Here is a 72,089-nt window from a genome sequence, read left to right on the forward strand (position 1 = left end):
GAGCCATAACCTGAACGTGGGTTAAAAGCAAGGATAACATCGGCAACCGTATTTTGGCAGATTCTCAAAGATTTTATTTCTTACTTGCACCCAAAGTATCGAGGGTATATCGAGCATAAATTGCACATCTTTTAGCCTTCAAATAAGAAGCTTTTGTACACAATTTAGGGCATCCAATCAATCTATCTATCAACCCATTCATCAAACATAGTTTTGGTTTTCTTTTCATTTATGTTTTAGTCAAAACTTTTCTATTTTGATGTGAAGACAATTACGAGCAGAGATTGCTCCTGATTCGCGCTTCAATATATATTCATAAGGATTCCCTTTACTTTTCTATTTTATTCTTTTATTTATATTTTGTTAGCCTGGTCAACTAATGTTTGTATGAATATTAGAATAAATATTGTGCTTAGTTCATATGCCTCATGATTTTTTATTGAAATAATTAATTAATCAAGTCGATTAATTAACAAAAGAATACGGGTTCATAATAAGATTATTTGGTATAGATTCGTGTTCCTAAACCCTAGGCTTAAAAACACTAGGAAGTTATCATAGGCGAGACAAGATCGGGAGATAAGTCGAACTGAGTAAATCGTAATTTATCTTGGCAGAGAAAGTGAGGTCAGGAGATAAGTGACTATCTACCGGTTAATTAGATAATAGAGGTCAAGAGGTAATACTAGTTAATTAGTAACTAATTCATATTAGAGGTCAAATTCTTAAATTAGTTAATCTTCTTCTTCTTCTTCTTCTTCTTTTTTGAATAATCAGACTAGACTTTATTAAAATATAAACCAAACCCAAAATAAAAGAAAAATCCCAACACCTTGTGGTCAAGTCCAAAACAGAAACAGAGCCTAACAGATAGTGGCCTACCTGCTAGAAAATAAAACAACAAAACCAAAGGAAACTAAAAAACCTGTCCAGTCAAAGTGATGAACTGCCACCCACTCCACTTTCCTAAGAATCACTTTTCTTGTTACCAATTCTAGTTCCCATAAGAGTTCATTGATGCTACCCAGATACCTACATCTAGCATCCTCTTCGTCGATTCGAAGGTCCTCAAATCCTCTCAATCAGACTATCTTTCCCTTTTCCTTCCAAATCCTAACGATTTTACGACATAAGAAGGCACCGCTCCTTCCAGGTAAACCTCTTGTCCCCTCTTTAGGCTCTCTGTTGCAGTTATATGGGCTATCTAATTTCCCAATCTTGAGTTGTGTTTGGATCGGATTCTTTGAAATCTTTTTTTGAATTGTTTTATGTCTCTGATGTATTCCCCAATCTCCAATTTATTTAACTCGTTAGACTGACATATTTTTATTATAATTAGCGCATCGCCTTTGAACATGATTATCACCAATCTTACTACCTAAGAACATGCACAAGCCTCTACAGTGAACGAAAAAGCTATCTCCTTCACCAATATCGATTTTGAACCCAGAACCTCTCATCTTTCATTTCTAGCTACCAGTCCCAAGGCCAATATGAACTATTGAGGATTATAGGTCGCATCAAAGTTTATTCAAATGATTTGGTTTTCAAAAGGCTTTCATTCCAAAACCGTACACTATTTGGTGAGATTTCTATCCCTTAGTTCATCGATTTCCTAAATATATCTAATAATCCGCTCTAATAACCCTCTTCCCGAACTGTTTTCTAGGTGAGCCACTCCCAGTTTTCCAGATTTGGCATAGATAATACCTATTCGAGATTTAAAACGTTCCAAACTTCTATTGAAATAGGGCATTCTCTAAACACGAGTGCAATAGTCTCCACCCCATCACCACATCTTGGACATGCTGTATTCAATCTAAGCTTTCTGTAATGTAGATTTATTAGAGTAGGCAAGAAATTCCAAGAGACTTTCCATATTGTAATTTTTTTTTAGTTGTTAGTTTGAGGTTCTATATTTTCCTGTAAAAGGATTTCATATCATTCTATAATTCAATAGTAGTAAGATCAGTTGTACTATTTAGCAGCTGTTTGTACCCACTACTAACCAAGAACTCACTAGAAGGCTCTCCCCTTCATATCAACAAATCTTCATGTTCCATCAAGATTAAAGGAATCCTCAGGATTTTACCTGCATCAACTTTAGAGAAGGTATCGTCAACAACTTCAACTTTCCAAGTTCTAGTTAAGTTACCAATTAATTCTAATACCTTTGTTATTCCAGTGTTACAAATATTACACCGGTTCTATAATTTTCATCTCCTAGGATCCATACGGCATCTACAACAGAAATTTTGTTACCTTTCCCATCCCACCAACAAAGGCCCTTCTTAGGGAGACCCCTAGCTACCCATATACTTTGCTAGGTATAAGAAGGTAGACTCCCTAACCTAGCTTCCAAAAATTCACAATGTGGATAATATTTTCCCTTTCACACATGTGCTAACAAGGAATTTGGATTGCAAATAAGATGCCAACCCTGTTTTGCTAACAAAGCTAAATTAGGTTTTGCTATGCTATGAAAATCGAAGCTTCTGTTCTCTTTCAATTCACACAACCTATTTCGTTCACACCAATGTATACCCCTTCTACCATGTCCTTTCTACCACCAAAATCTACCCATTATGCTCTCCAAATCTCCACAAAGCGACTTAGGCAGCAAGAAAGACATCATAGAATACGTTGGAATGACTTGTAGGATGACTTTAATGAATACTTCCCTTCCCCTCTTGAGATAGAAATCTCGTACTCCAATTGTCTATCTTCTGTTTAACCCTACAATGTAAAATCTAGAATGCCAATTTCTTTCATCTTCCCACTATATTCAGAAGTCCCAATTAATGTTCTGGATCACTCGAACACCTAACACCTAATATTCTCTAAACCGCTAGCCTTTTACTGTCGATAGTACTCAGACTGCTAGTAGACTTAGCATAATTAACACACTATTCTAAATAGAACTCATACTCCCTTAAAATATTTTTCAAAGTATGGGCCCTACTTTCATTTGCTTCACCAAACAACACACAATCGTCAACAAATAACAATGCACTATTTATAGCCCTTTTCTACTAAACTTAGCCCCTTTAAGCAAGCTTTCATTCAAAGCCAACTTCATTAGGACACAATCCAGTCACTAAGTACAAGATAGAGGAAATAGAATACATAATTAAATCTACCCACAGCATGGCAAAACCCATCCATTCCATCATCACCCAGAGGAAACCCCATTCAACCCAATTTACTCAGATCTAGCTTTAATGCCATAAAATTGTTATTTCCCACTCTTTTTTGTCTAAAGGAATGTAAAATCTCATAGGCCAACAATACATTATTAGAAATCAACCTCCCAGGCATAAAGACATTTCGGGCATTATCAATGCAATCTTCTAACACTTGTTGAAAATGATTAGCTATCACTTTAGCTATCAATTTATAAACTATTGTACATAAACTTATAGGCCTAAACTTTTTAAGATGCATCGAATGGGGAATTTTTGGAATTAACACAATATTGGTGATGTTTAAAGTATCTAAGAAAAGATTAAAAATCTCTCTCCCCACAATGTACCAGCATTTCTGGAAAAAAAATAAAGCCAGAAAATCGTCTTCACCTGACGCGTTTGTTGGCCCTATTCCTTTCAAGGATGTGACAACCTCATTCTCCTACACCTCTCTGTCAGCATTAAATTGGCTTCATTAGAGATACAGTTTCGCACCCCTTCAAATATATGATCTGTAACTCCTGTCTCATTTGTCGAGAATAGATTTTGGAAATAGCTTCGAGCAATGTCTTCCATTTCTTACTCCTCCGCTGTCACTAGCCCATCCTCGTACTGAAGCCCCCAATTTTATTCATCCTTCACTGTTGTGAAGCATAGTTTTGGAAGAATGTTGTGTTATTATCCCCTAACTGCAACCAGTTCACTCCAGCTTTCTGCTCCCTGAACATTTCGTCTTTGTCAATCTCCAAATTTAATTGGATTTTCGTATCAATCAACTTCTCAAAAGTGTCACCATCTTTTTCCTTCTCTAACAAATTATCTAATTTATTAGTCAATTCGCTTTTAATTCCATCCTTTTTCCTTCTAACCGTTTTCCCCCAATCATATAAACCCTCCCTGACGCACTCTAGCTTGACATAAATATCTCCTCTAGCCCAATCCCATAACCTCTTAACCTCACCTTCAAAAGACTCTTCCATTGCCCACCACGCCTCAAACTGGAATCTTTTCAGCCTTCGATTAAACCCTCTCACTCCAACTGGACAAAAAGAGGATAATGATATGAATACGAATATGGGAGATGGCAAACCACTAAGTTTGAGAACATATTCATCATTCCTTCATTCACCACTCTCCTATCCAACCTTTCTTTGATGTTTGTTTCCAAAAGATTACCCCTCTTCCAAGTGAACCATATCCTAGAGTATCCCACGTCCACCAAATAACACTTCTCTAATACTCCTCGAAACATTTCCATTCTCCTTTCGTCCCTTTGTACCCCGCCCACCTTCTCAAAAGAATACAATTATCTCATTAAAATCCCTACATACCATCTATGGAAGATTTTGCAAATGACCCAAAGTTTTTAGTAAATTTCACGTATCATCCCCTTCCTCGAGCATAAGGAGCACCATCAAAACCGATAAATCTCTATTTTATATTATTCTTGAGCTCCTAAACTAAAATGCTAATATGATGTACTAAATAACTCCTAAGAGCGACTATAATGTTTCCTTTCCATGCTAGACTTAAACCTCCTCTCGACCCTTCAGTTGAAACTTTAAAACCATTCAAGAAACACATCTCCTATGAAAACTTTCCATTATTCTATTATTTAATTTAGTCTCCATAAAGAAGACTATCTAGGGATTATACATCTTCAGCAAATGTTGAAGCCTCCTCATTGCCCGTGGACTCCCCAAACCACAGACATTTCAACATAAGATTTTCATTGCGACCGGTTAGCTTGCCTCTCGGTAGCCGTTGATATAAAATGGGCTCTCACCGCCGGTGTCTTCTCTCTAACCACTACTGAGTTCTCCCTCAAATTTGTGCCTTGCTCCCGCTTTCCCCTAAACTATTTCTCACATCCCCTTCCAGATTAAGACCTAACGTATATTCTAATCTCACCTCTGAACCCCTTTGGCCACCTTTCCCAAAGTCACTTCCCAAGCCTGAGTACCTGATATTGCTCCCAATCCCTCAATCGCCTGCTTTTATCAACCATACATTGCTCATTGTAGCAGCTCTTCTAGACTACGCTTGAAGAGAAAAATCCAACCCAACTCTACAAAGTCCTCCCCTTTTTACATTCTAATTTGCTAGAAGGAGTTGTTGTGCCCTAGCTAACCACTATAGAAATAAACCATTGTTAATATCTCGTACTTGAAACTGACATAAGTACAATTCCCGGTTGCAAACATAAATTTTTTCTTCCTTTTCAAAGGACTCCTGAACCCTAATTTGAAGAAAATTCCTCACGCCCCTACTCAAAACCTCTTTTTCACCGTCCTCTAATGATAGATCTGCCATCTCATTTTCCATATTTTTAAAGTCTACTATCAACCAAATCCATCCCAACAAATGTAAAGAATCGTCGTCAACTAGAAACAAAAAAAGAAAACAAAGTAGAAAAGCAAAAGAAGAAAACCATAAGTGTGCTCGAGAAGCAAACAGAAGCGTGCTAGTATTACAGAATTTGTATTCAGTAATCTTCTGTTTATTAATTAAGGATTTAATCGATCATAGGCTGGAGGCTCTCATTCTCACACTAGGATTAGGAAAGTCTATTAGGTTATTTTAGGTTTAATAATTTAATTAGTTTAATCAATATATTAATTTGAAATAAAACTACTAATTCGTTACTCAATTAGATTAGTAATTATTTTTTGTAGTTAATTTAATAATAAATTATCCAATAAGCAATCCCTTAGGTACAATCCTCGGAATACTTACCAGTGTTTCGTTGTAAATTTTACTATATTATAATTTGTATGCTTGTGGGCACTGCTGATTTAATTTTATATTTTTTTTGTGATATTTTTACTATAAATGATAACACGTTTATAGGATGTCAAAAACTTACAAGAAAACTAAGCACACCAGGTGTTTGAGTAAATGCTCTCAATAATATTCAATTACTATGAATGGGATGATTACAAATGTGAGGGAAGATCTCTGTTTATAGTTGAGCTCTTCCAGATCTAACGGTACATTCTAAGTTACATCGACAGTTAAGATTAAAGTCTATCTACAAGATGAGAGTCCTAAAGGATTTAAACTCTATACAGTCTTATCCCTTAGAATTTGCAATATTCACCATGGTAACTTTAGTTTTACTAGAGTGTTCCACTGGGCTACCAAGGCTTCAAATATATTAGCTTCTCCATATGTTCCACAAATCAGTCTAGTTCAAGTAGGTCAAATGAGCCACATTTAATCAGTTAACCTCTATAATATGCATTATCTATATTCATCATGAACTTCAATTCGTGACCCATGACACATAGGTCAAGCAACTCCTGGACTCGATAGAAGCAACCCTTGCTAGCTAAGCTTTATACAAGACATTTTTTATACTAAGTTATGGCTTAAAGTCTAATCAAAAGATAAACAAATAAGTTTTTAATTTGAAATCAATTCAAAGTTACAGATTATTTATATAAAAACATTTTTAAATATTATAATATATAATAGTAGATAAAGATTGTGAACATTGAAATAAGTGTTATGAATATCTTATTAAGTGGATGTCCATCATAATCAAGATAAAGTTTTGATGTACTTTAAATTCTAATAGTTATTAGAATTAGATATCTACTTCTTTTATACTTCTTATGCCTATAAATAGAGACTCTGATGAAGTATTGTAAATCATCCATTTGATTAATAAAGTACATTCTCTAATATTGCTTTCATATTTTCTTTATTCTTTATTTTATAACATGTTGTTAGCACGATGATTCTCTATTTTTTTTTAAATCTTTTGAAATCGTCCCACAAATCAATCTTCAGGATGTTGAAAGATTCAACTCAGAATAGACGCTCGTGATAATAGTCAAGGTGATGACGATGATGTTAAAGATCTTCAGGAATATTTTACTATGTTTTATTTATTATATCATATTTATTATAATTGGAGAATAATCATGACAACATGAACAGATAGATTCTGATTTAAAATCCACGTATGTTTACGATGGTGATAATGAAATAAAAAAATCAATAGAGGCATTTAAAAGTCTGTCCTACCAGATTTATTGCATTCCCCGAAGTGAATGTAAACATAAAGAAAATAAAATATATGTCCATGGACCACTAAAAGTGGGAACATAGTAATAAATAAGAGAACAATAAGAGTTCTCAAGATAACTCTTCAAAGGGTTGTGATGGTTAATGCATTACTTTTAAAAGTTATTTGTAATGGATTTCATATATTGAGATTGTGAATGAGGAAAATATTATATTTCATATGAATAAAAAAAGGATTGGGTTATTAATTTATAATCTTTGTGATACTCTTTTGTCATCATCCCTATTAAAGGGTTGAAAGCAAAATATTTGGTCGTGAAAGATTTACTTATGAGCAATAGAATATGATAATTCTATTTAAAGTTTATTATGGTTAGATGCACCTAAAGTTGCAATTTTTTAAAAAACTATGAGTATAACTCTACAAGATTCGAATAAGTTCTCAATTAAAATTACGTGGTAAAATATTACTAATGAGAACTTGTAAGAGAGAAAACTTATGTATGAAAAGTCATTGGTTATGTACCTATTGTACACCTAGAAAATAAGACCCCCTCTCAAATTTTGCTACTAATAGATTTTTGGGCATTTGAAGATTTTGGCATATTCCCTAAAGCGAATACTGCATATAATTATTTGAAAATTATATTTATTGACTTGGTGGCATTATAGACTTCACATTGATTTAGACATTTCTAGTAGTAAATATCACAATAATACTTATATATGGATACAAATTAAAAGAATGATAATAAAATTATCAATTTGTTACAATTTAATACTGAGTTGAAACACATGTTAAAGTAAACCGAAGTTTACTAATACAAATATGTTTACTAGGCATGACCAGTTAGATCATCCTGGATCATATATTATGCGAAAATTAATTGAGAATTCATATGGACAATCATTAAAGAACTAGAAGATTCTTTAATGTAAAGAATTCTCATTAGTTGCTTGTTCTCAATGAAAATTGATTCTTAGGCACTCTCTAAATAAAGTTGAGATTTAATGTCTTACATTTCTTAAATGAATATGGGCCCATTCATCCACCATGTGGATAGTTTTGATATTATATGATTTTGGTAGATGTATCTACAAAATAATCTCATGCATTATCAACTCGCAACCTGTCATTTGCAGGATTGCTTGTTTAAATAATTAATTTTAGATTATGCAATTAAAACAATTCATCTTGCTAATGTTGGTGAGTTTACATCCCAATTTTTCAATGATTATTGCATGTCAAATGGGATAAAAGTTGAACATCCTATAGCTTATGTTCACACACAAAATGATTTAGCTGAATTGTTTATCAAATGCCTCCAATTAATAGCGAAATCATTACTTATGAGAATAAAACTTTTTCATTTCAGCATGAAATTGTATTGATTTACATGTTTTACGCATCAAGCCAATAAATTATAAATACTCCCCATTACAATTGATTTTTGCTCAAGAGCTAAATATTTCCCATCTTACCATTTTTGGATATGCGGTATATGTTCCAACTGCTTTACCACAACGCACAAAGATGGGTGATCATAAGAGATTAGGAATCTATATTGATATGAGTCTCCTTATAATATTTTTGAGCTATTAATTCGATATATAGTTATGACATTAGTTGTCAGTTTTCCCAACATTAGGGAGAGAGAATAAAAAGTTGGATTAATAAAGTATTTGAAATGAATTATCAATGTCTAAGATCCTCGTACAAAGCAATGTGAGCCAGAAGTTCAACAGATGATTCATTTTACAAATCAACTGCCAGATTCATTAAATCTCACATACCAGCTGAAAATGCTCCAATATGAATTGATGTCCTAATAGGGCAAACTGTTAGTGCAAAAGAAAGTAATCCATGCCTGAAGCGTGGAAGATCGGTCGGTTCCAAATGTAAAAATCCTCGTAAAAGTAAAGGAGCAAACATTCAAGATGGTCATATAGTGGAGGCGGGGGTTCCTGAAGAGACCCGTGACATAACTAATTATGAAACTCAAGAAGAGATTCAGGTATCTAAAAGTCAAAATGGAATTGATGAAAATAAAGAGATCTCGATAAGTTATGTCAATACAAGAAAAAGATGGAATAAAAAAAAGTAGTTGTCGATAATATTTTTGCTTATAATATTGCTATTAAAATAATAAAAGAAAATGAAGATCTTGAGCCTAAATCTACTAAGGAATGTAAAAATAAAAAAGGTTGGCCAAAATGAAAAGATGAAATTCAAGCAAAACTCAGTTCATTTTCTAAACGTGAAGTTTTTGGACCTGTAGTCCAAACACCTAAAGGTGTAAAAGCCAATAGGATATAAATAGGTATTTATGTGAAAACAAAATGAAATTGATGAAGTCGTAAGATATAAAGCTCGTCTTGTAGCACAAGGATTTTCGCAAAGGCCCGTCATTGATTATGAAGAGACATATTCTCCTGTGGTGGATGCAATCACATTTAGATATCTTATTAGTCTGGCAGTACGTGAAAAATTTGGCATGCATCTGATGGATGTTGTTACATCCTATTTATATGGTACACTTGATAGTGAAATTTATATGAAAATCTCTAAAGGATTTAAAATCCCTAAAAGATATAAAGTTTCTTGAGAAAATAGCTCGATCAGATTAAAGAAAAGTTTATATGGATTAAAACAATCTAGACGTATGTGGTACAATCTTCTTAATGAATACTTGTTAAAGAAGGTTACAAAATGATCCAATTTGTCCATATGTCTTTATAAAAGGTTTGGATCGATTTTGTGATAATTATTTTTATGTTGATGGTATTATTTTTATGTTGATGGTCTAAAATTATTGGAACTCCTAAAGAGCTTCAAAATACAATAAATTATTTAAAGAAAGAATTTAAGATGAAAGATCTTGGAAAAACAAAGTTTTATCTTGGATTACAAATCGAGCATTTAAAAGATGAAATTCATCTTTATTAATCAACTTATATGGAAAAGATATTAAAGAAATTTTACATGGATAAAGCACACCCATTTAGTACTCCAATGGTTGTACGACCGTTAAATGTGAATAAAGATCAATTTCGTCCTTGCGAGAATAATGAAGAGTTTCTTGGTCCTAAAATATCATATCTAAGTGTCATAGGGGCATTAATGTATCTTGCAAACAACACAAGACGTGATATAGCTTTTACTGTAAACTTGTTAGCAAGATTTAGTTCTTCTCCAACATGTAGACATTGGAATGGAATTAAACATGTATTTAGATATCTCAGAGGGACTACTAATATGGGGTTATTTTATTCAAATGATTCAAAATCCCTATTAGCTGGCTATGTTGATGTTGGATACTTATTAGATCTACATAAAGGTTGATATCAAATAGGATATTTATTTACATGTCAGGGTACTGCCATATCATGGCATCAACAAAGCAAACATTATTTGCCGCTTCTTCAATCATGCAGAAATAATTGCAATGAATGAGGCAAGTCGAGAGTGTGTTTGGCTAAGGTTATTGACCCAACATATCTAGAAGATATGTAATTTTCCTTTATAGGAAAAGATGTCAACTATCTTATATGAAGGTAATGCAGCATTATAGCTCAATTGAAGGGTGGTTACATCAAAGGTGATAAAACGAAACATATTTCACCAAAATTATTATTTACCCGTGATCTTGAAAAAAGAGGTGATATAAATATTCAACAAATTCGTTCTAGTGATAATTTAGCAGATCTTTTTACTAAGGTATTGCCAACTTCAACATTTGAAATGCTACTACATAAGATTGGAATGTGTCGACTCAAAGATGTAATGTAATGTTGCCATCAGGGGGAGTCTAAAAACAAGTTGTACTCTTTTCTTTTAACCAAGGTTTTGTCCTATTGGGTTTTTCTGGTAAAGGTTTTTAACGAGGTAGCTTATAATAGAAGATTGTGTATTATTTTTCCTTCATTAGGTTTTTTATCCCACAGGGTTTTTCCTAATAATGTTTTAACGAGGCACATTATCTACCAATGGGCATCCAATGGGGAGTGTTATGAATATCTTATTAAGTGGATTCCATCATGATCAAGATAAAGTTTTGATGTACTTTAAATTCTAATAGTTATTAGAATTAGATATCTACTTCTTTTATACTTCTTATGCCTATAAATAAAGACTACGATGAAGTATTGTAAATCATCCATTTAATTAATAAAGTACATTCTCTAATATTATTTTCATATTTTCTTTGTTCTTTATTATCTCCATCTTTTTTATTTTATAACAATAACAATTTAAAAAAAATTTTATTAATAAAAATCAAGTTACAACTTCAATTCATGAATATATCTAATTACAAGCCTGACAACTCATAAGGTGAGTAGTCTCTATCACTGGATTTTACTTCATCGTCTGTTTATGATGAAATTAATTATGTATCACATTATTCATTAGTTGCCCCCACTTTCCTCCCATCTTAATTACAACTTTCATCCATCTGTCCTTTCTCCTTTCAATTCAAACATCAACCTTCCCTTTCCCTTTCCTACTTTTCTCCTATGAAACCATTGCATTCAGCCCTTTTTCTTCCCTCTAGCCCACGAATTTTATTTCATAGTAATGTTTACCTAATTTAATTACCGATTCATTTTTTTTTTAATAATTAGTTTTTATGTCACCATAATAAGTGTACCGTGAAGAGGTATCGCCATCATCATTATTATTAAAAATAGGAATGTTTGATGTGTATTGTCTACATCGTGAGGCCAATTTTCAAATATTTAATCTCAATTTGATAAAATATTATAAAAGTTCATATTATATCACATTTTGTTTTTACTCAAAAATAAGTAAATTAGTTCATGTAACTTAGATTTAAGTTAATTCATTTTATTAAAAATTTCATCCATTTGTATTGTTAAAATTAATGTGACTAGCAAAATAACTGAAGACAATGATATGTGACATGCTACGTATATATTATGTTGATGTATAATAATCAGTTTTTAAGAGTAAAAATAAAATAAATTCTTAATAAAAGAACTAATTTACTTCTTGATCTAACATACAATTACTAATTTATTTATTATTAAATAAAGAAAATAATATATATATATATATATAAAGGGTTTTAGTTATAATGCAGCTCTTTAATTTTAATGTAATACATTTTAAAATAGGTTTAGAGGGCATCATTTCCAAACAATTTGATAGACAAAAGTCATAAATGCAAAGTGTATTGTTTACATTCAAAGGGTATCGTTCACTAAGGTGCACGCGTGTTGTTTTCCTTTTATTTTGTCATAATATAATCGTACAAAACTGTTTTCTTTAATAAAAAGTTTTAACTCAATTGATTAAATTATTTTACATAATTTTTAATTAAAATGCAAATACTATGGTTTAAACCATATTTATAGAATTTATTTTTACCACTTCAATTAAAATTTTATTTTAATATATTTATTCATTTCAAAAAGTGAATATTATGATAAACAATTTAAATGTCTTTAATATTTTTAATTTAATATATTTAGCTATTTAAATTTTTTCTCTCAAATAAAATAAATTTTTATTTTACTTTCGTACATATTATATATATTTTTATTATTAGTTTCAAACTTTACATTTAATTAATTTTTATATATATTATTTTTAAATACCTACTTATACTATAAATATGTGATTTTCATGAATTTATAATATTAATAATTCATAATATGTATATATATTATACATTTATATATCAATTTGTAACGTGTTTTAAATTTTTTTCATCAAATATCAAATTAATATCATATCCGGTATTGTTTCAATCATAAATTAGGAGTACAAAAGGATGATAAAGAGCAAGACAAACCTAGCTTAGCTTTTTTTTCTTCATAATTACTTTCAATCTGATCATAAAAATATTAATATATATTTGTGTTTCACACTTTTTAGTTTGATATTTTTGTTTTTACGTTTAATATAGTATCCATATTTAACAAAAATTATGTATTTTAGTGTTTAAAGATAATTGTGTTAATTGTTTAAAATTAACATTGTCACCTTTAAGTACTAAATTATATAATTTCTAGCCAAGAATGATATTTAGGTAAAGTCCTCCCAACAATATCAATTCCAAGATTTGAACTTGGTCCAAATACTTAGGGAAGAAATCTACTTCCACTTCTTCCAACCACTTATTGATAATGGGTTTGCATTTTATACATAAAGAATTAACAAAAAAAGTGGTTGAATAATTTATATGTTAAAATTAGCAAAAAAAAGTAATTCAAGTTTATATGTTTACTAACAATTAGACCAATTTTTTAAATTTCATAAAATTCAAGGATTAAATTAAAAATGATTAATTTATCTATTTTCTTAAAATAAAAGAATTTTAGAAAATAGCAAATTTAAGACTTACATAGTGATGAATGAAGCATGAACAAATCATGGCTTAAAATAAGGGAGAAATAAAACAAAGAGAGAAATGGAATGCATATAATATAGAGATGGTGATTGAAGTATGGAGTAGTGAGAAAGGGATGGATCTTTGATTGTTAAACAATTTGTATAAGATCTGTTTGGTTTAGAATATTAGTGTTTAAGAGCGGTGCCTTAGTAATTTAAATTATCATGAGGAGAAGATATAATTCAGAAGGGAGTGGGAAAGAAGGGTTTTGGGGTGGGGGACCATTCATACTTTTAGGGCGCATTTCATACTTTTAGGGCACAAATTTAATGCACCACCATGTTATTTAATGCAAAACTTCTTCTTTTTTAATTCCAATATTCAAATGGTTTCTTTATTTGCATGGACAGGTGAGCAACAACAGCAAAGCACTATAATATTTGTCCTTTTCTTCAAGGAATAATATATACATTATATAAAGGATTCGCTAAAATAATTTTGTTAAATATTTTGATTATGAATAAAATTAGGAACTGAATTGAATTGTGAATAAAATTTTGAGTTGCTATTCTATCAAGAAAACTTGTAATTTTTTCAATTTTAAAGGGATAAATTATATTGACAATTCGTTGTAGCAGATTAAACTATTTTCTGTACTTAATAAGTTCGTATGAAAGCAATTTAGTTATGTTTTTGTTTAGTTTTCACTTTTAGTTTGTAGATAATAAAAAAATAATTTGAGTTATTTATATGACCTTGGGGGCCAAAGTAGGCCTAAAGGTAGACTAATATGTTCGGCGAGTGTGCAGGACACCATTCGGAGGCATAAGGACAGGAGACTACCTATGATGTTGCAACACAGAGCTTGGATGTCACAACACAGTGAACAGAGTACCCAAAAGGAGCAGTCTGCCTTCGATGTCGCAACATAGCCAAAGGGTGTCGCAACACAGCCCTGAAGATACGCCCTAAGGAGTAAACTGCCAACAGTGTCGTGACACAGGCTAGAGGGTGTCGTGACATCGACATGACAAGGACACTTAATGAGCCAAGGGTGTTTTCGTCTTTACAATGACCCTTAATGCAAAATTGTCAGTCGAATTAGGTCAATGATCAGCGGCCAACCCTAGGTCTATAAATAGAGTTGTTCTGAACACTTTAGGGACAAATTTTACTTAGTTTTATTTTCACTTTCAGTTGTAATTTAGATTTTCTTTTAGTTTTAGTTTTTCTTTTAGTTTTCTATTTTATTTTTCACGAGGATCAGATTGTAGTATCATCAACTCTTCAACAGATTATTGTTCACGTGTTTATAATTATATCAAGATTTTTCTTATCTTTGTTTTTTTTTTTTATCTATTCTTAATGTTTATATTTTCCATCAATTACATTGTGTTTGTTAAATCCATGGGGAACTAATCTAGTAAAGGAGATTAACAAGTGGATGTGGGATTAATTAACGACTATGTATGGTTTCTTAACGGAACAACTCATTGGGATAGGAAGAACTTAAAACCCTAGGCTTGACGACCCTAGGAAGATATATAGGTGGGAATGGACTCAAAATCGGTATTTTTATCTGTGAAAACCTTACCCCAATTCGGTCTGGATTGTGACATCAAGAGATAAGTAATTATTGTCGACACATTAGGTTAGTGGAAGGCCGAGAGACCCTATTAGGTTAATGACTAGTTGATTAATAGAACCCAAAATAGGAGTTAATTATGAGCACTGGAGCGAGTTAGTCTTCTATCATTAAATCTGATAAAATCTACTATCTATCTCCACCATAGTTTTTATTAATTTTTTATGAAAGAGATTTTCTCATCACCTAAGGATTAATAGGAATATAGTTTAGTTAAAGTACTAACTAGACGATTAGCGTAGAAGTTAATGTTTTCTATTTTGTTCTTCACAAGGATCAGATTGTAGTATCATCAACTCTTCAACAGATTATTGTTCGCGTGTTTATAATTATATCAAGATTTTTCTTATCTAATCTTAATGTTTATATTTTCCACCAATTGCATTGTGTTTGTTAAATTCTTGAGGAACTAATCTAGTAAGGGAGATTAACAAGTGGATGTGGGATTAATTAGCGGCTATGTAGGGTTTCTTAGTAGAACAACTCATTAGGATAGGAAGAACTGAAAACCCTAGGCTTGACGATCTTAGGAAGTTATATAGGTGGGAATGAACTCAAAATCGGTATTTTTATCTGTGAAAACCTTACCCCAATCCGATCTGGACTGTGACATCAAGAGATAAGTAATTATTACTGACACATTAGGTTAGTGGAAGGCCGAGAGACCCTATTAGGTTAATGACTAGTTGATTTAATAGAACCCAAAATAGGAGTTAATTATGAACACGGGAGCGAGTTAGTCTTCTATCATTAAATTTGATAAAATCTACTATCTATCTCCACCATAGTTTTTATTAATTTTTTTTATGAAATAGATTTTCTCATCGCCTAAGGATTAATAGTAATATAGTTTAGTTAAAGAACTAACTAGACGATTAGCATAGAAGTTAATCTTAGTTTAGTCTCACCTCCCTTGGGTACGATCCTCGGAGTACTCTAATGCTTCGTTCTAAAACTATATTACTGTTGCAAAATGTGCCCATATTGTAGTAAACATGTAACTTTTTCTATGTATTTGAACAATGAAATATTAAATTTCACATTTCACTGTTACATCTGTTGTATTTCTATCTTTCATATTTGCATGCATAGTGATACAGTCGTAAAACAACTAAAAATTCGACAAAGGCAAGTACACTTATCAGTTTATAATATAGCTCTGGTGAGAAAAGATATCATTCCCACAAAGGCTAAAAGTACTAGTAATTATTGTCTTCCTATTATTTAACCGACAAATTGGAGTAATTGATTAAAAACTAAAATTAACCAATTAATTTAACTAAAGAACAAATCAGGAAAATAAACGATTAACAACCAAAAAGTGAAACAATACCCAGGAAAGAATTCACCTAGACTTCATCTGTCATTATCAATCTAAATTACATAATTTCTTCACTTAGTGTCTTGATCCATAGAAATCTCTAAATTATGCTAATATCTCTCTTCAAGACTAAGTGCAACAGACTCTAGGTTGATTAATTGAATTTTTTTTCTAATTAAAACCCTTATTTTCACATTAACTCAATCGATGGATCCCCCTATTAGATTTTACTCTAATCCAGTAGATTTATGTCATCTTATTTCTAGGATTGCATGCAACCCCACTCAATTACGCTAGCTCTACTCTTAAACAGGGTCTATTCCTCCTCTGATTTAAGCACATCAAACTTGGTTTAATAGTCTAGAAATATCAAACCAAGAATTAAGCACACATGATTGAGAACAAAATCCAAGTATTTATTGTATAAAAATAGAAATCAAATAACATAATCCATCCTAGGGTTCATCTCCCTAGGTATTTGGAAAATTGGTTCATGTTAGCAAATAAAAACATCTCAAAGATAGTATAACCACAAGAAACAAATAAACTCATAATAAACTTCAAAGAAATCAAAAGGAAATCTTGAATCTTGATGGAAATCTACTTTAGAGTCGGTTTCAATGGTTTTTTTGAGTTGTTTTCTTCAATATTTCCTGACAGTTCACCCCTTTCTTCTTATTTTTGTTATATATAAGTCTTAAAATGCCCGAAAAACTTAAAAAATGTGCTTTCCCGTAGGTTTGGAGTGTGATTTATGATTTCCACATAGTTTGGCACATGGCCGTGTGGTAGCCTGTGTGGCTCACATGGCCTTGTGCCTAGCCCGTGTGGCTCTTGAAACTTGTTTCAATTTTTTGATTTTCTCTCATTTTTCGCTTCTTTCTTTTGCTCCCAAATGCCCTCCTAAGTATAGAAACATGAATTTAATGGATTAGGAGTATAAAATTCACCATTTTAAATTGAATAATCTTCTAAAAACACATTAAAAATGAGGCTAAAATATGTTATATTTATCACCTATCACATAACGAAATTATGGCAAGCAAATATTAGCTCATTGATTGTCTAAGTTTGAACTGATGATAAGTTGCACTATAAGAACATTTACATTGCGAGAAAGATAACTTACTTCAGTAGATGATATAAATGAGTCCACAACCCCGTAAAAGAATCAAAGTGAGCATTTGATTCAAATATTGAGAAGGATTATTATGTCGTCTACAAATCTAATTGAGGAGATGGTTAGTCTAGGCTATCGAAGCAGTTGACTCCACGAGTAAAAACATAGATGTATTCATTGGAAAAATGATACATTGAAGTGGACTCAAGATGAATTAATTCTGAATTCATTTGTGAATTAACTCACTTGTGACATTCATGTTGTGATTTACCTAAATCCTGAGTTAGTCATTGACCATGCATATGTAACTCATGTGCTTTGGTATAAGTGGAGGCTTATGCTCTAAAGATAATCGAGCCGATAGCCGATATGTTGGGTACATGACTTGTGTATGGCATGGCTTTACTAGCAACAGTGGAATTCATAGCTCAATTAAACTGTTAACAATATTCTCTCATTGGCATTATGTGGATTGGTAAATATGGAATGTGGCCACGAGTTACTAATTCTCGAACGAGCAATTTATCACAGTCATTTGTTAACAGTGGTCATATTAATAATTAAAAAGAGACAATGGTGACAATGATATAAAATAAGATTGTATTGACTGAACGAATTTAACTCAAAGAAATCAAGGATATCATATGAGGGTAACACACACATGACTAGGTCATTGGAAAAAGCAGTTGCATGAATTGCTTTCATAAAGAGTATACAATAAGGAGTTTTCAATCATGGTACTTCTTGTGAACTGACTCCATGATTAAGTAATTGTGAATTATCTGAACAATGCTTCTGGACATAATTGTAATTACTAAAGCCTAATTGTATATGTCTGATTGATCCCTCCGCTAGCTCAACAAAAGCTCGATTGGATTGCATTTGAATTATAAGAAAATTTTATGACTTTGGAAATAATTTAATTGAGTCGATTTATTCAATGTGAAATTAAATTGGGCGGTCGTAAGAATTGTTCAACTAGAGAATTTGATTAAAGAATTTTCTTGAAAAATTAATTTGAAAAATCTAAGTGATTTTTGGAAAAAAATTAATTTTGATAAAGTAAAATTAAATTAATCAAATTAACTAAAATTAATATGGTTTTTTTGGAAATTAGTTTTCAAGTCAGACAATTGGCCTCAAGGGTAATTGAATTTGAAAATTGGACCTGAGATCTTAAATTTGGCTCAAGAGCCCAAAATCGATACTAAGACCCAAAAATTGGTCAAACCAATCCTGGTATGTGAAACCGGCCTGACGGTTCAACCAGTGGCTGGACTGGACCAGTTAGGCTGTCATTGGATCGGACTGGTCGGGCCATCATTTGGCTGGACCGAATCAGCAAAAACAAAACAAGATTGGGGTGTCGGAGGCTATGGTGGTGGCATTCCAGTGGCTGAAAAGTGGTCGACAGTGGTAGGTCTTTGATGGTTGATGGTGGCATTCGTTATGGTTACCCCATTCCCTCCTTGGTCTCTTCTTACCATCACCCCCTTCTAGTGGTCTATCCTCTAAATCATGCTCCATATCTATTCGATCCCTTTTTTATTTTCCCTAAAATTTGTGTCTCCTTCTAAGTTCAACCTTCAGCTGGATCATATTGAGTCATAGCATCACCTTGAGTCTTCCATACCCCCTCACCTCTTAACTACCTGCTACTCATTATCATAGCTCTCCTTAACTGGGCTCAAATCAACAAATCCCATCCCATTTCCATTACTTCCAATATGTTCGCCATTCAGATTTGACATAACGAATTATTATGTCCCAAGTGACCACAAAAAGAAGCAGATAAAGTAAGCTTTTCATACTTGAAACTAACAAACAAGCATTTACCTGGGGCAAACATAAGATTCTTTTTCTTCTGAGAGGATGCCTAACATCTATTTTTACCTGGATCTGCATATAATTGTTCAAACCCCTCTCTAAATGTTTAGTATCATACTCTAGGAATTCCCCAACAAAATCCCCCAATTGTTTTGCTATATGCTTAAAGAAAAACACTCGGTGGTAATTCATAGACTTGTAACCAAAACCTTACATAAAGTAGGGGTACTTTTAAAGGATTTTCTCCATCCACCAATCGATGAGTCACCAGAAGATGATTATTGAGTGTCTAAGGATCGCCATTTTGCACCCGATCTATATCCATTTTATGAGAGAAGCGAAATAAAGAGCATTTTTCTCCCATATCTGTAATTTGGACCCCTCTCACCGGGTGCTAGAGACTAGCCATAGTGCTTCTCATAGTTAGGAATCACCCCACTAAGTAAAGATCATAATTCTCCTTTACATACTCACCCTCACTTTGGATCTATAAGATCTCCTTCTCCTTATTATCCAAAGAAAGATTTACCAAATAATTTTCCATACAGTCCAAAATCAATCAAAAAAGACTAACAGCTTCCCAATCACCACCGCCTCATAAACAAATCAAAAAAGAAGACAAAAAAACAATAAAAAAACAAAAACCCTAAAATCAAAATGTGCTAGAGCAGTAGACTCTTTAAGAACTATTATAAACAAATATCTTATTAGTGTTATTTCATCTAAATTGTTTTAAATTTTAAATTATAGTAAAACCTCTATTTTTCTCAACTCGAATGGTTTTAAACAAATGAGCTTCAAACACTTGCTTTATGATTTGGTAATGTCTTTGTATGTGTTCAATGTCTCCAAATGATTTCTAATAATATTTGAATCTTCATAGACTTTACCAATTTGATTTAAATAACATTAATATGCGACGAAACATATATTTTTACCACAGAAAATTTTTGGTTTAAACTTGAGAGTTTTCGATAGCATCTCTCATTCGTACCATATATCGGGGCGGGTAAGATGTGTTACATGGTGCCATTTAAACTTTGATGGAAAATAGCCATCTATGGATGAAGAAATAAATTGTAGAATATGGAAGAAGAACGAAGTTGCAAGATACAAGGATATGGAATATGAAAGAAGCAACCAAGGTTCTAAAAACTGGACCAGTGGTCAAACTGATCATTCCATCGGTTTGCTGAGTTGATTGGTCCGTCTAATTCGATTAAATAAATCATTAAAAAATTAAAAAATTGGTTCAACCGCTTAATGCAACCGATTCGTATTGATTCCCAAGTCAATTAGTCTAATGGCTTTCTCAAGGCCAATATCCCGATGGATTGCCAATCTAACTGATCCAATTGACATGTTTGATCCGATTTAAACATTATTAAAAAACGAACAGAACCCTAAAAAAATAAGCATAGATTTGGGATGGGCTTAAAAAGTAAGTCCAAAAACATTTTGGATGGATTGATCTAAATACCCAACCTAAAAGTAAGAAATTTTTAATGAATTTAAGATAATAAATAAAATAATTTTGGTAAATAAAATATTTTCAAATAAAATGTAATTTTTCATAAAATATAAAGGAATCATGTTTATATAACATCTATATTTATTATATATATATATATATATTAAAATATATCAATGAATCCAAAATGATAGATCAAAACATGCTGATATCAATATGCACTAATACCAATAAAAATATATCTATTTGATATGGTACTTTGATTCTTGCTATTACAAATTAAAGAAATAAATTATTTGCAGCTTAATTACCAATTTGATTGATTTTATTATTTATATTACGTAATTTACGTCCTATTAGCTAATATTGAATTCAAGTCCCGTAATTATGTAATCTTGATTTGGTTGTTTTAATTATGTAATATACATAATAAAATATCATTTTCTAGAATCAATCTTCAATTTAATATTAGCTAATATTGGATTCACGTCCAATAATTTGATAAAACTAAATCATATTAAGCTAATATCACATAATACAGATTTTATTTTATATTTACAACAACATTTCCATGTTATTTAAAGTGAAATGTGGCTAAACTATTGAAGTTTTTCATAATTGCTCCAAAACCTTGATTCGCAAAGTATTAAAACTGCTTTGGGCTCCTGAAATTGGGCCTTCATTGAATTTGGACTTGGATCACTATTACCTAAAAATTTATAGGACCCAACTAAAACAAAGACATTTTCAATAACTCAATTCAATTCATCAAACCATTTTAAAGATATTGAAGCTCAATTATTGCAAAATTTTAACTCAAAATGTCAATGAATAAATGATCTTTAAGAAAATAGTAAATCATAATCAAATATATCATAAAATATGGATGTTATTAAATGGTATAAACCATATATATTATATTATATTACAAGGTCTAAGATTACGTAGACAACTTAATGGATAAATGTTTTTTATAAATTTAAATAAATAAAATTTTAAGCCTTAAGTAAAATTTGAAATGGTTAGATGATTTTGAGTTTTTAATAAAAAATAAATATATATAATTATCGTAAACGATAAATAATACTATAATAAATATAAATATTATATATTTTTATGCATTACTTAATTTAATTTAAGATAACTAGAAAAATCAACTTTTAACTTTTAATTTTTTTAAAATATATATAAATATTCACAATTATTGTATAAAATTATTAAAAATAATATTTTAATTTCTTATTTTTAAGATATATTTTTGTATGTTCTTGCTTTCAATTATTTTTCTATATGTCAGAAATTACTTTGATTTTTAGCATTAAATTAAAAGTAAATTACATTTTAATTAATACATATTGGCCTAACACACGGCCTTGTGACATTGACAATGTTGTTTTTCGGCTTTTATCGTTTGCTGATTTTCGGGTTTCTCATTACACACCTGGAGGTTTTCTGACATGAAATCAATAATCGGGTACTCCCACACCTAAATCAACAGTTAACCCAACCTAAATCAGTAACGGTTTGTGAATTTACACGAAAGTCGCTCACACATAACTAATTAAAACCCTCCAAACATATTAAGAACCCTTACCACTTAACAGACAGCAACTACACGAATTTTAAGTCGCTGGAGGATCATTGATCGTCTCTCGAACATCCTTTATAACAAATCGAACTAATTAGATAACACCTACTCAAATTAACACCACAACCACAGAATTTCTAGAAATCCCTAAACGTCCAAAGACCACTTTCAACAAAAAGAATAACAAAAATAATCAAAACCTTACCTCTTAACGGTTTGTAGTCAACAGAATAGGGATTAAGTGATATAAAAAGAATTTATCGAATCAAGAAAATAATAAATCTATAATAGGGCGAAAGAACTAAGCAAGAAAGGTGAAACAAATTAAGAAATCGTGGAATTTGGAAAAGAAGAAAAAGGGAAAAAGACTTCAAACCAAAAATTAAAAAAATATATAGAAAATTGAAGGAACAAGGGAGGTGTGGAAACGTGCCAATCTGTTTTGGTTTTTGGGAATTTAGAAAAAAAATAAAATAAATAAACTGAAATAATAAAATATATTAACCACCCAAACAATCTGATTTTTTAAAAAAAAATTCCTACACAGTTCAAAACCCAATCAAACCCATCACGTGATTCAAACAATAATAGCAAAAAAAATGCCAAATTGCTCACGCCAAGGTTTGAACCCAAGACCTCCAACCAACACCCAAAGCACCTAAACCACTGAAACAGTTACTAATTAAACTAGAATTTAACAAATTAAAAATTAATTTTTTGGGACATTACAACTCTATACCCCTAAAAGAAATTTTGGTCTTGAAATTTACCTGATTCAAACAGATGCAGATATTGTTGTCTAATCAAGTCCTCAGGTTCCCACAAAGCTTCCTTAATACCATGATTCCGCCACAGAATCTTTACCAAAGGAATGGACTTCCTTCTCAAGACTTTAACGTCTCGATCCATAATCTAAATCGGCTCCTCCTCAAATGTCAAATCCAGTCTAATGTCAATCTCCTCAACAAAAAGAATATGAGAGAGGTCCAACTGATACCACCTCAACATGGAGACATGGAACACATCATGAATACAATTCAGCTCTGGAGGTAGCTCTAACTGATAGGCGATTGGTCCCACACGTTTCAGAATTTGATACGGTCCAATGAACCTGGGGTTCAACTTGCCCTTACATCCAAACCGTAGAACCTTCTTCCACGGAGATACTTTAAGAAAAACATAGTCCTCCACAGAATACTCAATATCTCGCATCTTTAGATCCGAATAAGACTTCTATCTATCAAAACCCACCTTAAGCCGATCCCGAATCAGTCTAACTTTATCCTCAGTCTCGAAAACCAACTCAAGACCCAAAACCCGTCGCTCACCCAACTCAGTCCAACATAACAGAGTACGACACTTACGACCATACATAGCCTTGTAAGGTGCCATCTGAATACTAGACTAGAAACTGTTATTATAGGCAAACTCGACTAACGGCGGAAACTCCTCCCAACTACCTTGAAAATCGATCACAGAATTTTGAATCACATCCTCCAATATCTGAATCACGCTCTCAAATTGACCATCAGTCTAAGGATGGAACGCAGTACTAAAGTCCAATCTCGAACCTAGAGCCTCGTGGAACTTTTTCCAAAATCGAGAAGTGAAGCGAGGATCTCTATCAAAAATAATTGAGATAGGAACCTCATAAAATCTCACGATCTTAGAAACATATAACTTAGCCAACTTCTGAAGGGAGTAATATGTCCTAACAGGAATGAAGTGGGCAGCCTTGGTCAGCCGATCTATGATGACCCACACAGAATTCTTCTTAGTGGGTGTTAAGGGCAACCCACTAACGAAGTCTATAATCACCTATTCTCATTTCCATAGGGGAATCTTAATGGGTTGAAGTAAACCCGAAGGAAATTCGTGCTCAGCCTTAACCTGCTGGCACGTTAGACACTGAGAAATAAAATATGTTACCTCTCGTTTCAACCCCGACCACCAGTATAACTTATGCAAATCATGATACATCTTGTTTCCACCGGGATGAATAGCATATGAGCTACTATGTGCTTCCCGCAGAGTGGACTGCCTCAAATCGAAGTCGTTAGGCACACAGACCCATCCTCAAAAACACAAAACCGCATCACTGTTCAGCCTAAAATTAGACATACTACCATCCTCCACCTGATGAAATCTCAAAACTAAAGAATCATCCCCTAACTGTTTAACCCGAATCTGATCAATCTAAGTCGGCTTAACTTGCAACTCGACTAACAGACTCCCATCATCAAACAGACTTAGGCGAGAAAACATCACCCTCAAATCAGACATTGCTCTACAACTAAAAGTATCGGCCACTATATTGGCCTTATTGGGATGATACTCAATAGTACAGTCGTAATCCTTAAGCAACTCAATCCATCTACGTTGCCTAAGGTTTAACTCCTTATGAGTAAGAAGATATTTGAGGCTTTTATGATCGGTGTAAATGATACACCTCTCACTATACAGATAATGCCTCTAAACCTTTAAGGTGAAGACAACCACAGCTAAGTCAAGATCGTGTGTAGGATAGTTGCACTCGTATAACTTAAGCTGTCAGGACCGTCTTGCATCAGAACACAACCGAAACCAATATGTGATGCATCACTAAAAACCACGAATTCCTTATCGAAATTTGGGCTGCATCAGAATAAGAGCCTGAGTCAAAACGGATTTAAGCTTCTTAAAACTCGATTGCTGCTCATCAGTCTAGACAAATGGGGCGTTCTTACGCAACAACTTAGTTAGAGAAGCTGCAATAAGTAAGAACCCTCAACAAACCTCCCATAATAACCCTCTAGCCCAAGGAAGCTACGGATCTCAGAAACATTTCTAGGCTATTTCCACTCAAGCACAGCCTCGATTTTTCTTAGGATCAACTTGGATCCCCTCAACAGAAACCACATGACCTAGAAAAGTTACCTCTCTCAACCAAAATTCGCACTTGCTCAACTTAGCATAGAGTTGTTTCTCACAGAGTTTCTGAAGAATTACTTTAAGATATTCATCATGATCATCTTCAGTCTTAAAGTATACCAGAATGTCGTTGATGAAGACCACAGCGAAATGAACCAAAAACGCCTGGAAAACTCAATTCATAAGATCTATGAATGTAGTCGGACATTCGTCAAACCAAAAGGCATGACTAGGAACTCGTAGTGCCCATATCGAGTCCTAAAAGTAATCTTATGAATATCGAACTCCTTAACCTTAAGTTGATAATACCCAGAATGGAGATCTATCTTGGAAAACACAAAAGTGGGTACTTATTATTTATCTTCAATTTATTCAATTGACGATAATCTATACACATCCTCATAGTACCATCATTCTTTTTTACAAACAGAACCGGCGCCCTCACGGAGACACACTAAGATGGATAAATCCTTGATCGAGGAGTTCCTGAAGCTAAGCCTTTAATTCCATAAGTTCCTTCGGTGTCATACAGTAAGGAGCAATGGACACCGAAGCTGTACATGGTAGAAGCTCAATATCAAACTCAACCTCCCAATCCAGAGGCAAACTCAATAACTCATCGAGAAAAATATTCGAAAACTCCTTAACAGTCTAAATATTCCTAACAAATAAATCCACAAAAGTAAAATTACACACATAGGCCAAAAATACCTCACACCCCTTACGAACCAACTTTTAGGCCACAAGAGTAGAGATTACATTAGATAACTAATCCAGATGCTCACCGATCATAATCACTTCCATATCATTCTCAGATATCAGAACTACCCTCTTAGTAGCACAATCCAAACTGACCCTATGTTTAACACCTCTATACCATGTTCGACTCAAGGAACCTGATATAGGAATATTTCGTTTGGTGCCAAATTAATTCTTGGATAATTACTAATATATTTGAACATAAAAACGGACACTTAGAACATACTTAATATTTTTCCTAAGTACATGTCATTCTATTCAATATTTGAAAACATACCCTGTTGTTGCTTGAAGATGTGATGAGATGAAAGCTTGCAATCTCAAATTCAACTCTTCAAAAAAACAATTGTATCTAATCTGCGCACGAAAACAAACCGTACGCTGAGTATACACCCAGTGGTATTACTATAATTCAAATACTTAAGGTAAAAACACTATATATATACACATTAAATCTTACCACTATTTCACCTTTAATAAATCATTCATGCATTTAAACTTTAATTTTATTTTAATAATATGTAATTTAAATAGCTTCTCTTCATTTTAACTTATATATCTTCTTACTATATCAATATCCATTTCATGCATTTCATCAATAACCATTTCATAAAATCATTATTTCATATATTTCATTTTCACATCTCAATTCAATGTCTCATTTCAAATCAATTTAGTTCAATTCAAATCACTTTTAATTTCCAATCAATATACCTTCAAATATTCACATAATTCATAATTCAATATCATTTCTTACTTCAATTCTTTTATTTTCCCCTATTAACATGACTCGGACTTTGGCGGATACACGGATCCAACCAAACACACTAGTACGACACATTATGCCTAAAACGGTACATAGTACCTGATCAGTATACAACACCTAAGTGCCTGAAACGACACACGAAGTGCCTGAAATATGAAACATAAAGTTCCTGAAATACGACACATAAAGTGCCTAATCGGCAAAGCCGATAAATTCCGTACTCTTCCAAATCCTATGGCATGCCAACTATATCCGACTCAGCCCGACTAGTTAATAGGGTATTCAATATATATATTTCTCAATTCAATTTCAATCAATGTCATTTCAATCACAATATCTCATATTTTCCATTTAATTCAATTTCACATTTCAATCGATATTTCATTCAATTTTGATAAGCAAATTCACTTCCAGCATCAGTATCACATATCAATTTCCACTTTCTCAATTCAATTCCAATAAATATCAATCACCAATTTCAATATTCCAGTTCAATACCACAATAGTTCAATAATTCAATTCAAACCATTTCAATTTCTATTCAATAATCACATTTCAATTTCACTTTCTTAATTCAATATTCATCTCAATTACTCACATATAATCACAATTCAATCTAATTTCATTCAATTCAATATCAATACTTAATTTCAATAATCATATTCACTTGAAATCAACTCCATTCAAAACAATATTATCATACCAAATTTCTTACCATATTTATTTACCATGCATTTCAATTAAAACACAATAATTAATAATAATTCAATTTGAATTATAGTAATACAAACTGTGATTCCCGTGTCTACTCGTCATCCACTTTTTCTTTTCATTTCTTCGTGGATACCTCGGGTTCGATATTAGCTACGAAAAATTAGGATAATTTTCATAATCATTAATACAATATTAATTTATGTCTAATATTTAAATTTTCCTATTCAATTTCTATTCAATTTCTACCGTAAATTCAATTTGGTCCTAATTAAATTCACTTACTTTCCTATCTTAATTCATAATTTATTTCTACTCAAATTTTAACCAAACTTAGACATAACTATCTAAATTTTATCATAAATACCTAATTTCGAAATTCTTGCAATTTAGTCCCTACTATGCAAAACTTATAGCTTACTTTACAATTTAATCCTTTAATCAATTCTAGCTAAAATTTCTATCAATTAAACCCCTAATTCATCAATTTGTTCAACATGACCTATATTCAAAAACCTAAGAATTTCCAAAACTTCAACTTGATTTCAACAAAACTTTGTTCCAAAGCTTCTAAAACATCAAAATTAAGTAAAAAGGACTTAATTGACTTACCAATTAAAGCTTTAAGCTTCAAAACCCTAGTTTTTCCTTTTCTTTTTCTTTTCTTCTTTCTTTTCCCCTGTTTCGGATTGCTCTCTGCTTCTTTTCTTCTTTGTTTTGTTTTTTTTACTTCATTATATATATATATATATATATTAGTTAACAATAACAGTGATAATAATATAATATAATAAATATCTATTTACTTAAAAGTAATTAAATGAATATATTACAAATGTATAAATACTATCATTACATTTGTATATTTTATCACCATACACTTGGCTTAATTTAATTCAATTCATAATATGCTATTTATAATAAATTAATTTAATAATAAATATCTTTAGTTTAAAATATAAGTAAATAAATAATTATACTACAAATGTTTACATATATTTATTACACATATGCTTTATCATCACCATACATTTGTCCTTATTTTATTAATTATAATATAATTATTATAATTTAACATAATTAAATTTATAACTAATTTATTTTATATTAATTAAACAAACAAAAATCTTTGTTTTGTTTTGTTTGCCGCCTCAACTTATGCTAAATGACTTATTTTCCATTTTGGTCCTTTTTATTTTCTTTTAATCTACAATTCAACATTTACCCTTTATTCACTTTAGTTCTTTTTCCTAATTACTCTTAATTAAGCTAAATTCGCCTAATTAGAACCTAATTAGGCACACGACTAGTCTCATAAATATTTCTAATAATTATTTACGAACCCATTTCACTAAGATGGAGGCCCGATATTGCACTTTTCCGATGCCCTTGAATTTTGGGTTAGTACACTATGCTCCACGAGCCAATCCATTCCCAAAATCAGATCGAATTCCCTAAATGGTAACTCTATTAGATTAGCGGAAAGCACAACCCCTTATGTCTCCAATGGTAGATTTCTATACAGTTTATTAACCCCAATTGATTAACCCAACGGAATAAGTACAATAATCTCTCCAAAATTGCTCTAGACAAGAATCTCCAAATTTACAGAAACAGAACTAGTTATATAGGGGTGTGTTGGTCTTATATTTATCAATGCAAAATACGGAGTAGTATGAATAAAAAACGTACCGACGATAACATTTGCGGCTTCCCTATCCTTACGACATCTAGCAGCATATACCGGTGCAAGCTACTTCACCTCAGTCTGATTAGCAGCTTTGCCCAGTACTATCTGACCTCTCCCTAAACCATTACCACCCCTGGCCAAACCGGGGCCCCTAGGCGGCTACTGAACTGTCTGCTGAGGCTAAAGAAATCCCGGAGTTAGAGCTTGCATCTTATCATAATGCTATGGACAATCCCTGATACGGTGCTCCATCGACCCACATCTCCTTCAACATTCACCCATATGGCGTCTACCACAATCCCTATACGGCTAAACCATAATAGGAGCAACTGAAACTTTAACTCTCGGAGGCCCATCAGATCTAGCCCGTTTTTAGGCCTCTGAGCAAAACTAGAGGGTTCTGAATCCCTTTTATTCTTACCCCTCACACGGTCTCTATTTTTGCACTCAACGCGCTTAACCTCCTTAGCAATTTTCATCTTGTCCACCAAGATGGTAAAAATTCGCTCCCTCTGTGGAGCTATCAAAACCCTCAGATTATCCCTCAATCCTTCCTCGAAGCAAATGCACCTTTTCATATTCAGTTGATACCATCCCACGAGCATATCAGCTCAATCTAAAAAATTTAACCTCATATTTGGCCACAGTCTTATCTCCCTAGGTAAGGCTCATAAGCTCATATCTACGAGCATCCACATAACTTGCCCTCACATAATTACTTTGGAAAGCACTCTTAAACTGATCCCAAGTGATTTGATCTAGTTGAGTATCCTCTTCAACCGTTAACCACTACTGATATGCCTCATCGCAAAACAGAGATACTGCACCCTTCAATATCTGCTTAGAGGTGCAGTCGATGTCATTCATAATCCTCTCTGTGGCCTTCAACCAATAATCGGCCACAGTTGGGGCGACTTCAGTGACGCCCCTAAACAATTCAGCATCGTTTGACCGGAGTCATTCAATTACCGACCCAAAGCTCTCAGAACCAGAAAAAGGCCTAGCAACATTCTCTAAAACTCTCAACATGGCTTGAGACAATGCGTCGTCCTAGCCGAGCGACTTTGAGACTCAGTCTCAGCAGTAGGTGTAGCTGGTGTCTCACTCGTATCTATATTTGGCATACTGGCCATTGAAGATAACTCAGCTCGAGCCCTTTTACGGCACCCGCCGCTCCTATGGGTACCGCATCCACGTGATCCCCGAGTGCTCATTGAATATAATATCTACATTACAAATTTTATGTATCAGTTTCAATATTTATTAGCATATTTTTTGTGCTCAAAAGTTATTAGAAGAAGTTTTAGAGATATTTCAGTCTCTAACTATCACAGTATAGTTCTAATCATTTCAGAGTTTTCTAAACTAAAATTTTTCTAAGTCAGAAGTACTTACAGGATTGGCGCCAGAGACTCGGTATTTCACAAAATTATTTTTTAGATTCATGCATCATTAAACTTTACTTGGACAAAAAATTTTCACAAAAACAATTTTGAACCCAAAATTTCATAGCCTGAGCTTTGCAACCTAGCTTTGATATCACTAAATGTAACACCCCAAATCTAGCCTAGACGTTACGACCAAATCAGGAAGTGTTACATAATTGTTTGAAAATTCAGTTCACATATAATTTTGAAATCCGTTTTGAATTCTTAAAATTTTGAAACATTCGTTGTCTAGCCATTTTATTAAAAACATTCTTTGCTTATATTATAAAAATCTTAATTTTGCAGCGGAAAATTCTTATAGCATTTTTTTAAACGCTCTCCTTATTGCTTGAAATTCGTTACTTTTTACAGGAAAAAAATATTTTTATTAATAAAATATTTTAACGACATTTTATGCAAAGCAAAAATAAAAACCTCAAAAACAACCCAAAGCAGTCAAAAAGTCCAAAATTTACAAAACACCAAAATTCCCAAAATTTAAATAATTAAAATAAATGCAAGATCTTTTATAACTGAGCTTTCGTTGCACCGACTAGCCTAAGTTTGAGGATGACCTGAAAATATCAGTTAAATAGAAATTGAGTTTTCAAAATTGAGTGTATAACGATTAACTTAAAACAGTTAAAACATATCAAACATATTTAACAATAACATAGTCTTAACAGAACAATACAGATACAAGTATATTTTCCTACCCTCATCTGCTACACACCATCTCCAACTATCTCAACACACCATATGGGGTATAAAACACTCATCCAACCCTACACACCATTTAGTGTCGTTTAAGACACTTACAGAAGAATTGTAGCTGCGTTGCTAGATAAATAGACAAATTATTGCCTTTTCAGATATACTTCCTCCACAGAATAAAGCCCATCCCATTAATAGATACAGTACATATCAGTAATTAGTCATAAGCACAGTACATACATATATCATAACTAATGCAGAACATTTATCGTACTTTTTCCGGTTTTCCTATAGCTCATTACATAAGTTACTCGTCATATGACGTTTCAGATACAGAACAAATATCAGAACTCATGCAAACAGTTGACTATTTTTTAAAAAAATTTCAATCCATTTAAGCACATACCGACCCCACAGAAGGCCCATGGTTGATTGGGATGACGTGAATAACCCTAAGGAAAATTTCAAAATTTTGTACCCACATGCCCGTGTGGCCCAAATGGTCAACCCGTATGGCCCACATGGCCTCACACACATCCGTGTGGTGCACACGACCCAAATGGCCCAGACCGTATGTCACACACAGTCCAGCACACAGCTTGGCACATGGCCGTGTGGCGTCGACAGTGTTACTTTTCAGCTTTCGTCATTCGCTGATTTTCGGCTTTCTTGTTACACTCCTGGAGGTTTTCTAACGTGAAATTAACAATCAAGTGCTCCCACAACTAAATCAACAGTTAACACAAGCTAAATCAAAAGTTAACACAACCTAAATTAGTAACGGTTTGCGAATTTACACGAAAGTCGCTCACACATGAGTAATTAAAACCCTCCAAACATATTGAGAACCCTTACCACTTAACAAACAACAACTACACGAATTTGAGGTCGCTGGAAAATCACCAATCGTCTCTCGAACGTCCCTTATAACAAATCGAACTAATTAGATAACACCCACTTGAATTAACACCACAACCACGGAATTTCTAGAAATCCTTAAACGTCCAAAGACCATTTTCAACAAAAGAATAACAAAAATGATCAGAACCTTACCTCTTAACGATTTGCAGTCAACAGGACAGGGACTAAGTGATACAAAAAGAATTTATCGAATCAAGAAAATAATAAATCTATAATAGTGCGAAAGAACTAAGCAAGAAGGGTGAAACAAATTAAGAAATCGTGAAATTTGGAAAAGAAGAAAAAGGGTAACAGACTTCAAACCAAAAATTAAAAAAATATATAGAAAATTGAAGAAACAAGGGAGGTGTGAAAACGTGCCAATCTGTTTTGATTTATGGGGATTTAGAAAATAAAATAAAATAAAATAATTAAAATAATAAAAGATATTAACCACCCAAACAACCTGATTTTTCTTTCAAGAAAAAAAATTATCAGGTTTCCTACACAATTTAAAACTCAATCAAACTCTACCATCGGTCGATTCAAACAATAATAGAAAAAAGAAATTGCCAAATTACTTACGCTAGAGTTTGAATCCAATAGCTCCAACCAACGCCCAAACTATTTAAACCACTGAAGTAGATACTAATTATAGCAGAATCTAACAAATTAAAAATTAAATTTTTGGACGTTACAAATTTGATATAAATTTAAAACTTTTAACTATTTGTTTTATGTAAAAGAAATTCAACCGTTGAATATATATATATTAATATATAGAGTATTTTGACCTATATGATAGAGATATTAGATTAATTTAAAAATTTTATATGCATGACAAGTACAATTATATTGATAAATTCAATGGTTGGATCGTTAAAATTTTAATCATATAAACAATTATGGAAATGTGTAAAACTACTTTAGTTTTTACATTATGTAAGTGGATCCTCTCCAAGATTAGAGGAAGGATTCTTACACCGTGTAAAAATTAAAATATTTTTACACACTTCCATAATTTTATATAATTAATATTTTAACGATCTAACTGTTATATTTTATAGTCTATTCATGTAGGTCATGCATGCCAAATTTGATGTAAATTTAAAACTCCTAACTATTTGTTTTATATATATATAAAAATCAATCGTTGAATAAATTAGAGGATCCGCTTACGTGTAAAAATTAAAGTAGTTTTACACACTTTTGTATTATTTATATGGTTAATATTTTAATGATCTAACCATTATATTTTATAATATTTTCATATAAATCATGCATGTCAAATTTGAGTAATTCTTGACTAAAAGTTTATGATTCTTTATTCCAAATTAGTATTTGTGGAAATAATTTTTATGCTTTGTTGTTTCCAAATTATTTTATGAAAAAATTCTTATAAAATTTCCATATTTATATATTTTTAACAAAGTTTGACTCTTTTTTTCCTTTTTTCTAAATTAAGTAATATAGACATTATGAATAGTTTATAGTTTGTAATTAAACCTTCAAATATATTATTGTTGATGTGCGAGAAGGTAGGTAAGATAATTGAACAACAAGTAACTACTTAAGAACTAATTATTTCCTTATTTATGTCCATACACGACTATAATTCCCTGTTTTTATTAATAAATGTTTATTAAATTATAATGAAATATTACATTTTATATATAAAAAAAATCTAACATGTGGGAATCCAGCATAAAATTATCTCACAAAATTAAGATATAACATCTAATAGATTTGAGATTTGATTTTCAATCTTATCCTTTGCAACTTTTTTCTTATTTTCAGTCCAATAATAATTGAGATGATTTAACTTTATCCTCTTTTATTTTAATCTAATAGAGTTTTAAAACTAAATTAAAATGATTGCATCGAAACCAATGATGTAAGCAGTCCGGTATATACATCTATTTTAAAATCCAACAAAAATGATTTTAAACTTATTTTTTTTAAAAATTATGGAAACTTATTCTTACAAAATTAATTCATACACACAACGCCGCTATAGACCATGGTCTTTAGCGGCGCTTACCCATCAAACGCCGCTATAGACCATGGTCTTTAGCGGCGCTTATTTCATCAAACGCCGCTATAGACCATGGTCTTTCGCGGGCGCTATTAACAAACGCCGCTATAGACCATGGTCTTTCGCGGCGCTTACCCAACAAACGCCGCTATAAACCATGGTCTTTCGCGGCGCTTACCCAACAAACGCCGCTATAGATCATGGTCTTTCGCGGCGCTTACCCAACAAACGCCGCTATAGACCATGGTCTTTAGCGGCGCTTACCCAATAAACGCCGCGAAAGACAATAACCTTTAGCGGCGCTTACTGTGAAAAACGCCGCTATAGACCATGGTCTTTAGCGGCGCCTTCACCACAAACACCGCTAAAGCTCATGGTTTTTAGCGGCGCTTTTAGAAAAACGCCACTAATTTTGGCAGATTTGAATTTTTTTTTTATTTTCAGCCCTCCTGTAAAAACAAATCAGAAGAAACCAAATCTAAACAATCGAAAGTAATAAATCTATATAATATTTAAAATAAATGTCAATAAATAAAACAAAATTCGTATTATTCTTACAAAAATTGTAAAAGTTAAAATGATAATACCAAAGTCAAATTTGAAGTATATTTACATGATAGTCTAAGACGACGGCGGTTATGATCAATGAAACATCTTCATCATATTCAAGTCATTGGAGTTCATCGAACTTTTAAGTCATTCGCTTCCTCATTGCAACCTCTACTTCCCTCACTGCAGCCTCTGCTTCTCTCGCTGTCGCATCTGCTTTAAGCTGCTGGTGGAGTTCTTTATACTTTCATTGAACCTCAGCTTCTCTCGCTGCTGCCTCTGCTTCTTTTGCTGTCGCATCTGCTTTAAGTTGTAGCTAGAGTTCTTCATATCTTTTTGGAACCTCAGCTTTTCTCGATGTTGCCTCCGCTTTAAGTTGTGTAATTTGCTCACTTGTTGTCGCTTGCATCTGAGCTATCTGGTCTCTTAACCTCTGAACTTCAACTTCAGCCTGACTCCCCGAATGCATGTATTGTTGCGAGCTGGATCCAAAATATTGGGATGGGTTAACAGAAGATCCTTGAAATCGAACCCGACCATACCTTTCAGGACCTAAAACTTCAGTGATAATCCGGTTATCAATGTCGTTAATATGAACATAACTATCATTGGAAGCAATCGCCAGTACTCGCCTTTTATCCTTCGTTTTTCCTAAAAATAAATCACATAGTTAAGAACATAATATATATTAAAAAACAAATGCAACATAACTTAACAATATTTGCATTACAAGAAATGAAATAAACCATTAGAAAATAAACAGTATAAATAATTAAAACAAGTCAAATTGTATTAAGCAAACGTACTATAATTTCTACAGCTTCAGGAGTCATAGGGTTTCCATCTTTCTTCCTATGTGTAATGTCAAAAAGTTGAAGGCGTCTAACTTTTTGACCCGACAACACTTCCTACAATACAATAGTAAAAATATTATTTGATAGAAAGTAATAAATATCTGCCAGTATTAAAAAATTGAAAATACCTCGGCCTGAGCTACACACGTAAAACTTCTCGACCCAGCTGTGTGCATGAATTTTTGTTTCTTCCTACTGCTTGTTCCAACTCGTTCACGATCCTACGTTATGAAATTATTAGTACGTTAATTAGTAAATACTATAAACCAAAATAATTACAAGATTTTTGTAGTAACACATACCTCTCCTTTCTTCGAAGTCCAAAATCTAACGACCTCTTCCCACTGGTACCTCAGCATTCCCGGCGGGACATTTTGTAATTTCTCGTCGAGTGTTATTTTTGTCTTAAAATAGTCTTTCTTTAAAGTGCTCTTATGGTCTCTCCATCTTTTTCCCAATGCCTTCTTTACATAAGCATCGGAGACCTCTAGAGTAAATCTCGTCTACAAAAAACACAACTTAAGAAAGTAAATGTAAACGAAACTTAAACCCAAGTATTATAAATGACATACACGTTTTGTTACCTTAATGTTATCGAGAGCTTGGTTCTTGTTACTCTCGGGCACTTTATGCCATGACTCGAAGTTAATTGGCAACATATTTGCATTCCGTGCTAGAATGCCCATGTATCCTGCTAAAAGGCGAGCTTCGATCCAACAGTGACCAAAGCTATTCTTGGATACTTGGACACACTCATTGGATCTAGATCGATAAATCCTCAAGAACGTCGTCCGCTGAACTCTCTGCGTCCCCAGATTTCAAATTGGAAAATAAAAGTATTGTAATATAAGAAATTTAAAAAATAAAATAAATAATAAGTCAACACACATGTAAGTTAAATGTTAAATTACTTTGATCTTCTATAGGTTCCTCAAGTGTAACCGGAATATTCGAAGATCCAATAGCAGTTTGTTGTTCAGTGTTGTTTGTTTCGGTCGAGTTTGGAGTACCTTGAACAATGCGGTGCGCTCGCACGGGTCTTCTAGGTATTTTATCTGCAATTCAAATAAATTAGTTGAAAACTTAATATACAATTACAACAATAATAATATGTTTAAAATAGTTGAAATATATAATAAGACCAATATTATGATATGATATTACATATAATTAAATAATCGTAAAAGCTTACTATATTATAATCCATAAATATCTTCATTCGTATCCTGGCGGACCCATTGACTGTGTGTACTAGTACTAGGGATGTTTTCGTTTAAGTTTTGTTCTGGAAATGACAAAGCTTGTGTTCTGTCGTCAATGCCATCTCTACTTCCACTGCCCATGTCAAACAAGTCCCTAGGGATGTTACGGAGTACAACGTACCAACCCTCATCAATTGGATCTTTTGAGTAAAAAACTTGTTTGACTTGAGAAGAAAATACGTACGGCTCATCAATCAATTGTTGTCCTGTATGAATCAATCGAGTGAAGTTCACCATTGTGAAACCAAATTGATCTTGCTTAATTCCACGACCAGTATTAACATCGGCCCAATCACCTCGAAATAAGACAACTTTCCATTTTCCGTAGTAATCCAACTCAATTATATCAGTAAGAAGTCCGAAATATTCTACATTTCCCTCGACAGGGTTGTTGTCCCTAGCACTAGCATAACTAGTAATTGAGGAATTAATAACTATTCCACAATTTTGCGTTCTCCTCAATCTCTCGCGATATTTTGTATGAAATCTGAATCCGTTTATGAGGAACGCACTATATCTTTTAACCACTCGATTTGGACCTTGAGAAAGCCATTTAACTTCGTCGATCACGTTCTTCCCACTCCAAACCTATTGTATGAAAAGTCAATTGAGTAATTAAAAATGTTATGAGACAAGATTATAATTATATGTCGATGAAAGCTACAATTGCATACCGTTTCGGGTAACCATTCATGGAAAGATTCTGTGAACAACTTATTGATGTCTCGAAGTTGTGTTCTTCGGGAGCGCGAACGAGATCTCAGTATTTGTTTGTACTCACTATGTAAAAATATGTTAAGCTTGTTAGAAGATAAACAATTTTAATTGATGAATATTTATCAAATTTCTAGAACTTACTTGCGTAAAGGTTCCATTGATTCGTGGTGAAACAGAACATACTGATGTGCTTGTACCCACGAAAAACCATCTAATTCTGCAATTTCCACTTTGCCGATTGGTTCTCCAAAACTTTGGAACAAATAAGTATCGGTCAAGTTATGATCCGTGAGTCTAGCATTTCTATTTGGTCTGCTCAACCTTGTTTCGACATCATCCAAATATCATGAACAGAAGGTGATACATTCCTCTGCTAAGTAGGCTTCAGCAATCGATCCTTCTGGATAACGCTTGTTGCGGCAGTAAGACTTTAATTTGGATAGGAACCTAAACACGATATGCAACATTATGAAAAGTTGTTAAAATAAATTTGGATATGCAACATTAATTTGGATAGGGTTTACGGAAGGAGAGTTTTTAAAATAAATTAACACATTTCTATGGGATACATCCATCGGTAGAAAACGGGTCTGCCAAGAATTGCTTCTCCCAGGAGATGGATTATCAAGTGAACCATAATAGTGAAGAAGGAAGGTGGAAAGATTTTCTCCATGTTGCATAAAGTCAATGCGGCTCTATCCTGTACCTTCTGAAGTTCTTGAACATCCAAAACTTTGCCACAAATGGCTTTCATTATATTGGATAGTTAAATTATACAAGACGTCACCTTCTTCGACATACAACATCGTAGAGCAACTGGCAATAAATCTTGCATCAAGATGTGATAGTCATGTGATTTTAGCGAATACAGTCTTTGATCTTTAACACTAACACATCGAGATATATTTGATGCATATGCATCTGGAACCTTTATATCCTTCAACACCATACAGAACACTTCTTTCTCTGTCCTCGACATCGAAAAAATAGAAGGCGACAACCGATTTTTCCCATTAAGAAGTGGATTCAGATGAAGATCAGGTCGAATTCCCATTGGACTAAATCAAGTCGACTCTGAAGATTGTCTTTTGATTTTCCATCTACATTCAAAATTGTACCCACAATGTTCTCGCAATCATTTTTCTCAATGTGCATAACATCAAGATTGTGTCGTAAAAGCTAATGCTCCCAATAAGGCAACTCAAATTCTTTTTTTCCACAAGTCCGCCTCATTGGGATCATCCTCTTCATCGGAGTCATCATCAGCTTCATCATTTGATCTTCTATTTATTTACGTGTTTGTCGGGTGGTTCATCTTTCTATAACTGAAATTTATATCTTTCAACATGAACAAGATATCAGATCCACTTGTCTGCGAAGGAGCTTCTCTGAACTCTTCAGTGCCGTCAAATACTGAACTCTGAAATCTAAATCTATGATTTTTCGGTAACCACCGACGATGCCCCATGTAAGAGAACTTTTTCCCATTGTATAACCATTGCGAACATGTTTGTGTAGCACAACAAGGACACGCATAACGACCCTTTGTACTCCAACCGGATAAATTGGCATAAGCGAGGAAGTCATTAATGGTCCACATCAAAGCTGCACGTAAATTAAAGTTCTCCTTTCTCAGCACATCGTATGTCTCGACACCAGCCCATAATTATTTTAACTCTTCAGTAAGTGGCTATAAATAAACGTCGATATCATTTCCGGGCCCTTTCTCTCCAGGGATAATCATAGATAAGATAAGGGAAGATTGCTTCATGCAAATCCACGGAGGCAGATTGTAAGAAACAAGCACTACTGGCCAAGTACTGTACGCAGTGCTCATGATCTTATAAGGATTAAATCCATCAGATGCTAGGCCAAGCCTCACACTCCTAGGATCGTGTCAAATGATTTCCAAGCTAAAGAATCTACCGGATGCCTTAATAATCCATCATCGGTTCGTCCATCATGGTGCCACGTCATTGACTCCGCTGTCTTCGATGACATGAAAAGCCTTTGAAGCCTTGGTATCAGCGAAAAATACCGTAAAATCTTGACCGGCTTCTTTCTTGGTTGTGCATCATTTTCATCGTCGTTCCCATCTTCTGTGTTTCTATTTATCCAACGGGATTCGCCGCATACATGACAACACTGTTGATTTCTCCGATCGCCCCAATACAATATGCAGTCATTCGGGCAACTATGGATTTTGTTGTACCCAAGACCTAAGTCTTTTATCATTTTCTTCATATCTTTGCATGACTGAGGGATTTTTGCAAACGGAAATATTTCTCTCAAAAAATCTAGCAGCATTGTTAAAGAGTTCCCGGTCCACCCTCCCAAACATTTTAACTGGAAAAGACGAACGCAGAAAGCCATTTTGGAGAATTTTGATCCCTCATATAGTTCTTCGTTCATCTCATTAAGTAGCTCATAGAACTTTGTCGCTTCTCCATTCGGCTCTTCATGAGGTACACTTGTTCCCCGTTCGGTAAAAGCATTTGCACCAACATTACAATCATCAGATGCCACAAAGTTGGCTGGGAACGACTGAAAACCATGATTGTGCATATTAAATGCATCCCGCAACATACATTCCATGTCATCCCCTCCAACGGACTGATGGTAAGCAGGACCAGGATAAGATACGTCCATCGTTGAAGAAGAAGTACTAGGCGGGCATTCTCCATGGAAAAACCATTTCTTATAACCCCGAACAAACCCATCAACAACTAGATGCTCGTATACAACTTCACGATAATGCCAGTTTATGTTGACACACTTGTTACAGGGGCAAAGAATCATGTTCTCTTGGCTTGCATATTGAAATGCAAAATTCAAAAAAGTTTGTACTCCATTTCTATATTCGTTGCTTACCTTTGACAAATTCATCCAAGACCAATCCATTTCTTAATTCTTGCAAGTCTGATTTTCAGTAGAAATTACAAGGGTAAGTTGTTAACTTCATTGGTATTATTTCACTATGTAAGTTATCATATGATATATATTTATGTTATTATGTCGTATTATGTAAGTTATGTATTAAAAATGTTATGTATTAATAAGTTATGTAAGTTATGTATCATTTTAAAATATATATATTAATAAGTTATGTCGTATTATATAAGTTATGTATTAAAAATGTTATGTATTAATAAGTTATGTAAGTTATGTATCATTTTAAAATATATATATTAATAAGTTATGTCGTACTATATAAGTTATGTATTAAAAATGTTATGTATTAATAAGTTATGTGAGTTATGTATCATTTTAAAATATATATATATATATATATTAATAAGTTATGTCGTATTATATAAGTTATGTATTAATAAGTTATGTAAGTTATGTATCATTTTAAAATATATATATTAATAAGTTATGTCGTATTATAAAAGTTATGTATTAAAATGTTATGTATTAATAAGTTATGTAAGTTATGTATCATTTTAAAATATATATATATTAATAAGTTATGTAATGTATGTATTATAAATGGGTAATTCATTGACATTCAATCAATTAATCGATGACTTTATTGTATTTAAAAGATAATTAAACACATGCATTAAAGTATGCAAGTCACATCTAACGCGATAATTTATTAAATTAGAAGTAAAATTGATAATTCATTGTCATAAAATCGTAAACCCATAAATAATTCACATTAAACCGAATAAACTAATCGATCAATTTGTGTAATTGCTTTTGCTTGGGTACATAATACGGGAGAAAATAAAATTATGATTTAGAATTATTAAATTATGTAATAGGCTACAAAATTACGCGTAAATTGGGATAGAAATATATAACGCAAAAATTGGTCATGTAAAACCGATACCACATGTTTAAAAACAAAATATTAATCAAAACCCGTTTGAAAACTCGAAAATCATAAGTAAACTATAAAAGCAAACATATAACCAAATACGAAATTTAAACATTTGAAGGTGTTTTTTTAATAAAACAATCTATGGAAATATATGAATAAATACCTCAAATTTTCCAAATATCGAAGCAGAGGCACCGCCAAACAAAAACACAACTAAATTAGTACCCAAAAAACACCAAACCAGAATTTTAATAAAAGGAAAAAGTAGAAATAAAAACAGTACAAATGAAAACAAATTGGTGGTGGAAAAAAAAAAGACTAATACTAATGATTTGTGTTGTTTTAACTGATTATGTTCCATCTTAGCTTATGTATGATGATGTATTCAAAAAGTTTATTACGCTTGAAGTAATATGTGTACATAAGCTTTTTCGATTAAATTGAAGACTAATTATAAAGCTTTTGATTGACATATTTAACATAGTTGTGTTTTCTAGGTTATATTCATAGTCTTTACACGCATATTAAAGATGCATTCTTTATGTACAGTGGTAAGCAGTCAAAATTCATCACTCTTGGACAAACATAAAGAATTAATATAAAATAATTAGTAATTAAGATTATAGTCAAACAAATTTAAGCTAATAATTAGAGCAGAATATATATTGTATCTTTTAGAAGTTACATGTATAGTCATAAGTATTACACTTACGAGTAAATCATTAAAAAACAAATAATGTTATTTTCTTAATAAAAACTTTTATTTAATTTGGATTTGAGAAATAAATTAGATAATCAACATAAAGCTTATTGGTAATCATTAAAATTTTTATAACTTTTACAAGTATAAACATGTATCCGATAATAGATAAAAGTCAAAATGGTGGGATTGAGACAAATATTCTACATAGAAATTGTTAATAATAAAACTTGAATACGATAATGCCAGTTCAAGGTCTTTAACTTTGTCAATCGAACCAATGCATTTGTATTTGGCAATGTATGTATTATAAAATATTGTATAAAACAACATTAGACGAACACGAAAGCAAATGAGCGATTGCAAATTAAAATAGTAGCAATGAAAAATACTTGTAACAGCAAAATATTATGAATTAATAAATTATACCCTAAACTACACATCAAAATAAATTCACTAAAAGGACAGTAGCAGGTGATTCCACCGACAGCAATGAAATCTACACATTTAGTCCAAACCCTTAACAGTAAACGACGCAGAAAATAGAAAAGGAAGCAACGAAATAAAATCACCCGACAGTAGCAATGAAGCAATGGAATGAAATGCTAGTTTATGAGTTCTGTACCTGCTGAACGATGCAGAAAACAGAAAAGGAAGCAATGATTTCCAAGGAATGAAACCCTAAACACAAACAAAATAAAATCAGTTCCTAACCAATGAAACCATTCACAAAATAAATTCACAGTCCAAGCATTACATTACCTTCAGGACGATGAACAAAAATTGAAGAGGAAGACCGAAAACCCTATAAACAGAGAATACATTTTTTTTTAATTTCAGGATCAACAAACAATAACAAACCAAAAATAAAATTAACAAAGCATTTGCACAACCCAATGTATACGAAGGCAGAATGGGGAAAGTGAACCTGGAATACTTTTTCCCCCGACCACCGATTCTGATGATGCTCCTCGACGTTCTCTGTCAACTGTGTGTGTTTACCGAATGTACGAACCGGATATTTTTTTGTTTTGCAAGAAATGGAAACACCCAAGCAATGAAATTTGAAAGAGAAGAAGAATTGATTTTTAGAAATGGGAGATAGCAAAAACACTGAAACGAGTTAGGGATTTTAGTACTTAGGGATTTTAGAACAGAAAAAATGGAATTGGGGCTGGGAGCGGGGGTATACCCCAAAACTGATCTGTCATTAAAACGACGCCGTTTCATTTAAATACATTTGTGGCGCTTACAAGAAAACGCCACTAACTTTATATCTTTTGCGGCGTTTTTGAGAAAAAACGCCACTGATAATTAAATTGTCAACGAAACGGCGCCGTTTTGTTTTATTTTTAGTTGGATCTTTGCGGCGTTTTGCATAGAAACGCCACTAATAATTCAGTTCTTATAATATTTTATTTCTTTTTATTTATAATTTTTATTTTTAATATATTTCTGACTTAATACATTATTTTAAATTGATAAAATTGATAAATTTTTTTAAATTTTATACAGTACGAATAAATTAAACATTAGCAACATTAAAATTTATAAATTATTGAAATTATTAAAATAATGTATTCCAAATTTATTTTATTTGCCTTTATTTATAAGTTTAATGCTTTTAATAGATTTTTAATTTTGATAATTGTTATGACATTATTCTAAATTGATACATTAATACTAATCTATTAAATTATTTTAATTTTATGCAGTATGTATGATTTTAATATAATCAACATTATAATTTATAAATTATTGAATTTATTCAAATAATGTATAACAATTTTAATTTATATATATATGCTCTATTTTTAAGCTAATTAACAAACAAATGTAACTAACACAATTTTAATATGTTTCATAATATATAACATATATATATAGATATGTATATATATATCGTATGAATTCTATAACCCGTCCTTATAATCCTATATATATATATATATATATATATATATTAATTAATGACATAATTATAAGAAGTAAAAACACAAATAATTTTTTTTTTGCTTTTGTTTTAGATAGGTAATTAATTAAACCCTAAAACCCAAAACTATTAATCCCTATAACCCGTAAATTTTAAAATTAAAGCCTAAACCCTAACTCGTATTCTTCATGCAAATTCGAAATGCAAAAACCATGCATTGTAACATTCAAATCAATAAGGCTAAACCATAAACCATAAACATCAAGCCGTAAAACAATAAATTTGATCATTATCTTATAAGCCGTACGTAAACACTAATTAACCTCACATTAAAACTAACATGTAAACCCAAACCCTAAACTACGTACCCCAATCCCCAAGTCGATCGTAAACCTAAACCCAAAACCCTAAACTCAAAACTGTAATCCTAAATTAATAAACATTATGTATCGAACCCTAAAACCCCAAACCGTATACGACAAAACTTAAATATTAATTCCGATACCCTAAAATACATAACTATCATTTGCGGCGTTTGTACCAGAAACGCCGCTAATACCAATAAACAGTATAAAAAACGAAGTCATTTTGGTTAAACTTTTGCGGCGTTTGTACCAGAAACGCCGCTAATACCAATAAACAGTATACAAAACGAAGTCGTTTTGTTAAACTTTTTGCGTTTTTACCAGAAACGCCGCTAATACCAATAAACAGTATAAAAACGAAGTCGTTTTGGTTAAACTTTTCTGCGTTTTTACAATAAACGCCGCAAATTGCGCTCAATATATGCTCTATTTTAAAATATCAAACAAACGAATGTACGTAACTAACACAATATTAATATGTTTCATAATATATATATATATATATATATATATAACATATATATATTATAATAAGAAGTAAAAAATATAAATAATTTTTTTTCCTTTTGTTTTAGATAGGTAATTAATTAAACCCTAAAACCCAAAGCTATTAATCCCTATAACCCGTAAATTTTAAAATTAAAGCCTAAACCCTAACTCGTATTCTTTATGCAACTCCGAAACGCAAAAACCAGGCATTGTAACATTTAAATTAATCATTAAGTACCCTAAACCATAAACCAATAAACATCAAGCCCTAAAACAGTAAATATTTGATCATTATCTTATAAGCCGTAAACACTAACCTCACGTTAACACTAAAATGTAAACTTAGCTAATATTAATTTCTATTGGGTACGTATTAGACCAAGTAACAACCTTATTAATATTTGTCCCTTTTCATTCATTTTCAGTTCTTAGGCGTACTATTAAGTCATTGTTCTGTTCATATTTGATTAACTAAATATAAAATTATTTTTGGTTATAAATTTATCAATATATATAATATTATTTATCACGATATTTGGTACTGTTTTATATATATTACTTTCTTTGATCGATATTTATTTAGTCTAACTATCAAAATTAATCTAGTACTTGTAATTTTATTAAATTTTATACTATTTTTTATTCGTATAACACGCATACAACAATTTAAGTATTTTAAATTAAATAAATTTTTGGTGTAGTGTGATATTTTATTTTACTCATTATTTAATAAATTTTCTAATAATAAAGTATTTTAAATAAACTGGAATTGAAAATATATAATAATATATATAGTTAATTAGGAGTTAGGACTTCTCTTTAATAAAAACAATTTGTATTAAAAATATTATTTATTATCATTTAAATGTAAATTTTACCAATATATAATAAATACAAAATTTTCAACTTATAATATAATAATATAATTCAAACATTACTTGAGAATATATCAAAGAATGAGATAATATTACTGGTTTTAGATTTTATTATTAGCGGCGCTAGCTATAAAACGCCGCTAATGCTCCGGTCTTTAGCGGCGTTTTCTTATATCGCGCTAATCTTGCGTTTTTAGCGGCGCTTTTTAGGAAACGCCGCTAAAGACCTGAGCATTAGCGCGCTTCGTAAAAAACGCCGCTAAAGACCTGAGCATTAGCGGCGCTTCGTAAAAAACGACACTAAAGGCCGTAGCATTAGCGACGCCTTGTAAAAAACGCCGCTAAAGACCGTAACATTAGTGGCGCTTTGTAAAAAACGCCGCTAGAGACCTGAGCATTAGCGGCGCATATTAGAAAAAGCCGCGAAAGACCGCAGCATTAGCGGCGATTATGTAAAAGCACCGTTAAGGGCCCCAAAAAATATTAAAACGGCGTCGTTCGGCTTTCGTGTTTTGCGGCGCTTATTTGTAAACGCCGCTAATGATTGTTTTTAGCGGCGCTTTACATATATCCCCGCTAATGCTCGTATCTTTGGCGGCGTTTTTCGTAAAGCACCGCTAATGCTCGATTTTTTGTGGCGTTTTTTGTCCAAACGCCGCTAAAAGCGCCGCTAAAAGCCTGTTTTGGTGTAGTGACAGGTAAGAAAAATAGTTTAAATATAGTAATTAATTTTGCATCATATTAATAATTCATAGGATATTAACACTTTGAATTCTAAAGAGAACCTAAATATGTATCTTGAAGCTGCTAAAGAATATAAAGTGATAATGAAACCAAAATCTCTAAAATATAGAAATACTTTGAGCAAACAGTATGGCACATACCGTCTACCACATCATAATATTTAATTTTCTCTTATTAAACCAAAAAAATAAAAAATTGCAAAGCACAGAAGTAATGAGAATGGCGAGATTGGGACTACTTTTGAAAACCTTGTTCCAGTAATCCTTGAGAAATGGTGTCGTTTGATGGCCTTGCTTTGCGAAAAATGGCATACAGAATAAGTTGTGCTGTTCCAAGTAGAAAACCTATCCCATTTGGCACCTATATAATTAATCAACCAAACATAAAATTAAAATGAATGCTGAATATATATTGTAATGTTTCAGAGGAAGAGATCATATTACCCCAAGGAAAATGTCGTGCTCCAGCAATGCATAGAATGCCCAAATTCCTCCGTTCAAGAACAGGAAAAACGACAGAAAAAATGGCATGTATTCTACACTTTTGCTTGTCACTACCGTTTTCTGAAAATTTTATACAAAAATAAATCCTAGTAGAAAAGTCCAAGAGAAGAAAGCTATTGTTGCAAAAGGGTCCCCCATGACCCTAAAACATGAGGAGCAAATGCAAGCAGCGTCACAGGCATCAATATTTGACACCTGTGGTAATCAATTCTTTTCTTTTTGCACTACTTGTAGAAAAGTAGTTAAAACTTGAACCAATTATTAAAAGTATAATTATGTACCTTGTTAATAGATAAAACAGATCCAATATTAAGGGAGAAAAACAACAATTAATCTTTATGTTTTCGGTCCCTCTCTATTAACAGATAAAAAGTTAAAAGAGAATGAAAGGGGATTGAATGTTAGGTATAAACTTACCATGGCAGCTAAAGGGGAGCCATACATGATGATGTTAAGCCCAGCACACATGAACCCTATTGCATCGATTCGAGTGTCTCCTTCCAATGCTAAATGAGTAACCAAAATAGCTGCTGCTAGGAACCCCACATTTAATATCCCCACCAAAATCCCAGTCTTCACCTGCATTTTCATTCCATTCATTAACCCCATCTGCATCCCACTATAACTTGTTTAGAATATATATAAAAATATTATACCCTCATCTTTCTGGGTGCATATATCAGGAACAAAACAACATAGACAGCTTCAGCCAGGATGCCAAAGCCATTCACAGTGGCAACAAGGTAAGCCCCAGGCTTTGTGATTCCATAGTAAGTCCACAAGCTTGAACTCAACAATGTGCAAACGTAAGGAAGACTCTCAAAATCCTCCGTTGATCCATTCTTCACTATCCTCCAAAACGTTCCACTTCAAAAATAAAAACACTCATAAACGACAAGATCAACAGACGGAACCAAATCACAAAAGCACCATCTTTCTTAGATTTTGAAGTTCTTACACTGGAGAAAGAAAAACCAGAACTGAGATGACATTGCCTGCATGAAGGACAACATATGTGTACAACTTTTAACAGTCAAACATGTATGAATTGTTAGAGAAAGTATATATATATATATGACGATAAAATGAAATTGATGTTTTCCAAATTTACCTATAACACCCACAATGAAGCTCAGCTCTTCCATATTTAGAAAAACAAGATTCAATATTTGGGAATTTAGGGGGTGGGGGAAGATGAAAGATGAGGAAAATTTAAAAGGGAGTGAGTATTTTCTTCTTTCTCGTTTTATGGTTTAGTTATGCAATCTGTGCTTATTGCTTTTTGAACTTTTAAAATTTAATTCTTCTACTTTTATTTTTTAATTTAAAAATTGATTAAATTTAAATAAATACTATATATTAAAATTTAATATGGAGTGGTTATGTTGTAATAATTAAGAATGTTAAAGTTGCAATCTTTGTATCATATTATATATTAAATTAATATTTATATAATTTTATAATATATCTCAATAATTAATAGAATAATACCAGTTGCACCTTCTCTACCAAAAAAATAAAAGAGTGGGTTCCTTTCTCTTGCAAGTTGCAACAATATCTCAACAAACAAACTTAATTAGATTTTATTTTATTTTTTAAAGAATGATGTCTTCATGTCACAATTTTAAGTAATAAATAAACAACTCAAATTTGACTTTGGGGTAGATAATCATATATAGTTTGTGAAAATAAATTAAACTTATAATAAATATTAAAAAGAAAAGAAAAGAATCCGAACTTCAAGTTACCTATTCAATTATTGTTCATCTCAAAAATTTTATCACGTGATATAATAATTGTTTGGTTACAATTTTTTTGGTGGGGCTTTAGCTTAATAATTTTAAATGGATATTTTCATGTTAGTGGGACCTAAATACGGAAATCATGTTTATATTATTTTATGTGGGAAATGTGAGTCAAGTGATCACCCACTTGGATGCAAAGTGTGAGATGGTACCCTTATTATTAAATGTCTCCCTCTGAGTAAAATTGGCATTAGTTTGCTCTTAAAATCCCCCCTTACTCACACCAACAACAAATCTCCCTCTACTGGTCAACAGAGTTGACCCATAGTTTCACATATCAGTAAAAGTATTATACAAAGTGTGGGTGTATTATCATTTTATATTTTTGAAAAGTGCATAGGATGAAAATTAAATTACTTTCATATATTTTATAACTATTTATATCATTAATATTTTAACGATTCAACCATTAAATTTATTAATATAATTTTACTTGTTATGAATATAAATTTTCGAACCGATCCAATATCTCTACCATATTAATCTAAAAATTCCTAATGAAGGAAAAAGAATACATCTATAACACGCATAATATGCTACCTCATTAAAAACTTTACCAGGAAAACTCAATGGGACAAAACCTCGATTAAGGGAAAAAGGGTACAACACGTATTTACTCCCTCTCATGAAAACATCACATGCTTTCTCATATTTTAAGTATTCAACCTTGAATACTAGTTTTTCAAATGACTATTTGGATGTATTTGCTAAGCATTTGTATCACCATTTTTTTTAAAGTCATGAGTGAGGGAAATTTTGGGGGAAATATATTTTGATTTCTTCAGGAGTTTCAACAATAATCATAGCAAACTTTAATCATGTTTCTTCTATAAAAACACAAATAGGTATTTTGCATCATTTTATAATTCTGCTTCAACTGCTATTCACTAAGTCAAATTTAACACATATGTTCAAATTATTTCAATTCATATAAATAAACAATTTCTCAAGAATTTCAATATGCTTCTAGTATTCTAAATCCTTCAAGGATTTTAATATAAACTTTACTATATAGTGATTCATAAAGGTTATAACAATAACCATTAGACATAAGTTAAATATTTTATGAACTGTCGGTTAAATAATATATCTAAAGGTTATTGTATTCACAAAGAAAATAATATTATATCTTTTCATAATCAATGTTAGGACTCAACAAAAACTTTATATTTTATTTCGTTTTTGCAAAACTACTTCATTTGTACCCTCATTGGCTTTATACCTTTAGATATTTAGACTACTAGTCCAAAAACTCCACAAATTTAATTGTACTTGAGTTGTGTCTTTCTATTTTGACCAATCTATTCCATATCTATATTTCTCAATAGATTTATTCAAGATCCTCCTTTTATTTCATTATTTCAACAATAATATTGCATGCAAAACCATTGTTGACCAGTTTTATTATCGGTTCCACATTTTCTCGAAATGACATAACTTATCGAGATCTCTTATTTTCACTATTTTAATTTTCAGATTCAGGTACCTGAATCTCTTCTGGAGTTTTAGTTATTAGTTATGTCTTTGGTCTCTTCTAGAGTATTCACCTCCACTATATGACCATCTAGAAGAATTTTCATCTTTGAAACTGATCAATCTATCATTTATTCTGACTGGTTGTCCTATTGGGACTTTGATTCAAATTAAAATATTAGATGGTATATAACACTTGGTTATTCTCATTAAGTTTGTAAATACATCTGACAATTAACTTGTAATAAAGTGAGTTATCCTTTTTGAACTTCTGATTCAAATTATTCTCTATGAGGATCTAGATAATGATAACTTATTACAAGCAGCGATTTCATTCAGCTATTATTTTCTCCTCCTAATGTCGGATAACTATCAAATCAAAATAGTAATCACAGATCATATCATAATTGAATCTCTAATACATTCAAAACATCTAATAATACGATGAGACTTATAATTAATATATATTCTCAAATTTTCTTTGTGGATTCACTCATCTTTATGCGTTGTGGTGGAGCAATTGGAACATATACGCACATACAAAAATTCAAAGATGAGAAATATTTAGTTCTTGACTAAAATTAATTGTAATGGGAGTATTTATAATTTATTGGCTTGATACATTACAACACGTAAATCACCATAATCTCATGTTGAAATAGGAAGATTAGTTCTCATAAGTAATGGTTTAAATATTAATCGATAAGTTCAATCAATAATTTCTCTAAACCATTATGCACATAAATAACAAGTTTTTATGAAAGTTTTTAAACTCAATCAATAAAAGATCGAGATATAAACTCATCAGCTTTAGCAATATGAATTGCCTTAATTGCATAATCTGAAATTAATTATTTAAACAAGCAATCTTGCAAATGACAGGTTACAAGTTGATAACACATATGTGATTATTTTTTAGATGCATCTACCAAAATCATATAATATCAAAACCATCCACATGGTGGATGAATGGGCCCATATTCATTTTAGAAATGTAAGACATTAAATCTCAACTTTAGCTAGTGAGTTTCTAGTAATCAATTTTCATTAAGAACAAGCAACAAATGAGAATTCTTTAAATTAAAGAATCTTCTGGTTCTTTAATGAATGTCCATATGAATTCTCAATTAATTTTTGCATCATATATGATTCAGGATGGTCTAACTGGTCACCTTAAGTAGTAAATGCATTTGCAGCAGTAAACTTCTGGTTTACTATAATATGCATTTCAATTTTACTAATAATATCAATACAAATTGTGACAGATTGATAATTTTATTGTAACACCCCAAACCCGGCCTAGACGTTATGGCCGAATCCGGAAGTGTTGCGAAGAATATTAGAAAAACCATCTTCCTTGTTAACGTAACCGTTGTTACTTAGTGAGTTTGAAAAACTTATTGATATACTTTTTTGATTTAAAATTGTTGATCGTTTACGTCCCTCAATTTAAAACGAGTATTTTGCAGCAGAGTTTCTTAAAACATTATATCAAATTGTTTCTTTGAAACGTAATATTTTGGAAAATTAAATTGTTTCTTGAAAACCGTTATTTCAAAAAAGTTGTCGTTTTTAGAAAAATCATTTTATCGGTTGTTATGCTAGAAAACAAAAATAAAACTTGAAACCAAAAACAATCCCAAAAAGTCCGGAGAGTCCCAAAATTATAAAACTCTCAAAAACTAAGAAATTAAACAAATTTTATGAAAATGAATTTTTACAGAAAAATGGTCACATCTAAGCTTCCGTCGCATCGACCCGCCTAAGTTTGAGGGTCACCTAATTAGAACAGACAAATAGCGAGTGAGTTTTGGCAACTCAGTGTGCAACGCGTATATAAACAGAAATTTAGATTCAAACTCATGGCAGAACAGACACAGATGTAAATCTTTTACAAAATCAGAATTATACATAATCATACAGATACAAATAAGCATAATCCTAGCCCCATCCTCTACACACAAACTCCGACCATTCCAACACACCATGTGAGGTTTAAAACACTCACCCAGCCTTACACACCGCGTAGTGTCTATATGACACTTTTTAGAGTAGTTGCAGCAATGCTGCCAATATAATGGCGAGATATCGCCTCACACAGAACTCTTCCTCCTCATAATACAATTCCCACCCAATAGCCAGATACAAATAGAATATCAAATAAAACAGATTAACAGATATCAGAATTAACATATCATGCATGCTCGCGTAACAGATATTATATATGCTTATACATAACAAAACAGATCATATATATTGTATTTCATAATACTCATATAAATGTTATTTACGTCAATTTCAATCTAACAGAGTAGCAGATTTCATGCTTTAGAGCTTATACCACACATACTGACCCTATGGAAGGCCCACAGTCGATCGAGACGACATGTACAACCCTAGGGAAAAATTTTGAAATTTAGGTTCACAAGCCCCAAATTGCCTTGCCCATGTGGTCCACACGGCTGTGTGTCGCACACGGCCTACCACACTGTTAGGCACACAGCCGTGTGGTGTCGACAGGCTCAATCTTTGGCTTTCGCCAATTGCTATTTTTTGAGTTTCTCGTTCTACACCTAGCTCGATTTCGACAAGAATGTAACCACAGAACTCCTGAGACTTAAATACATCAAACAAAATGATTAATTGCAGCACTTAGGTACAAAATAGCTAAGAATCGAACTCACTAATAATGTTAACACCCTTTCATACTCTTACCGATATTCAAACTACAACCCCGTGAAATTACGATGCTGCAAGAGTGACCAACGTCTCCCGACTCTCTCCTAAATGCAACGAACTAATTACCATCAATAACCAAATTTCACAACACCTATCGCACCTCAAACCCCCCAAATTAAACAATCAAAAACTAATTAATACGTTACCTAATAGAAGCAAAAAGGAAGACCCACGAATATCAATCCAATTTTTGAAGAAAAATTTCCAAACACAATTGAAGGGACGGATGAACAGAAGAACACCAGAAAGTAAAATTTCTTTTTTCTTTGAAAATCTCAATTATGGCGTGACTTAAGGGAAATAATGAGAAACGTGGGTTTTGGGGTTTTTTTAATAATTAATTAATTAAAAATAAATAAATAAAACCCAAAAAAACATAAAATAACTACCTAATTTAATGATAGTATCTATATTATTAATATTATCCCATTATTCTATTTTGTTTTCCAACAAACTCATTTTTATTTAAAATAAAAAAAACACTCCAAATTTATTTTGACTTCAAAACATATTTTATCCAAAATTAGATAGACTAAGGAACAATACACTTGAAATGAGACTCAAACCCGAGACTTCCGACACAGAATTAAGGCATTTAACCACTGATACAGATACTTAATTATGACAGAGCTTGTAAAAACAAAAATTAAGAAGTCAGGACATTACAACTCTACCCCTTTAAAAGAAATTTCGATCTCGAAATTTATCTGACTCAAACAAATGTGGATATTGCTGACAAATCGAGTTTTCAGGTTCCTACGTGGCTTACTCCATGCCATGATTCTGCTACAGAACCTTCACCAATGGAATAGATATTATTCTCAAAATCTTCACATCTCGATACAGAATCTAAATTGGCTCCTCCTCAAAAGTCAAATCTAGTCTAACATCAATCTCCTCAACAGACACAACATGATATGGGTCAGACCAATATCGCCTCAGCATGGATACGTGAAACATATCATGGATATGGTCTAGTTTAGGAGGCAGTTCGAGCTGATAAGCAATCGGTCCTACATGCTTCAAAATTCGATACGGCCCAATGAACTTAGGGCTCAACTTGCCCTTACGTCCAAACTGTAGAACCTTCTTTCATGGAGATACCTTAAGGAATACGTAATCACCCACGGAGTACTCAATATCTCTCCTTTTTAAATCTGCATCGGACTTCTGCCTATCAGAAATCGTCTTAAGATGATCCTGAATCAGTCTAACTTTGTTTTCAGTTTCAGAAACCAACTCAAGACCAAAAACTCACTATTCACCCAACTCAGTCCAACACAGCGAGGTATGACACTTACGACCATACAGGGCCTCATAAGGTGCCTTCTGAATGCTAGACTGAAAACTATTATTGTAGGTGAACTTGGCTAATGGTAGAAAATTTTCCCAACTACCACGAAAATCAATCACACAACTCCGAAGCATATCCTCCAGCATCTGAATCACCATTCCCGATTGACCATCTATTTGAGTATGGAACACAGTACTGAAATCCAATTTTGAGCTCAAAGTCTCATGAAGCTTCCTCTAAAACCTAAAAAATGAAACAAGGATCCCTATCTAAAATTATCGAAACCAGAATCCCATGAAGTCTCACAATCTCAGCAATGTATATAGCTTGGCCAACTTCTGAAGAGAATAATCAATTTGAACTGGAATAAGTGGTCAGACTTGGTCAACAAATCCACGATGACTCATACAGAATCCTTCTTAGTAGGTGTTAAGGGAAACCCACTAACGAAGTCTGTAGTCACACGTTTCTATTTCTATAAGGGAATCTTAACCGGTTAAAGCAAACTCGAAGGCAATTGATGCTTAGCCTTAACTTGCTGGCACGTCAGACGACGGGAAACAAAATTTGTTGCCTCTCATTTCAAACTTGGCCACCAATACAGTTCACGAAGATCCTAATACATCTTATTTCCACCGAGATGCATAGTATATGGGCAACTATGCGCTTCCGTCAAAATAGACTGTCTTAAATTAGAGTCATTCGGTACACAAACCCGTCCTCGAAAACACAGAATCCCATCACTATTCAGCTCAAATTCAGACGTATTACCATCCTCTACCTGACAAAAACGCAGAACTAAAGAATCATCTCCTAACTGTTTATCTTGAATCTAATCGATACAAGTCGGTTTAACCTACAATTTAGCTAGCAAACTCCAATCATTAAACAGAATTAGCAGAGCAAACATCACCATCAAATCAGACATTGCTCTATGACTAAGAGCGTCGGCCACCACATTAGCCTTACAAGGATGATACTCTATAGTGCAATCGTAATCCTTTAAGTAGTTCAATCCATCTACGTTGCCTAATGTACTTAAGGCTCTTGTGATCGGCGTAGATGATACACTTCCCACTATACAGATTATGCCTCCAAATCTTTAAGGGAAAAACCACAACAGCCAACTCGAGATCATGAGTCAGATAATTCCCGTCGTGTGACTTAAGTTGTTGGGACGCATAAGCCACAACTTTATCATATTACATTAGAACACATCCCAAACTGACATGCGATACATCACTATATACCACGAACTCTTTACTAGATTCAGGCTGTATCAGAACAAGAGTCTGAGTCAAAACAGATTTGAGCTTTTCAAATCTCGATTGTTACTCTTCAGTCCAGATAAAAGTGGCGTTCTATTGCAACAATTTAGTCAGAGGAGCTACAATTAATGAGAACCCCTCCACAAACCTATGGTAGTAGCTCGCAAGACCCAAAAAACTGCAGATCTCAGAAACGTTCTTAGGCTATTTCCAATCAAGTATAGCCTTAATCTTTCTAGGATCAATTCAGACCCCTTCAGCAGAAACCACATACCCTAGAAACATTACTTCTCTCAACTAGAATTCACACTTGCTCAACTTAGTGTAGAGTTGTTTCTCTTGAAGTATTTGAACAACTACTCTAAGATGCTCATCATGATCATCTTTGGTCTTAGAGTATACTAGAATGTCGTCGATGAAAACTATAATGAACTGATCCAAATACGACTGGAAAACTCGATTTATCAAATCTATGAATATAGCCGGAGCATTCGTTAAACCAAAGGGCAGGACTAGGAACTCATAATGCTCATAACGAGTCTTAAAAGTAATTTTATAGACATCAACTTCCTTAACCATAAGCTGATGATACCTAGAACAGAGATCTATCTTGGAGAATACTGAAGCCTCACGAAACTGATCAAACAGGTCGTCGATCCTCGGAAGTGGGTACTGACTTTTCACAATTAGCTTATTCAACTGTCGGTAGTCGATGCACATTCTCATGGTACCATCATTTTTCTTTACAAACAAAATCGGTGCCTCTCACAGAGACACACTAGAATGGATGAATCCACAATCCAAAAGTTTTTAAAGCTGAACCTTTAGCTCCAAAAACTCATTTGGTGTCATACGATAACGAGTGATGGACACCAGAGCTGTACCTGGTAGAAGTTCAATACCGAACTCAACTTCCCGACTCGAAGGTAAACCAAGTAATTCTTTACGGAAAACATCTAGAAATTTTTTAACTGTTCTGATGTTCCCAACAAAAGAGTCCACAAAAAATGAATCACTTACAAAAGCTAGATACGTTTTACACTCTTTCCAAACTAGTTTTTCGGCCACAAGAGCGGAGATCACATTGGATAAGTAATCTCGACGCTCGTCAATCATAATCACTTCCATATCCCTCTCAGATCTTAGAACTAGCCTCTTAGTAGCGCAATCTAAACTAACTTGATGCTCAACAAGTCTGTCCATACCCAGAATCAAATCAAATTTTTTGAACGGTAGCTCCGTCAGATTAGTCGAAAACACAATCCATTGTACTTCCAACATTATATTCTTATACAGTCTATTTACCCGAACAGATTGACCTAATAGAGTCAGTACAGAAATCTCACTAAAAGTACTCTCAACAGGAATCCTTAAGTTTACCGAAACAAAACTAGCTGCATAGAAGTGTGTTGACCCTATGTCTATTAGTGCAAAATAAGGGGCATTAAAAATAAAGAACGTACCCGTAATTACATCAGTAGCATATCTATCCTCACGACGTCGAGCAGCATATACCAGCACAAGCTACCTCACCTCAGTCTAATTAGCACTTCCGCCTGGTGCTCTCTATCCTCTACCCATTCCACTACCACTCCTGGCTAGACCAAGGCCTCTAGGCGACTGCTGAACTACTCTCTAAGACTGAACAAAACCTGAAACTGGACTTTGCATCTAATTAGAACGCTATGGGAAATCTCTAATACGATGCTCCATTGACCCATATCATAGACATGCTCCTAACATTCTCCTACACTTGCCCGGATGGTCTCTACCACAGTCATTGCAAGGTTGGGCCACAATAGGAGCAACTAAAACACCAACTCTAGAAGGCCCATAAGGTCTAACCCGCTTCTTAGGCCTCTAAACAGAACTAAAAGGCTCCGAATCTCTCTTATTCTTACCTCTCTTACGGTTCCTGTTCTGGCGCTCAATGCGCTTAACCTCTTCGACGATCTTCGCTTTATCCACCAAAATGACAAACTTTCGCTCCCTCCACGGAGCTATCAGAACTCTCAGACTGTCTATTAAACTATTTTCAAAACGGACGCATTTTTCAAACTCAAACGCCACTATCCTACGAGCGTAATGGCTCAATCTTAAAAATTCAACCCCATACTCGGCCACAGTCCTATCCCCCTAAGTTAGGTTCATGAACTCATTTCTGCAAGCATCTACATAACTAGCCCCCACATATTTCTTCTAGAGGTGATTTTAAAATACTCCCAATTTATTCGATCCGGCTGAATACCCTCCACAACCGATAACCACCACTAGTAAATCCTCATCGTGAAGTAGAGATACTGCACCCTTTAATTTCTGCTCAGGGATGCAGTCAGTATCATTCACTATCCTCTCGGTAGCCTCCAACTAGTATTCGGCCACCATCAGGATGACTCTAGTGATGCCTCTAAATAGTTCAGCACCATTAGACCGAAGTCAATCAGTTATCGACTCACGACTCCTTAAACCAAAATGGGGCCCAACGACCCTCTCTAATACTTTAAGCATGGCTTGGGATAATATGTCGTCCCCATCCAAGCGACTTTGAGACTTAATATCAACAGTAAGTGTAGCTGGTGTCTCGCTCGTATCCAGATTAGGCATACTGCCCATCAAGGACGACTCAGCTTGAGTCCCTCTACGGTGCCCACCGCGCCCACGAGTACCACGACCACGCGTTTTGCTAGCACTCATCGTATTCAAAGTTTTATCTATATTACGAAGTTTTATTTATCAGTTTCAGTATACATTAGCAATATTTTATGCTTCAAATAATTATCAGAAGTAGTTTTTGAAAGTTCAGAAACTTTAGTCTCTAACTAACTAAATGTAGTTTTAGACATTTTAGAGTTTCTAGCTAAAGTATTTCTATGTTAGAAGTACTTACAAAATCGGTGCCGAAGACTCGGTGTACTATATACTTACTTTCAGATTAAAAATAAATACTCAAAAATCGTTTTGACAAACAAAATTTTGAACCCAAAATTCACAGCCCGAGTTTTGTAACTTAACTCTGATACCACTAAATGTAACACCTTAAACCCGGCTTAGACGTTATGGACGAATTCAAAAGTGTTACGAAGAATATTAGAAAAACCATCTTCCTTGTTAACGTAACCGTTGTTACTTAGTGAATCCAATTTGTTTGAAAAAACTTATTGATATATTTATTTGATTTAAAATCATTGATCGTTTACGTCTTTCAATTTAAAACGAGTATTTTGCAGCGAAGTTTCTTAAAACGTTATATCAAATTGTTTCTTTGAAACAACGTAATATTTTGGCAAATCAAACTGTTTCTTCAAAACTGTTATTTCAAAAAAGTTTTCATTTTCAGAAAAACCTTTTATCAGTTGTTATGCTAGAAAACTAAAATAAAATTCGAAACAAAAAATAGACTTAAAAAGTCTGGAGAGTCCCAAAATTACAAAACTCTCACAAACTAGAAAATTAAACAAATTTTATGAAAATTAAATTTTACGGAAAAGTGGTCACATCTAAGCTTCTGTTGCATCGACCCACCTAAGTCTGAGGGTTACCTGAACAGAACAGACAAACAGAGAGTGAGTTTTGGTAACTCAATGTGTAACACGTATATAAATAGAAAATTTAGATTCAAACTCATGGCAGAACAGACACAGATGTAAATCTTTTACAGAATCAGAATTATACAGAATCATACATATACAAATAAGCATAATCCTACCCCCAACCTTTATAAACCAACTCCTATCATCCCAACATACTATGTGAGGTTTAAAACACGAACCCAGCCTTACACACCATGTAGTGTCTATACGACACTTTTCAGAGTAGTTGCAGCAATGCTGCTAGTATAATGGCGAGATATCGCCTCACACAAAACACTTTCTCCTCATAATACAATTCCCACCCCATAGCCAGATACAGATAGAATATCAGATAAAACAGATTAACAGATATTAGCATTAACATATCATGCATGCTCGTGTAACAAATATTACACATGCTTATACATAACAGAATAAATTATTGATAGCACTAGAAAGAACATAGCTTTTTCTCCTTACTTATTAGTTAAATAGTTTCCATTTAGTTATCCTTAGCATATATTTTAGCATTTTATGTTTAGTAAATTGCATTTTATAACTTAGTGAATCCTAGCCTATTTTATCCTTAATTTTGCTATCTTATTGCATTAATGTCACTGCATAAGTTCAAATTGCTTCCAGAATCGTTGCCACACCTAACAACTGTTCGGATAAGAACTAAAATTGCATGAGCTATCCAGTTTGGTATAACCAACTTGTACGTACAAGGATAGAATAATTCTGTGGAAGGAACACCTGTACTGTTGGAGGAGGACATAAAAGGTAGACGTGAGAAGAAAATGAGAGCTTTTTTTTTTCCGAATTATCATCTTCATCATCCTACCTTGAAGCTTGCGGCCATGACAGCTTAAGCCTCTCATAGGCGAGCCAACGTGAAAATCAAATGTAGACTAGCTTCTGATGAGGAGACCTAAGTGTGAAACAAGAGGGAATAGAGAGATTCAGTCGAGTTGTCTAGGAATAGAATTCTCTACTCGATTCTTTCTTATTTCTTTCTAGATACTGGTGATTACTCTCAATTTTCTATTTGTATGAAAGTACACATGAATTCTTGGTGAAATGTTATCTTATTTAATCTTACTTTTATTGTTTAATCTTGGGGTTTGAATATTTTTTAACATGAAAGTGTTATTTCAGTCACCGACACTGGAAAGTGCAGTGACAGTTTGAGCCAAGAAGCATTACAACGGAAGTTGAGTGAGGATTAGAGGAATTTAGTTCACTTGTTCTTAATAGTGATGTATTGCCATCATCGGAAGGTGCGGTTAGTATGTATGTTTAAGTTTTAGATTAAATAGAGGAGTGATGCTAGGTAAGATATACATTGAATTTTATTGCCTTGACAATCACCTATCTTTTTATACCTTGTGAGCACTTAGTATTCTGCTGAAGATTCATGTTGGGGATCCCAATTTATCTTTGTCATATTTTATTTTATTGTTTTCAAGTTATTGCATCGACAACTATTCTCACAATTTATCTCGTTTCTATTTAGTTGTTACACCGGTATTAATAGACAAAAGACTATCATCCCTGTAGGATCAATATCCGACAGACTCACATCTGTCTACTATACCTGCATCGACAGTGTACGCTTGCACATTATTGCTGTGACATTAAACAGCCGATCAAGTTTTTGGCGCTGTCGCTGGGAATGGCATTTGTTTGATGTTTATTATTGTTTTTGTGTGTTTTTGCATTTTATTTTCCTTATATAATATTCAGTATTCACTAACTGGTTTTTCTTTGCCGCTAATTTTTTAACTTAAATTTAGATGTTTTATGACCCGAAGCAAGTAAGATTTTCTTGTCAATTTTGATCTAGAAATTGAAAGGACTGTTCGGAGTAGACTTCGAGAACAAATAAATATAGCTCTACCAGGGAACAATGCAACCATACCCCAGATGTAACAGCAAAATGTTAATAACCCATTGTTGCTGCAAGATGCTCGCATACAAAATAGGACTATACGAGATTTTGTAGTACCTGTTTTGGATGATTTACAACCAGGAGTAGTTAGGCCAGCAATCCAAGCTGGGAATTTTGAACTCAAGCCAGTAATGTTTCAAATACTGAATTCTAATGGACAATATGCTAGGCTGCCACATGAAGATGCGAGAGAACATCTTAAATCCTTTTTATTGATCTGTGTTTCCTTTAGTCAACAAGGCGTTCTTGATGATGCCTTGAAGATGCAATTATTTCCTTATTCCTTACAGGGAAGAGCCCGTACTTGGTTTTTTGAACTATCTGCTGGATCAATTACTTCTTGGGATGCACTAGCAACACAATTTGTTTTGCGATTTAACCCGCCGACAATAAATGCTTGTCTTTGAAATGATATTATTGCTTATCATCAGCTAAATGATGAAAATCTTCACACCACATGGGAACGTTATAAATCTTTACTTCGATGTTATCTCATGCACGACATTCGACTAGAAACACAAATTAAATATAAGAAATACTTTCCAACTAATTAAATTTCCAAGAAAATGACTACTTTCTATTATACCAAACACTAAGAAGATATTACATTCAAAAGAAGGTAAACCAATTTTTACATACCAAACGTTAGAATCACATTCTAAACATCCTCTTAATTTGATAATATTGAGTATTAATTAGTGTAAATATCCTCCAATTTCTTGATTTTGCCAAAATAATGCTATGAGAACTTTAAAATCCCCAATTCAAGTCCCACCCTTGTAAACATGTGAATTCTTAATTTAAATTTTATTCAAGATATTATTTATATTTGTTTTAATTTAAATCTGAATATATATCGATTTTCAATCCACCTACATTAATTTGATTTCGATTATGATTATTCAAACTGATTTGAGATCATACTTATAATTGTACTTACCATACGCGGTACAAAGTTAAAAAAAAAAGAAAAAAAAAACTTGGATATTAGTGCATGTTATCCCAAAAGTAACCTAAGGGTTCATGTAACAGCTGAGATCCTGTCAGCTTTTACTCAAGAGTGTTCCAAACATGTGCTTATACCCCCAATAAACCCATCTAATCAAAGTAATAAAATTATTTTAAGGGGAAAAAAAGATGATCCATTGAATATATTAACAGTGTAAACATGCTTATTGAACTTATATCTGTGTAGCCATGGCAAAGGAGAGAGCTTGAGAAATGGGCAGTGCCGCAATCGAAAACTTTCTTATAATCTAGATTTGGCCTGCTCCACCGCCGCGCTCTGCAATCCAACAGTTCAATAATCAGAACAAATTACAGTTAGCTTTGTCAGCTACACAACCTAATATGATATAGTTTACAGATACACCATGGCTATTCTCTGGCGAAAATGGAGGATAATTTTGGTGCATATGCAACAAGCATGGGAAATTACTGAATTTTGTTTAACAAAGAGCAAGCCTTATACAACCAAACATATGTATGATTGTGGTACCAAGTGATTGACATGACGAGATGAAAAAGGAACACCATGATAAAATTATGGTATGAATAATGATCGGTGGGTCCTGAACGATCACAGTTCCAATAATGTAGCAAACAATCTCTACAGTTTTAAGGTTTGCTTACCAATGGAGCACCCTTGGCTGCCAGTTCAGCCAAGAAGGCACAAGGCTTGAAGAATTCTCCATACATTTTTGTCCACTCCTCCAGTCTACAATAAATGTAGTTAGATCCGAGAGAGTCGGCCCAAAACATGATTCCTCCCCTGAGAAATGTTAAAAGCTATTTAGTTTATCGAGAAATCGATGAGGAACCAGAAGGATTAATCAAAACCTCAACAAGATTACAAACCGGTAAGGTGGAAATCCCATTCCCATAACAGAAGCAATGTCAAGGTCAGCCGCTTTCACTGCAATACCTTCGGCTAAAACCCGGCAAGTCTCATTCACCACTGGGAAGAATATCATCTCCACAATGTCCTTATCGGACAATTTCACAAACTACATAGAAGTGTAGTCCCACAAATATGAGATAGAGAATTTGACAATCATATTTGATCGCTCACACGTAACAGTATTCGATGTAATCATAGCTTCAAGCTAAGTAAAAGAGTAACACCAAATACAACAGTTTCGAACACAAAACGGACCTTAGGGTCAACAGCTACACCTGAAATGCTCCTCGACTTCTCGATGTATTTATATAGTTCAGGATCAGGACTAGGTTTGCGTTCATTGTCGTATGAATAAAACCCTTTACGGGTCCCTTCACCTGAAACAAAGTGGATCATGATAATAAGATATGCCTGAAGATTGAATTTGTTTGTTTGTTTGCTAAGGTCCAAGAATGAAAATTGTACCAGTTCTCTTATCCTCTTGCATAAGTGGGACAAGCATTGATTTATAGGTTCGCTCAGGGAAGTTCTCAATGAACTGCATTCCACTTGCAATTGCAACACCGAAACCAACTAGGTCAGCCAACCTGAATAAAAAATAAAATTACTAAGAGCTTCACCGACACATCAATCTTCTACAAGGCAACTGCAAGAACAAAAATACCAAGCTATATTTTATTTTATAACAAATTAGGAACCTGAATGGGCCCATTGGCATTCCAAACTTGGTAATTACTCGATCAATCCGATAAACATCAGTTCCCCGTTCAACAAGGAAAAGGCCTAATTGCGTATAAGGGAAGAACATCCTATTGACAGCAAAACCTGTACAATTGCCAACAACAATTGGAGTCTTCTTTATTTTCTTCCCAACATCGAGCATGTCAACAATTATTTGGGGAGATGTTTGCCTGGTACGAACAATTTCCAATAGTGGCATGACATGAGCCGGACTGCATCAGACAGATATCAATAAATGAACCATCTAAGTGAAGAAACAGCACAAGAAGAAGAAAACTAGGGAGTTGCACCCAGTATAATACCTAAAGAAATGAGCCCCAACAATCCGATCCTGGGATTTGGTCCTCTCACCGATCAAGTTCAAATCAATAGTGGAAGTGTTACTTGCAAGTATGCAATGTGGAGAGCAGAATTTCTCGAGATCAGCAAAAATTTGTTGCTTCAAAGAAACATTCTCAATAACTGCCTGTTACAAGGATTATAAACAAAAACAAAATCAATATTAAAACTACGGATAAAACACCATAGGAAAGGCAAGATGATAACACATTCTTAACCACCTCAATGACCATGTCCACATCCCTAAATCTTTCATAGTCAAGAACACCGCTAAGCAGAGAGATTGTTTTTTCAAACTTTTCTTGACTCATTTTCCCTTTCTTAACTCGGCTTTGAAGATTGGCTGCACAAAAAAGAAAATGATCATACAAACAATCAAAAGTGATATCCTTAAAGAAAATAAATAATCCAGTTGTGCTCACCTTTGACGCGATCAATTCCAGCCTCCAAAAACTTCTCATTCACTTCTTTCAGGATTACTGTATAATTGCTAAGAATCAATGCAGTTGCTATTCCGGAGCCCATTAAACCTCCACCAAGTACAGCAACTTTCCTCACCTGTCTTGGCATTAGCCCCCTGTCGGTAATCCCAGGAACCTGTCCATTGCTAAGAGATAAGTGTTTGTAAAATGTTAAGCAGAGAAGCTAACCGAGGTTAGGGGTAGCATAAGGGCTACCTTTTACAAAGGGCTCAAGAAATTGATACTTTGAAGAGTATAATGTAAAACAACTCTAGAGTTGATATATTGAACATTAAATTATTTCTATCAACGATAAATTGTAAGACACAGTTTGAGCCTCACGTTACGTGCCAGATAAACTAAATCAAAATATATTTCAATTAGTCGAAGCACTATGAACATCAATGAGGAGAGAGAGAGATGATTTTGATCAAAGATATGTTTTGGATCAGGCTAGCTGATATGAAAAGTGAAAAAGACTTCACCTTAGCTACAAAATAAGGAGGTGAATTCTAAAATTCTAAAATCATATCTCTAATCAACATTCGATTGCAGAATCTATTAAAGGTATGTATGAAGGGATAGAACGAAAAACCAGTGCCTAATAGTAATTATCCTTTGAACCTTAGATGTTCCGCGCATAGCAAAGAAGATGTGAACCAAGCTTTTGCAGGTGTCAGATTTAAGAAGTACTTGGAAAGCTTCAGCCTCCTGCCAATATCAAATGTGTCGTTATGAAGTTGACTTTTAGTTGCAAATAAAAGATAATTGAAAATGTATTAAAACCGTAATGGGGATAAGCAGTGACCTTCCACAGCCCTGCCCTAGGACCAGCAACTATACCCTCTTCAATAACATCAATACAAACCAAGGGGTGTTTGAGATTTGGAGCTCGCTTCCGAGCCTGTGCTCTAGCAAAGTTAAATATTTCCCGGGCTTCCCCAAGGGGCTCTAGCTTTTCAGTTTTGTAGAGAGTAGCAACCCATGGTTTTCTTCGTGCTAAAACATCTAGTGCCCACCGACGTGCAGTCTCTATCAACTCATGAGATGAAACGACAGCATCGACTAGACCCAATCCAACTGCCTCTTCACCTTTAACAGGCTTAGATGTCTATTTAAGGGAAAGAAGGGAAGAAGAAAGTGCTCAGTCAATGAACAGAGATATTAATATAGTAACCATATCAAATCATACCAAAGCCTGATGTAAGAAAAAAGAATACTGATCTAACCACATACCAACATCATTTCAAGGGACTTCGTGAGACCAACAAGTCGTGGAAGCCGCTGTGTACCTGAGCCCATTTAGGAGCAGAAAGCAGAATATAAATAATGCCAATATAGCCAGGAATTACCCCAAGCTGAAGAAATGAAAGAGTCATACCTCCAAACCCAGGAATAACCCCAAGTTGAAGTTCAGGCAGGCCTAATTGTGCTGTAGGAGTCGATATTCTCGCATGACATGCCTGAAAGGAAAAAAACTATAAAGATATTTTCTTTCCAACAAAAACAAGAGATTTCTGAAGTTAAATAAAATACCGACCATTGCAACTTCTAGACCCCCACCTAAGGCAAGACCATCAATGGCAGCAACTGATGGTTTTTTTGCAGCTGAAGTACAAAGTATCTAGAGTCAACACGGATCCATGCAACTTTGAAATGCTTTCTGTTTTAGAAATCATTATACGGTAATTACCTTCTAAAGTGTCACTGACAATCTCAACTGATACAAAACCAAGCTTCGGCTGCTCCACTGGAAAATACTACCAACCCATCAATTTCAAGCCAATGCAATATATATACATAAAGGACTACTGTGCATACCTTTTCCTGATTGCATTCCATCAAAAGATGTGATATCAAAACCACCAGAAAATTTTCCATTTGTACCTGCTCACAAAAGCATCTCAATAACCAATTCCAGTCTTTTTGGAAAAGCAGTAACAGAGACAATATCTATACACATCTTTTCCTTTAATTTTAAGGAGTGATCTCTTTGAACTTACCTGTAACAACAATGGCCTTCACATCGTCTCTTTGTAAGGCCTCGTCATAACTCTCTTTTAAGCTATACAACACTGTGAGGAGGACACACAAAGGCAAGGGAGATCAATTGCATATCTTCTCACATATACAAAATCATTAAAATGTAATTGTGGGGGAAGAATGATGACTATTGTTTTCATGTAACCATATAACCTAATTTGAGCAATATACCAAGCAAAAAAAAGAACAATGAAATTATAGATCCAAATTTGCCTTTGAACCCCAATTATGCTTCACAATTTTCTTTTAAAATCTAACACTCTCTTTCTCTATTACCGAATATAAGTATATAATCTGGAGTTTTTCTACAGCTCTATCTAACACTCTCTTTATCTATTTGCAAACCGACCAACACAGAACCATGTAAGAGAATTGTAGGTCAACATGGTTCAAGTATAAGCCCTCTAAATTCCAATCTTTGCAAGAAAAATGAATATCAAGTTGATAAATACATCTGTTTTCCTCTGCAGCTAAATAAAACCCAATACAATTCTTTTGCTAACGAACCCCAAAAAGACAATCAAAACTTTATAAAACAATTTGCATAGAAAAATTGTGGGTCATAAATAACAAAGAAATCCCAAATTCCATAACTCAAAATCAAGAGGCAAAAAGGTAAGATAAAGAAAGAAGAAAATGAAAAGGGGGGGGGTACCATCAGGAGAAAGAGAATTGACAGGAGGATTGATGATGGTGATAATAGCAACTCCATCAGCTCCAACTTCAAGGGTTGTTCTTCCATTGTTCTTGCTCCCCATTATCACTCTTTGCTTATTTATTTTTAATAAAAATTTGGAGTCGAACAATGGGTATTAATTAATAATAAAAATTATAAAAGGAGTTAGTTGGGGAGACGATTTCATTTAAGGAGGTGTCGTGTAAGAAGGCGGAGGAGGGAGTGACGTTTGAAGAAAAGAGTGTACGGAGAAACCCAAGTTAGTAGCTTTATATCAACTGCTGCTCCAAATCTTTGAACTGCTTCGTTGGTCTCAAAGTTGCTTGGTTGAGTTCCAACGCCTCCATGGCTGTCTTCATCCAACCATATTTGTTTGCTGTTCCACTCTCATTTTATATATTTATTGAGGACAACTATAATCATAGTTAATTTATGTTTATTGATAGCACAACCCTTTAATTCTCATAAATGAAATTGAAAATTGGTAATACATCTTATTGAGTTAAACTTTTTTACTACATTACTTGCTATACATCACAAATCAAATTAAGAGAATAATACTGCCCCTATATCAAAAACGAAAATCTTGTCTTTTAGATACAATTTTCTTCTAAGTTTAGTGGAAGTTAATTATTTGAGGGTGAGTTTGGATGTATTTAGTTACGGTTTATGTAAAAATAACGATGGCGGTGAGATTAGATACTATAGCAATATTATAGCGTGAGACAAAAAGTAAGTTAAACGCATCATACTGCACCTCTCATTCCATTCAAACCCATCCAAATTCGTAGTGAAACTAATTCTCTAATATATTAAATATAAAATATGTTAAAATCATATGTAAATTAAATTTAAATTTAATCCAATTTAATTCGATGCATGAATAACTTCATTTTGCGACTAAGGGCCAGTTCTTTATTGTTTAAAAAAAGAACTTTTGACTCCAAAAGTACTTTTGAAAAAAAAGCTGTGAAGAACAAGCTGCTTTTGACTGAAATTTTTAGCTTTTCAGAAATGCATTTTTTAGCTGAAAATGAGAAGCTAAAAATTTTAGCTTTTTTCCTCCCAAAAGCACTTTTAGTGCTTAATTATTTTTTCACCCCTCCAATAACATAATATTTTTCTTTTTTTTTTCTTGGTGCTTAATTACAATTGTGTTAAAATCATTAATTAAAAATAAAAAATATTTTTTAAATACTAATTACAAATATTTAATGGTTATATTTAAATATTTAAAATATAATTTATATATTCTAATTAAATTTTATAAATAATTAATATTTATTGCTTAAAATATTTACAATTTATATTTCATATATTAAAATATTAACAATTTATAATAATTTTTATATTATTACTAAAATAGAATAATATTAACTAATTTAAATATTATTTAAATGTATATTTGTTACTTGATAATAACATGTCTAAAATGGACATTTTATTTTTCAAAAATACTTTTTAACAGCAATGCTAAACACTCAAATTTTAAACTAAACTTTTCAAAAGTACTTCTCACAATGAAGAACTTGCTAAGTGTCACATGGGTAGCTTGGGCGAGGTGTCAATTTTCTACCGGCTATCTTTAGGGTAAGATATTAAAATGCAAAGTAGGGGAAATTAGGCGGAGAGAGATATAAGTCGAAGAAAACAAAGGTAGTTGGATTATGATAATTCCAAAGTATTAAAACCCCTGGACTTGGTCGCTTTCATTCTCGAACCCACTTTACCTTTTTTTTTCCAAAAAGATAATTTCATTTATATAAAATATTACCATCAAAGGAAAGGAGTGGGGAACACTCAAATATGTTAGAAATAAATTTTGAACAAAACGAAATCACAACGGGAAGGATTGTATAAAATAAAGGGATTTTATGTCCTTAATATATTATTTTAATAATTTTTATCTTAAATTTTAGACCTTAAATCTTAAACTTTGAATCCTAAACATTATACTTTGGTTCTTGAAATCCTAGACTCAAGTTTAAGATTTAGGATTCAAGATTAAAAGTTCAAGGTCTAGGATTTTAGGGTATAAAATTTAAAATTTAGGGTCCAAGATTAAAGTTAAAAATTATTAAAATAATGTATTGGTTACATGAAAAAATATTGAAATAACATTAAATAATTAGTAAAAGATATAGAATGATATAATATCTTTGTTTCATATAATTTTTTCCTTAATAAGAGATATAAAATGACGTAATGTCTCTATTTCAGATAATTTTTTTTCAGAATATTTTAGAAAATAATATCGAAAATAACGTGAAACATCATGAATACAAGCTATATTAACCAGTAAGATGGATCTCTTAAATTGCTGCTTTAAATTCAACACTCATCATCTTGTCTTTCCCAAATAACTAAATGTTAAATCTTTTAAATTAGATATAAACATAAATAAATTAATTTAAATTCGATAAACCACGTCATTAAAATAAGTCACAATCGACTTAAGAAAATACGAATCTTTCACTAACTCCAACAAAACTACTAAAAGAGCCAAGAGCCAACCCTAAACTAAAATTATTAGGATGGCAATTAATAACATTCACTCTTATATTTACCAACATTTAATTTATTTTTATAGATCGAATAATTTTAGTAATTTTAGATGGACTAAAATTAGAATATGATTTATAGGAGTTTATTATTAATTCAAATTTCATTGGCATAAATTTTAATAAAAATGTTTAATTACATAAGATTTTTCTAGTCAATTCAAGTAATTGGATCTACTTAACTACTAATAGCGGTTCCAATCATATTCATCTATACATATTGTTTTGGTAATAATTTGAAATAATTAATTTTTTTTCACAAGTGAATTTTTAGTTTGTATCTATAATTTAGTTCGTTCTATCTAATTAGGACTGTATTAGTTTGAACAATGTATGGTGTGAATTGAACGTCGATAATGACAATGAATCGCAAAGAAAGAGAGAAAAATAGAACACACAGAATTTTACGTGGAAACCATTTTGGGAAAAACCACAGGTAGAGGAGAAGAAAATTCACTATGTCGAATTCAAATGATATAAGAGGAGAGACGATTACGTCTATTTATAGGTTTCAAAACCTTATTCTAATTAAAGTCAAATAGAAGTAATGTAGTAAGATTAAAGCATCTTATTCTAGTCAACATCAAATAGAGGTTGCTTATTTGGGATCTACAATGGGCTAAAGCTTTCGTAGATCCCCCTATCTTGCCACTTGTATTTTATTTTTAATAGGAATTTGGGTCACACAACTTTTAACAATCTCCACATTGACACGAATTCTCAACGAACAAATTCTTTGTCACGAACTCTCAATGAACAAATTCTTTGTCATGAACTCTCAACGAACAAGTTCTCTACCTCTTCTAAGAAACCCCTTAAGAGTTATCTTCAACAATGAACACCAACCAAGTCTAAGCAATGCTCAAGCTTGGTTATAGGAAGTGACTTAGTCATCATATCTGCAGGATTATCATGAGTACTAATTTGCTTACAACAATATGAACACGAGCAATAATATCATGAACAAATGATACCGAATATCAATGTACTTTGTTCTCTCATGGAACATTTGATCATTCATAAAGGAATATGACACTTTGACTGTCAGAAAATACAGGACTAATTTGAAGGTCATCATTTAGTTCACTAAAGAACCCCTTTAACCAAATAACTTCTTTACAAGTCTCAGTAATCGCCATGTACTCAACTTTAATGGTAGACAAAGCAACATTAGTTTACAAAGTGACTTTTCCAACTGATTGCACAGCCCCCAATTGTAAAGACATAACCTGTGAGATATCTTCTTTTATCAAGGTCTCTAGCAACATCATTATCAACATACACAATGACTCCATCTCTATTTCTTCCAAACTGAAAGCAAACATTAATAGTACCTCGTAAGTATCTCAAAATTCATTGAACTGCTTTCCAGTGTTCTTTACCGGGATTCACCATGTATCTACTAACTGCACTAACTACATATGTTAAATTTGGACGTGAGCAAACCATAACATACATCAAAGATCCCACTACACTAGAATATGGAACATGTGACATGTAGTCAATCTCATCATCTGATTATGGAGACAAAGCTTATGAAAGTCTGAAATGGACTGCTAAAAGAGTACTAACAGGCTTAGCACTCTACATATTGAACCTGTAAAGAACTTTCTCAATGTACCATTTCTAGCTTAGGTACAATTTACTTGCTTTTCTATCTCTGAGAATCTCCATATCAAGTATCTTCTTTGCTGCTCCAAAATCCTTCATTTCAAATTCTTCACTAAGTTGGGCTTTGACCTTTCTTATCTCTCTTTTATCTTTTGCTGCTATCAACATACCATCAACATAGAGGAGTAGATACATAAAAGAACCATCATTATTTTTCTTAAAATAAACACAACTGTCTAAGCTGCTTATTTTGAAATAATGAGTAGTCATAAAAGAATCAAACATCTGTACCACAGCCTTGGTGATTGTTTCAAGGCATAAAGAGACTTTTTCAACAAGCAAACATAGTCCTCTTTTTCTGTGACTATAAAGCCCTCTATT

General features: G+C 32.9%; 4 protein-coding genes and 1 long non-coding RNA gene across 8 annotated transcripts; all 5 read right to left on the reverse strand.

Moving 5' to 3' along the window:
• Positions 1-22,315: 22,315 nt before the first annotated feature.
• On the reverse strand, positions 22,316-25,335 carry LOC128033627 (uncharacterized). Its single transcript, XR_008189610.1, has 3 exons — positions 23,316-25,335; positions 22,552-22,618; positions 22,316-22,443 (listed from the first exon to the last, which is right to left on the reverse strand). It is a non-coding gene; the product is annotated as an uncharacterized LOC128033627 (long non-coding RNA).
• A 10,436-nt stretch (positions 25,336-35,771) lies between these two features.
• Positions 35,772-36,564, reverse strand: LOC128034097 (uncharacterized). The gene is made up of 4 exons (XM_052622834.1): positions 36,445-36,564; positions 36,163-36,363; positions 35,989-36,081; positions 35,772-35,914 (listed from the first exon to the last, which is right to left on the reverse strand). The coding sequence occupies exons 1-4, from the start codon at positions 36,544-36,546 to the stop codon at positions 35,789-35,791; spliced, it is 522 nt and encodes a 173-aa protein (XP_052478794.1). The 5' UTR covers positions 36,547-36,564; the 3' UTR covers positions 35,772-35,788.
• Positions 36,565-36,755: 191 nt separating this feature from the next.
• LOC128033715 (uncharacterized) lies at positions 36,756-40,970 on the reverse strand. Of its 2 annotated transcripts, none has more exons than XR_008189698.1 (4): positions 37,981-40,970; positions 37,797-37,902; positions 37,053-37,710; positions 36,756-36,915 (listed from the first exon to the last, which is right to left on the reverse strand). XR_008189698.1 is itself a non-coding variant. In XM_052621661.1 (4 exons), the coding sequence occupies exons 1-3, from the start codon at positions 37,995-37,997 to the stop codon at positions 37,057-37,059; spliced, it is 777 nt and encodes a 258-aa protein (XP_052477621.1). In that variant the 5' UTR covers positions 37,998-40,927; the 3' UTR covers positions 36,756-36,915; positions 37,053-37,056. The 2 variants fall into 2 exon arrangements, 1 of the variants encoding a protein (XP_052477621.1); XM_052621661.1 differs by having other exon boundaries at positions 37,981-40,927.
• A 1,823-nt stretch (positions 40,971-42,793) lies between these two features.
• On the reverse strand, positions 42,794-48,556 carry LOC105778466 (bidirectional sugar transporter SWEET17). 3 transcript variants are annotated; one of them, XM_052622752.1, is made up of 9 exons: positions 48,389-48,555; positions 48,236-48,272; positions 47,934-48,144; positions 47,695-47,856; positions 47,218-47,337; positions 47,013-47,134; positions 43,297-43,349; positions 43,131-43,173; positions 42,815-43,049 (listed from the first exon to the last, which is right to left on the reverse strand). In XM_052622752.1, exons 1-8 carry the CDS (start codon positions 48,420-48,422, stop codon positions 43,133-43,135), a joined length of 780 nt encoding a protein of 259 aa, XP_052478712.1. In that variant the 5' UTR covers positions 48,423-48,555; the 3' UTR covers positions 42,815-43,049; positions 43,131-43,132. The 3 variants fall into 3 exon arrangements, with proteins under 3 accessions (XP_052478714.1, XP_052478712.1, XP_052478713.1); XM_052622754.1 differs by lacking the exon at positions 47,218-47,337 and having other exon boundaries at positions 42,794-43,049; positions 48,389-48,556; XM_052622753.1 differs by lacking the exons at positions 42,815-43,049; positions 43,131-43,173 and having other exon boundaries at positions 43,305-43,356; positions 48,389-48,554.
• Positions 48,557-62,249: 13,693 nt separating this feature from the next.
• On the reverse strand, positions 62,250-67,916 carry LOC105777302 (peroxisomal fatty acid beta-oxidation multifunctional protein MFP2). Its single transcript, XM_012600487.2, has 18 exons — positions 67,516-67,916; positions 66,821-66,892; positions 66,639-66,704; positions 66,511-66,567; positions 66,358-66,425; positions 66,199-66,280; positions 66,054-66,109; positions 65,626-65,928; positions 65,442-65,528; positions 64,779-64,953; positions 64,578-64,699; positions 64,320-64,483; positions 63,975-64,229; positions 63,742-63,863; positions 63,532-63,653; positions 63,234-63,382; positions 63,009-63,147; positions 62,250-62,661 (listed from the first exon to the last, which is right to left on the reverse strand). Exons 1-18 carry the CDS (start codon positions 67,616-67,618, stop codon positions 62,626-62,628), a joined length of 2,178 nt encoding a protein of 725 aa, XP_012455941.1. The 5' UTR covers positions 67,619-67,916; the 3' UTR covers positions 62,250-62,625.
• Between the last annotated feature and the right edge of the window lie 4,173 nt (positions 67,917-72,089).

This window comes from Gossypium raimondii, chromosome 10 (assembly GCF_025698545.1).
Source record: "Gossypium raimondii isolate GPD5lz chromosome 10, ASM2569854v1, whole genome shotgun sequence".
Lineage (NCBI taxonomy): Eukaryota > Viridiplantae > Streptophyta > Magnoliopsida > Malvales > Malvaceae > Gossypium > Gossypium raimondii.

What these genes read in the sequence shown, in the direction of transcription:
- LOC105778466 (XM_052622752.1), bottom strand. Translation starts at nt 48,422, where the DNA reads ATGGAAGAGCTGAGCTTCATTGTGGGTGTTATAG. An exon ending in GCTCCCCTTTAGCTGCCATG is followed by an intron (nt 47,338 to 47,694) that starts GTAAGTTTATAC and finishes TAAAATTTTCAG; the next exon opens with AAAACGGTAGTGACAAGCAA. An exon ending in AGCACGACATTTTCCTTGGG is followed by an intron (nt 47,135 to 47,217) that starts GTAATATGATCT and finishes TTAATTATATAG; the next exon opens with GTGCCAAATGGGATAGGTTT.
- LOC128034097 (XM_052622834.1), bottom strand. Translation starts at nt 36,546, where the DNA reads ATGGGCATTCTAGCACGGAATGCAAATATGTTGCCAATTAACTTCGAG. An exon ending in AAGCTCTCGATAACATTAAG is followed by an intron (nt 36,364 to 36,444) that starts GTAACAAAACGT and finishes TGTTTTTTGTAG; the next exon opens with ACGAGATTTACTCTAGAGGT. An exon ending in CGTGTGTAGCTCAGGCCGAG is followed by an intron (nt 35,915 to 35,988) that starts GTATTTTCAATT and finishes ATTGTATTGTAG; the next exon opens with GAAGTGTTGTCGGGTCAAAA.
- LOC128033715 (XM_052621661.1), bottom strand. An exon ending in ATGAATGGTTACCCGAAACG is followed by an intron (nt 37,711 to 37,796) that starts GTATGCAATTGT and finishes TTCATACAATAG; the next exon opens with GTTTGGAGTGGGAAGAACGT.
- LOC105777302 (XM_012600487.2), bottom strand. Translation starts at nt 67,618, where the DNA reads ATGGGGAGCAAGAACAATGGAAGAACAACCCTTGAAGTTGGAGCTGAT. An exon ending in GAAGGCCATTGTTGTTACAG is followed by an intron (nt 66,705 to 66,820) that starts GTAAGTTCAAAG and finishes TTTTGTGAGCAG; the next exon opens with GTACAAATGGAAAATTTTCT. An exon ending in TGTCAGTGACACTTTAGAAG is followed by an intron (nt 66,426 to 66,510) that starts GTAATTACCGTA and finishes TTTGTACTTCAG; the next exon opens with CTGCAAAAAAACCATCAGTT.